A 72,089-nucleotide genomic window follows, 5' to 3' on the forward strand; every position below is an offset into this window, starting at 1 on the left:
TTTGAAAATGAAGATGTGTACCAATTTAAGGGTATTTATGGAGACATGTCCTGTTATAATTATTATGGACATTATTACATTCACAGAGCAAGTATCCCAAAGACTATTTTTAAATATACACAATGGGAACACTGCCCGATTCCACCAGTCGGCAGTTCTAAAACATATACTGAGAAATTCGCATATTTTTCTGGGCACAATTTCAAGAATGCCGAGTCATATTATTTTAAATTGGCAGAAATGGCAAGTCAAAATGTTTTGTTGACAGATGGGAAATTGATTTACTCTGATTCATTTGTTTCCCCAATGGCTATAGAAGGCTATGAGTACGGGTTGAAGTCAATTGACTTAAAAAATGTGTGGGGAACAAACAATCGGCAAATAAGAGGAAGAGAGGCTTTATTTAGAGCATGTATGATTCCTGTTCAGATTATATTTTCAAACGAAACAGTAAAATAGACAAGCTGTTTAGGCTTAGCGAACATTAAAGAACTGAATGCACCCAGTTTTCCCACCCCTGCTAAATTACAAATGGCAGAAATATGTAAATGCATCTGAAGATCACCACAATGACTGGGTCCAGAATGGTACATTTAACACACCACTTTCACATCCTGGTGGGTGGTTATTGTGGTCTGTAGACACAAATGGGTGCCATATGCATTTTGTTAACTCCAGAAGGGGTTTTAGAATGAATAGGCCAGACCCTCGCCATGTGTCCTCAGAACACTTGGGTATGGTGATAAAATATAGTATTGGGAAACTATGCCAGGAATGGATGAAGGTCTCCTCACTAGATGCTGTCAAAAAACATTTAAGTCTCCTGTCCAATAACACAGATTTACAGGATTTCCTGTTAGGCCCCAGAAGACAACACCGAAAGCGCTTCTTATATGCTACATATAATGAAATAGCGAAGCTTTACCAACAAGAGATGGCTGCCCGGTTAAGGCAAATAGACCAGGAAAACTTACAGAAAGAATCATCCGTTGTAGATAATGGGATTAATACCTTGTCTGACCGAATATACACCTTAAATAACATTGCATCCTCTGCAATTGATATAGTACAGAGTTATGTATCATTTTTGCAACATGGACAAAGTCAACTAAGATCCATTATGCAGTTAGGTTGGATACTACAAACATTGAAAGCAGGTCGCATTCCCTGGCAACATAGGAGCGCAAGGGAGATTTTTTCGAGATTTAATTTAACGCGAACACAACAAATTATGGCTAAGAAAGAAGCAACATATGTCATGTTGAATATTGAAAAGTTAGAAAAGTTGCCTTTTACTGTGGCTGAAATACCATCTGCTTAATGGCTAATACATGGGGTTATAAATCTGCCCATTTCAACAATTCAATTTACATCCTGTTTGAAGCGCATTCCAGTGGGCAGATATGAAGGGCTGGGAGATATTTACATACACAAAGGGGGTCATTGTGACCCTGACGGAAGGCGGAGAAGCGGCGGTAAGACCAACAGGCTGGCGGTCTTTCTTTTGTAGTATTATGACCATGGCGGTTACCGCCATGGTCATCCGCCGGTTCTCCGTTCCGCCCGCCAGGGCGGAGACGACTGCCGGCCTAGAGACCTGGCACTGATAGGGGTCTCCCCCACCCCACCCTGACTCCCTCCCCTACACCCCCCACCACCCCTGCCACCCCCCAAAAGTGGCAGGGCCCCCTCCCCTCCCCGACCCCCAACATCACATCACCCATACCCACACGACACGCACGCAGGCACCACCTACACACTTACATGCACACACACCGACATACATGCCTACATCCACACATACAGTCAGACACACACACCCACATACAAACATACACGCACACATCCATACAGACATACCCACAGACATACACGCACTCATTCCCAAAACATGCAACACCCCCGAAAGCATACACGCACTCACACACCCCCTCTACATACACAGATGCACACCCCCATGCACCCACACAACACACAACACCCCCCTCCCCTAACGGACGATCGACTTACCTGTTCCGTCGATCCTCCGGGAGGGGCCGGGAGCCATGGGGGCAGCTCCGCCGACACCACACCGCCACGCCGAATCACAGGACGTGATTCGCTGGGCGGTGTTCTGTTGGCGTGGAGGTGGAGCAACCTCCACTTCCCTGCCTCCCGCCAGTATGGCTGTTGGCGGCTCTCCATCCGAAAAAGGACGGAGAGCTGCCAAAGGTCATAATAGGCTGAGCGGCAAACCGCCACTACTGGCGGTCTTCCGCACGGCAGTCCCTTGGTGGTCTTGGAAAAAGACCGCCGAGGTCAAAATGGCCCCCAAAGTGTGGGAGCTTCCTTTGGGTACAAATGTTTCAATGGCATGAAAGAGTTCTTTCTTAGTGGTAGTGAATGTAAAACTTCTGTGAGCCATTCCATGGTTTGTAAACAGCTGTCCTTGCACACGGCATGTAATGCCTCTGTGGCAAATTTAGCTTGTTATCTAAAGCAAGTCCCAATCCCCTTGATTAGCCCTGCATTCCAGGTGCTCTCCAATGGCAGCTATGTGCTCCTTAAGAGTGAGAGCTGTTGTGGGATAGCTTACATTGTTTTGGTCACCCAAATTGTTAAGTGCTGTGGGAATGTTCTTTTTCCACTTATGTAGTTTCAAGGAGTAGCAGACGTTTGGCCTCATATTGCTACTTCTGATGTGAATTTTGACAAGTTGAGTAGACTAAAGGCTTTATTGGTTCAAAAACATGTGTTGCTTACATCTGCACGTGAGACCTATGCGCCTCAGGTTGCGAGGTTATCGGCGGAGATTCAGTACCTTTTAACTTCAAATTTTCCGAGACACTTTGGTGAACGCGTGGGATGAATATTTAATGCGTCCAGTACTAATGGAATCGCCCACTTTTTTAAGGCTGTCGGTTCTGGTTTTGTTTTCAGGGGATTTCCGATCACTTTGGCTATAATGGGTGGCATTTTGCTGTTGCTACTTTTTCTGCACAATGGCTGTCCCATCACAGCAAGGAAACTGAAAACGCTACCACCAGCACAACTGTGTCGTGAACACATGATACAGTATTTTGGAGCCCAACTCCTGGAACAACTGGAGTGTGTCTGGTCTTTGTCATTATGACCAGGTTTGAATTGTGTGCAACATGTGTTTCGATTCCTCTGATGCCTTTTTGAAGGTGCCCTGGAAGTCTGTCTTTCTATGCAGCACTTACTTTCATTGGACGCTGATCTGTTGATGTTCTCGCTGAGGGCTCATTATCAGACGTGCGCATTGAGGGTGCGGTTTCTATGGGAAGCAGTTTATGAGTTGCCTTTTATGGATGCTGCAACTCTTAACTCTATGGAGGGCATGACATGGAATACTGCTGCCTCAGCTGGAGCTCAGGCTTTGGAACACGAGTGCTCTTTGGCTTTCTTTGGATATGATGTAGATATTTTACCACCTGCCGAAGTAGAACAACTCCTGGCTTCAATTGTCCCCAATGTATTTGGCGATTTCCAGAGTGACACTGACTATTGAATTCAGCTTGTTCAAATTGTTTTTTCCTGCCGCTGTGTCTCTTAACTTGTCACTATTGACATATGGGTATATTTTTTTCAGCGTAAGAGTGATTAGATTACTTTTATTTTGAGCCTTAAAAAACACCTTTGAGCTTCAAGGGGAGGGTTTTGTATTGCTATTTTAGCCATGTTTTAGACATGTTGTTTTATATTAACTAGGCCTGCCTCTATGCACTTTAGCCCTGTTATTTTTTATTCTTCATTTCTTTATTTTCCTAGCAATATCAACATTTGCGGTGCTGTTTTATTTTCTTTATCTCATTGTACTTTCGCCTAAGAAAGCATTACATTCTTAGTAGGACATTTCATTCACTTTGTGCTTTCTCCAAGGCTACAGTCAGATAGGGTTGCCGACATATATGGTATGCTGTGTCTCCAACATTCACAGAAACACTCACTCATACTTGGGGACTTTTCTTAGAATGTTAGCTATTTTATTATAAAAACACGCCTTTGCCCCATACATGTTAGAGGGAGATTCCAGGCAGACGACCACAACTGCATACTGATTGCTGACCGCTTCTCTGCAGCTACTTGCCTAGACGTCCAGACCCCTGATCCACTTGGGGACGGTGTCCCTCTAGACCACAGGCTTCTTCCTCCAGGTATGAGGGATAATGTACCCCCAGGGTGGAAACCCGAAGTGCTGATTAGGCTTATAATCCTGTGCTCAAATATAGTTTAGTTAGGAAAAACACATACATCACTCCTGGTGACAGTGTGTTAGGACTATTCTTCTATTTTACTCTGTTAGCCACCTATTTGTTTTTATTGTGTTTTATCATCCCAGTTATTGCAATACATGCCTTTTTATCTAAGATGCAGTTACTTCAATAAATCCTTATTGAACTATATTCTGCCTCTGTTGTCTTTTCTTGTATAAGACTCTTGGGTAACTGATAGAAAGGGATAGGATCTAATCGACCATAATTCCCCTGAGGAGTTTTCCTGTCATGCGCCCGGTTGTCACACTCATCTCGGTCAGAGATGAGGCGCAGCTAGTTAGCCGGAGAACTCATATTAGGCCGACAGGCGTCATGTGGTGTGAAATCATACTTAGTATGCACCATCAATGTGATCCTGTCTCCCAGATCCAGTAGCCTCATTAGCATAATGAGAACCTACGCAACACCATTCTGTGACTCTTCCTGCTTGTGGATTCCCCGTCTGGGTCAGACTGACAGTTGGGCTGTTTGTGAATCTCCTCTAGACAGTGACACAGAGGGAGCTGGCGTGTAGCCTGCATATCCTGATGAGCCTTCTGGGCTAGACTGAAGAGGGGGTGGTCACTTACACCTGAATGGAGTGTTCCTGCCCTCACACAATGCAGTCTCCTACCCCCTGATTTGTGGCTGGGGCCTGGCCTGGGTAAGGCAAGATCCTGTAAACAACAGAGACTTTTCTTTGAAGTTGGGCAACTTCAAAGGCAGAAATGGGTATAAGTATTTGAACCAAAACCCCCAAACTTTAGATCACTTCAAGGATTCAAGAGGAACCTCTGCCAGGAGAAGAGCTGACAGAGAAGTGCTGCCCCTGCCTATGACTGTGCTTTGTTGGGCTATCCTGAAGTTGCTGCTTCTGCCTGAGAAAGGGATCAAAGAATGGACTTTGTGGTATAATCTAGCTTGAGAGGTATCTCCAAGGGATTGGACTGAGCTTGGCCCCATTCTGAAGACTCAGCATCATCAAAGACTTCCTCTACCAACACCTGGACTCTCTGCTGAGACTTCTGCCCTGCCAAGTGGGACCTAATCCAGTCCCTCGGCCCTTGAAAGGAGAAGCTGGTGGAAAAGCAAGAGGAACAAAGTCCACAAACATCAGACGACCCCGGACTGACTCCGCTGCTGGATTCTGCAATGCCACCTGCAACTGAAGCCATGGTCCTCACTGGAGTGTGGTGACCCAGCAGGCTCGATGCCATAGCAGCCTCGCAGTAGTTCACGACTCCGTGAGTCCCGAAGTGCTGTGTCACCAACGTCCGTGACACCCGTGACTGTCGGATATTGACTCCACTGGAAGTGCACAGATCCAACCCTTCACACCGACACCACCTCACCTCCACCACTCCACAAAAAGGACCCGACGCCTCTTTATGACGCCTCCGTTCCTTTGCACCGCAGAACTGGAACCGATGCTGCACCGGATCCAGTGAAGTCATGATTCTCAACTCCGTGCACCTGCTCCTTTCCACATTTTCAAAAGGTACTGTACCTAGGGGTCCATGTGAATCTGTGACTGGCGCCATTGGTGTCGGATTGTTGGGAACAACCCCGTCACAATGCTGTGATATCACCAATTCAAAGCATTCGTGTTTCTAAGCACTATATTTTGATCTTGTTTTGTTCAGATAAATATTGGCTATTTCTCTAATCTGGTGTTGAGTAATTTTGTAGTGTTTTCACTGTATTACTGTGTGTGTTGGTACAAATACTTCACACATTGTCTCTGGGTTAAGCCTTTCTGCTCATGCCAAGCTACCAAGGGGGTGAGTGAGGATTAACCGGGTGTGGTTCTCCTTTTCCCTGACTAAAGTGAGGGTCCTTGCTTGGACAGTGGGTAACCTGACTGCCAACCAAAGGCCAGATTTCTAACACCCCTCAACTCCCAAAGGGCATCTCAGTTCACTGCCTTCTGATATATTATGCAGTTTGGAAATACTATTTGCGGGATCTTCATCAGAACAAATATAATTCAATGTCTGTAGTGTCAAAGGCGTCCTTAGAAATGCAGGGAATGTGGTCTTAAATGATTGTCTAAGTCTATTGTATAAGAACACACTTGGTTGTGACCTCTAAGTCAGCTCAGCAAACCTGTCCATTGAGATAAACTGATGTTCTCAGTAAATATCCCAAATCACCTGTTTGCCAATTTTCCCTAGCTGTTGGCAGGCCTTGGGTTCAGTAGTAGGCAAGATAGTAGGACTGTTAATTAGTGGCATATGTGCTATATAATCTTTCCCACCTTACACGCGTACCCAAAATATCCCAGGCCTCGGCAGTTATCGCCAGAGTTTCTATTATGCGGGTTGCTTAGTATCTCCTACATGTGCAATGTCGCTGCTTTATCTTTTTCGACCATCACAAGAGGTGCAGTAACCTCTGGATGATACAAATAGTGTGCAAAATGTGTCTGTGTACATAAAACAATTAAAAATCTGGGAGTTCCAGTTCACCTTCTGTTCAGGGTTTAATCAGCGTTGCCCATTTAATCATGCGCTGTTTCTCCTTCCACATCAGCTTGCCCAGCAGAGATTGTAGTGCTGACAAAATCAGTGTGTTGGGTAGATTAGGAACTATGGAAAAGGTAAAGGAATTTCAGGGGCACTGTCATTTTTATCAAGGAGATTCAGTCTATCAGTGTTAGGAGGCCAATCCAGTGGTTCACCTGTACCCAAAGGTTTATTGTGGCCTCTATACAGTTATATCTAAGTAGCATACCAGTGCCTTGATGAAATGTAATTATCAAATATTTTATGGCGTCTAGTTTCAAGAGTAATGGGTATTACAGCTGACAGTGGCCCATGCATAAGAGGAAAAAAACTAGGGGTCGGCGAACTCTCAAAGTTTCACTCTGCAGAATTCTGCTGAGTTATAGAAAAACTCAACGAGATTCCACAGAGCTCTGTGAGCGGACATAAATCAGTATGTTACGCTGAATTTTAGTGCAAGGAGCTTGTTCAGCTCTGAGAAATCAGCACAAACGTCACTACGTCATGCTAAAAGGTGCTGATGTTTGAGTTGGCTTTACTGCTGCTTGATTAGATTTTCTAATTCCTTGGCAGCTTTCCCATTCTGAAAGGTTGCAACTCCCCATGACTGCCCATGGTAGGAAAGTCTCACTGGGTGCCCTTCTAGCACCCAAAAATCTCACTAAAGGATGCCAATTCTTGCTCACACTTGCCGACCTACCGCCGAGAAAGAGGTGGGTCTCAGGACAATTTGGCTGTACAAAGGTATGCCCCAGTAAGCCCCTATCAAGGAACATATCTGGGGCACAGAGACAGAAGTTTTCATCTGCCCATCAATCAATCAGGCAGTACTTACATAGCACGGTTTGTCACCAATGAGGGTATCCAAGTATTGAGATGTTGGGTCCGCGAGGGAGGCGGAGCATGAGTTTCTTGATGTTTTGTGGAAGTTCAGGCGGTGGTTCATAAATGCTGCTCCTTGGTTGTGGAGGACTATGTAGGCGTGTGTCAGTAGTGTGAATTGGCATCTTTTCTGGTTGGGGAGCCAGTGGAGGTCTCTCAGGTGCTAGGTGATGTGTGTCCTTTTGGGCAGGTTAAGGATCAGTCTGGCCGCTGTGTTCTATTTCATCTAATGCCTTCTCAAGAGTTCGCTGGTGGTACCTGCGTACAGTGGGTTGCTGTAGTCCAGATGATGGGTGATTAAGGGTTGTGTGAGACAGTGTTCATCTCTTGTTTCATGGTGAGGTTGCTGTACAGGATGATGTTGAGGTTGCAGGCATGGTCTTTAGGTGTAGGGGTGGGTCCAAGGTCCACGGACCACCAGGCGTCGTTCCAGAGGGAGGCATGGTTGCCAAAGATGAGCACTTTGGTCTTGTCTGTGTTGAGCTACAGGCAGTTCTCTTTTATCCAGGCTGTAACGTTCTTCATGCAGTTGTGGAAGTTGGTCTTGTTGTGGTGGGGTTTACTGGGACCAAGAGGGAGAACTGTGTGTTGTCGGCATACAATATGATGTTGATGTTGTGGGATCTGACGATGTCGGCTGGCAGCATCATGTAGATGTTGAACGAATGAGGCTGAGGGATGAACCTTCAGGGACAACGCAGATGGCTCTCTTGGATTGTGAGGTGAAGGGGGGAGAAGGATTCTCTGTGTGTGACCCATGATGAATGATGTCATCCATCTGGGTGCTTTATCTTTGATTCTGATCTGGTCCAGTCTTTTGATGAATGTGTGGTGGGAGATGGTGTTGAATGCTGCGGAGAGGTCGAGAAGGATCAGGACGGCAGAATCTCCTGTGTCGAGTAGGGTGCGGATGCCGTCTGTGGTGGTGATTGGGGCAGTCTCAGTGCTGTGGTTGGCTCTCAAATCAGATTGGAAGGGGTCTAGAAGGCTGTTTCTCTCCAGAGGTTTGGGGAGCTGAAGGTCGGTGGCCTTCTCCAGGACTTTGGTGGGAAACAGAAGCATCAGGATATGGTGGTAGTTCTGGAGGTCATTGGGGTCTTCGGAGCATTTCTTAAGGAGTGGCCTGACCTTGGAGTGTATCCAACCATCAGGAAAGGTGGATGGGTTGATGAATTCGGTGAGGATGGTGGTGAGTTTGTGGCTGATCTTGTCGCTTCTGAGGATGAAGAGGTGGTAGGGCAGGGGTCGGTGGTCCTGAGTTGATGGAGTTCATTAAGGCTGTTCGATGTGTTGAGCTGCTTCCTTGTGGTTCCTTGTGGTGACATGGTGATCAATCGTGGTTTTTTGAAGGAGTGGGGAGGCTGAGGAGGTCAGTGGACTGCGGATCGAAGTTCCTGTAGATGGTGCAAATCTTGCTGTGGAAGTGATTTGCTAGAGTGTCGCAGAATTCCTGTGAGGGAGGGATCGAGTTTTCAGTGGCTATTGGGTAGGTAAACTCTCTGACAAAGGTGAAGAGTTCCTTGGTGTGGTTGGTGCTAGCCTCGATGTGGAGTACTAGGGCCTACTTTTTTGCACCCTTGAGTTGATGATGGTTGTTATTGAGGACTGACTTGAAGGTGGCTTGGTCATTGCCATCTCTGCACCATCTTCTTTCTAGTGGTTTGCTGCTGCATTTTTTATTGTGCTGAGCTCTGGAGAGTAGCAGCTAGCTTGCTTGATGGCTCTGTGAGTTTTGGCTAGTTTGATGGGAACGACTCAGTCGGTGGCATTGGTTATCCAGGTGTTGACATTCTTGACTGTCTGTTTCAAATTGATGGCGGCATTGGGGTGGGTGGTATTAGGGGGTCCATCCACTGGTTCTGTGTTACTGTGCTCCACCTGCAGAAGTAGGTGCTAGGAGGGTTGGGCTTGGTGCTAGGAGGTTCTGAGATGGTGAACTAGATGATAGAGTGATTCACACAGGTGAGTAATGTGCTATGGCTGTATTTCACTCTGTTGCTGGACATGAAGATATGATCTAGTTTGTGTCCTGCTTCCTGTGTATGCCCCTGCTTTACAGAGACAGATGAAAAGAGGCAGGGTACTATGAAGGGCTCCTTCTAATGAACCTGACTCCATCATATGAGGTTTACTTTGTCCAGAAGAAATAGACTGCCAGTGCACAGAGCATCAAGTCCGAGGCACTCTACCCCACCAGCACATCACCTTTATGGACCAGACATTGGTGGCACACTTCCTGGGGGGACCTCACTTCAGAAGTAAATAATGGATGCAGCAGGGGTGCAACAGTATATGAACCATAACAGGGTGAAAACTTTGATATCCAGCAAAGGATAATATATATCCCTGCCCACAGAGACAGTAACACAATACTCCACCCAACACCCAACAACATCAGAGGCAGCTTCCTTTATCAACATTAACAATGGGCAGCCATCCCGATGCTGTGGCCTTTCCAACCTGTCTCTCTGAGCTTCAGGATTTGTGGAAAGCACCGAAACCCCACCCCCCCCTTGAGAGATATTTGAGTGTACCGTCACTGAAGGGAGAAAAAGTGTAGGAGACATCATCATGCATGCTGTTCCATAAATCATTGCCCACTAGTTACTATTTTCTGAGGTGGTATAGCACTCTGAATCACTCCTGAAGGCCCCTCCCCCGGCATTCATCAGCCAGGACATGGATACCCTCCTCAAAGATACCCCAACCATTAAGATTACACATTCTACAATGGGCGCTAAAATGTCTGACCTAACAATGAAGGCAAAGTCCTTGAAGTGAAAAATAACCACCTTTCACACAAGACTAGACAAAGCAGGCCAGTGATTGGGAGTGGTGGAATCCCATTATGAACTCCTTCTGGATTAGGGTTGCAACATTGAGTTCCTCACAAACAACGTAACTGATCTTGAAGGTAGGTCAAAAAGGAATGTTTTTTGATTTTTTGGGGTGGCCAAGGGAGCTCAAAAAGATGTGCAACACTTCCTAACGTCACTGGTCACACAACTCCTGAACACATCTTTTTTCCAAACCTCTGGAACTGCAGAGAGTCCACAGGGTGTGATCCTGCTGGGCTCCTCATTCAAACACATCTGGTCGGGTTATAGTATGTGCACTGTGTCATCAACATGCCAGACTGTTTCTCCAAACAGTGAATAGAATAGGTCAACCACTTCTGTTTGATAAGCATCGATCTTCTTCTCTGGGGACTTCTCCGTTACCATCAATGTGAAACGCGAATGCTTCATAACCCTCCTACCTTTAAGAATACAGATGTTAAAAAACAGCCTTCTGGAACCAACCTACATGCTTGTGACTGTCAACAGCAAAACAAAGCACTTTACCGAGCCAGGAGACATTGAATTGTTCCTGGACACTTTGAACTACACCATTTCGGTGTCTACACATCCAGGTGCTGCGACAACCCCACAAGAAGAACTTGGGTATTGAAAGAGAACTTTTATGAGTATCCACATGGAACTCATATATGCTGTCACGTGTAGTGTCTTTGTTATTATAGAGAGAAATACTGTATATGACTGTTTGATCAAACCAGTGTACCTGTACCTCATGTCACGTGTAGTGTCTTTGTTATTTCAGAAAGAAATACTGTACATGGCTGTTTGATCAAGCCAGCGTACCTGTACCTCATGCACTGTTGTTCACAACTTTTTTGGTTATGGTTTGTTACTTGGCATTATATGCACTTCACAATAAGACTCTCATCATGACATTGGCGGTAAATCCCGCTTGCCGGCACGGTGATGGCCACCAACATACCGCCGCAGTGGCGAATATTTGTTGGCTGTATTATTACATACACACTCCAATCCAACAGAATACTGCCACATACACAAATCTACCAGCCCAAAGGTCAGTGTTAAACTGTCGGTACCAATATCCATACCGCTACGCAAAAAAACAATGCCCACTACATCATGACCCACGAATCACCAGGGCAGACATTCAATGGCAGTAAACCATTGCCTGTACACACCGGCATGCTCAGAATGACGCAAATACTAAACCACACAACATTGGCCAATACCAAAAAGACACACCTGACACTCATACACACAACACAACTATACACCCACCCACACCACTATAAAACACACACCGACATTACCCACAAACCTTTACGAATAACATTTTTTGCCACCAGTCTGACATCAAGACCACTGCAACAACTAGACACAACCCCCATACATTCCTCTTGCACCCCACAACGCACACCCAAACACAGTACCCAACACCCACACACTTACACACACTACACAACACCCATGTCCCCACAAAGGCACCCCGTTTCACAGATGAGGAGTTGCAGGTCATGGTGGAGGAAATAGTCAGGGTAGGGCCACAGCTGTTTGGAGCACAGGTACAGCAAATATCCATTTCCAGGAAGATGGAGCTTTGGCGGAGAATTGTGGACATGGTGAACGCTGTGGGACAGCATCCAAGAAAAAAGGAACGACATCAGGAAGAGGTGGACAACCTACCGGGAAAGGTACATTCCATAGCAGAAAGGCACCAGCTCACCATACAGGGGACTGGTGGTGGACCTCCGCCTCCTCCTGCTCATCTCACAGCATGGGAGGAGCAAGTCTCGCCAATACTGCATCCTGAGGGACTCACTGGAGTTGCCGGAGGACTGGACACTGGTGAGTCAACATTTACTACTTATCAACCCCCATACCTGCATGCCATCTCACACCCTCACCCTCACTACCATCATTCCACTCCATTCCACACACTGCACCTACACATATGACCAACCCCAATGCCAAACCTTGCATGCTATACCAATGCATAGACAGCCCTCCCAGCCCTGCATGGACACCCATCACCAAAGAATGCACAGCATATGGGAACTAACACCATACACAATCAAAGGTGGCAGGGCAACAGCAACGATAGAGGGGAAGGTAGGGATGTACAATATGTCACAGGCATGAAGCATAATACATCACTTACATCCCTGCAGATGCCACAGCCAATGTCATTCGAGAGGAGGTGCCAGGACTATCCAGTCCCACAACAGAAGATGCCCCCAGGGATGACAGTAACTCTGGACTTCAGGATCTGGCTCAACAACCTGGCCCATCAGGGACCACTGGATAGTCGGTCACCCCAGCCCACTCCCAGTCCACCACAGAGCCTCCCCCATCAGTATCCTACACCACAGCACCCACCCAGCGTGGACCAGCCAATCAGCAGTGTGCCCACCTGTACAGGGACCCCAGTCCACACCTCACACCCAAGACAATCAGGGACCTAGGATCAGTGGCAGTGGGCACACCTTTCAGGGGACAGGGGAACAGGGGAACAGGGACACTGGGAGGACCACTGTGCGCCAGGTGAAGGACAGGCTCATGGAACCGACTCTCCAGGAGGCACTCACCAGGATCCTGGTGGCCTACCAACAATCCCAGGTCATGATGGGCCAGATACTTGACAACATGCAGGAGAACAAGTGGCTGCAGGAGGAACACCATCAGGAGATCAGGGAGGACTTGCAGGCCCTCACAACCACCATGATCTCCATAGCAGGGGTGCTGACAGACATGGCCAACATCATGAGGGAATCAACAGCACAGTAGTGGGCCCCTGCCACTAACCAGTCTATTGACCAGCCCTCCACTTCCACTGGAGCTAGTGGACAGGAGGCCCCGCCACAGGAGCCACAGGCCACCAGCACCCCTCCTCCTGCAGAAGGTGAACCACCCCGTAAATGTTTCCTGCGACCCAGACAGAAGCCAGAGACACTTGCCAAGACCAAGACCACCACCAGCAAATGAGACTCTCCTGATTGTCCCCCTTGTGTCCCACCCTGTCACCATGGCTACTTTGAACTGCCTTTGCTCCACTTCCTATGGCCCCCTTGGACACTGGACCTGTGCTCCAAATAGACAGGAACAATACCCTGGACATTCCTCTGCCATCACCCCCTTCCATTGCACTTTCCCCTCAATTTTATAGCACTACAATAAACACCCTTGAAGACAACTTGACTGATAGTATGTTATGTGTTGAGAATGTGCATTTAGGGGAACAGTCACATCTAGTGCAAATGATCTGAACACTGTGATAGCATACAATTAATGACCTGTAACTGTCTGTAGTAATCACATCAGGACACTGTTGTCATATCACCCACATTTGTAAAATGACAAGCCATAAGTGACAGTAAGTTGAGATCTAAAGGAAGTGAATGCCATCATGCTGCAGTCACACAGATGAAATCAATAGTCTGAGCAATGATCAGTTCCACTGTCTCACCTGTGTGTCATTGGAAGTATTGACGTATAACTGATGTCCTGTTGTCCACATCCTCATCCTCTGCCTCCTCATCCTCACTGTACTCAGGGTCCTCTGCTTCCACAGGGGCATTTCCAGTCTCCTCCTGCAGAAAAGGCACATGTCGTCTGAGGGCCGGGAGTGCAACATGCAGCCTGCCAGTACTATCTGGCAGACCTTCCCGGGAGAGTAGCACAGGGATCCACCTGTCAGATGATGGCAGCAGAACCTGGCCTTCAGGAGGCCAAAGGTCCTTTTGATTATTCTTCTGATTTGCCCATGTGCCTCATTATAACCTCTGTCAGCCCCTGTCCTGGCATTCCACACAGGGGTCAGGAGCCACAATAGGCTTCGGTAGCCAGAGTTACCTGTAAGTATTGAGGAACAAACATTAGCCTAACACAATGCTATGGGAATAACACCTGTAGGCATACACTGATAAGCAATCAGCCTGTGCCTCTGTAGTTGGGCCATCACATTTGAGCTGATGCTATTCCTCAGGACAAAGGCGTTATGCACTGACCCAGGATACCTGGCAGTGACGTGGGAGATGTACTGGTCCGCCAGGCACACAATTCGTACATTCATTGAGTGGAAACTCTTCTCATTCCTGAGCACCTATTAATTCTGGTGGTGGGGACACAAATGTAATATGTGTACAGTCAATTGCCCAAATAATATTGGGGATATGCCCCATTGCGTTGAATCCTGCCTTCACAGTGGCCGAATCTTCCACCTGGGGGAAAACAATGTAGCTGCACATGTGTTTCACCAAGGCAGACAATACCCTTGCCAGCACGATTGAGAACATTGGCTGTGACTTACCTGCTGCCAAGCCCACTGTCACTTGGAAAGAACCAGTTGCCAGGAAATGGAGCACTGATAGCACTTGCACAAGAGGGGGGATCCCAGTGGGATGACGGATAGCTGATATCAGGTCAGGCTCCAATTGGGCGCACAGCTCTGTGATTGTGGCCCAGCTCAGTCTATAGGCGAGTATAATGTGCCTGTCCTCCAGTGTAGCCAAGTTCACAAGGGGTCTGTACACAGGGGTTGTCTCCTCCTCCTATTCATCCACCGCGGTAGGTATCTAAGGGGCACAAAAGTGAGTAGGCTGTCACAATGTGAACAATGGAACCACCACCTCAGTGTACATACAGCATCAAAGTGATGGGACAGTGGGAATGGCAATGTATGTGCAATTCTTGGCAATGACGCAGTTATGGATAATTTGATCGTTGTCCATCACCATGAAATGGCGACCGCCTGTCTTGTATCTAGGGACAGGTGGAAGTGAGGTAACTCCGCCGACGTTAGGCGTCGTGGCAGAAGGCGATCTTGCACTGCCGTGCAATTCCTCATTGGCTAATATGGCGCTCTATGGAGTACAGTGGCCAATGTGCATCGGCTCCGGTGGTGACTGCACACACCGCTGCGGACGTGACCGCCATTTTCTATCTATTTCCTCACTTGTTTCCTGACTTTCCACAGGACAACACCTACACTGCGTGTGCTGCTGTGACCTGTGTCTGGAACCTACCATGGCCCGTGTGACCGGGGAAAGGGCCCCGGGGAAAGGAGTTAGAGCGACTGGTGGATGGGGTTCTACCCCAGTATGGACTGCTGTATGGGCCTTCAGACCAACAGGTGAGTACACCTTGGGCATGGTGCATGTGGGAAGGATGCATGGAGATGTGTGTGCAAGCATCATGTCATCAAGGGGGAAATGTCTGGTAGTAGAGTACAAGGTGGGCACCAGGCAATGTGTGTGCCAATGGAGATGGAAACAGGATTGGTGGGCCATATGTGTGACAGGCTGGATTGTGTGTGTAATGGTGACCTCCTGTCTGTATCACCTCTATAGATCAGCTCCCATCAATAGAATGGATTGTGGCATGCCATCGCCAAGGATGTGCAGACCCTGAGGGTCTACAGCAGGTGGAGCACCCACCTATCGGAAAAGGTGGGAGAACCTGAGATGCTGGGCGCAGAAGACTGCAAAGGCCCAGCTGGGGATGGCCTCCCAACGAGGAAGGGGTGCCTGTCACAACCTTGACCCCCCCGATGGCCTGCATACTGGCGGTGGCCTACCAGATCTGGATGGGCGCTTGAGGGCATCACATCAGCTACACGAGGGTGAGTACAGTGGGCATTACAACAATAATTGGTAGGTGGCATGGGACCTGGGTGCAGCGTGTGAATTAGTGGGTGCCCCTTAATGCCATGTCAGATATTGCTGCGTGATTCAGCTCAATGATAATAGGTGCTTAGCAAATCCAGGTAACCTAGCTGGTTGCGTTCCATGTCAGGGCGTAGTGGGTCCCAGGAGGTGTGCAGTTGGCAGTGGTTCGCCATCATCTTGCTGTGGCATCTAGCCAATTGAATGCCAGTGAATTGCATAGTGCTCAATCCTGATCCCTGTGTGTGATGGTACTGTGTATGTCAACTGTGATGTTGGTGCTGTAATTGACCCAGTGCCCCCTTTAACTCCCTCCCCCCTTCTGTCATCCTGTTCATGTGTGCATTAGCATCACCTGGCGGAAGAGCAGGGGCACCGGTGACCGAGGGAGCTACATCCCACGGGACCCAGGAGGCAGAGTCCACCAACACCGAGGGAACTGGTGGGACGGAGGGCGAGGGGAGCACCTCGGTGGAGACAAGAGGTGATAACACTGACTCAGATACCTCCTCCGATGGAAGCTCCCTGGTGGTGGCGGACACCTCTGTGACCACCCCAGCTGCAGGTACAACCGCCACCCCTGTATCAGCACCGCCCTCCCAGTAGCCCCTCTGCGAGTTGCCTGTGCCCGCTCACCAAGGAAGGTGGGCATCTCCTTCGCCCCAGGCACCTCAGGCCCTGCCACAGTGTACCCTGCTGCCCTGAGTGAGGAACCTATTGACCTCCTGAGATCCATCTCTGTAGGGCAGTCAACCATTGTGAATGCCATCCAGGGGCTGGAATCCCAGATGCATCAATGCAATGCATTCCTGAAGGGCATCCACTGTGGATTATCAGCCCAACAGAGATCACTTCAGGCTCTGGCTTCCTCTCTGATCGCAGCCAATTGTCCCTGTTCCTACCGTCCCTTCTCCAACTATCACTTCTCAGTCCCAGTCTCCTGAATCCCAACCCATCCCATGCACACATGCAGACGAGCATGCATACAAGACATCAGACAAGAGTGGCACAGTCAAACACAGGCACCACACATCAGTCCACAAGCACCCACACAAACACCAGACAGTTGCACACACAACCACATCCACTGCCTCCACTGTCTCGTCTTCCTCCTCCTCCACCTCCCTCACAGTCACATCCACACTCACACCTGCATGCACTGCTTCAACATCCACCACCAGCATCACCACACCAAGCAGCACACACACCTCACTAGCAGACACCTCCACAACATCCATCTACGCATCCCCTGTGTCCTCTCCCATCCTGACTGTCCCCTCTCCTAAAGGACACTAACGCAGGCATTCAGACACCCAACAGCCATCCACCTCACATCAGCACACTGCCTATGCACCTGCACCCTAGTCCAGCAGACATACTCCTCCAACAACCACTGCCTCAACCTCCAGTCCCATCCCTCCTCCCTCATCCCGCCCCACCGTCTCTAAGAAGCTTTTCCTCACCCAACTTGACCTCTTCCCTCCCCCCATCCTGCCCGTAAGAGCAGGGTCCCAATGACCCAGCCCAGCGCTTCAGCCAAACAGTCCACAGGGACAGTGGAGGCTCCTCCTAGTTGTGGAGCAAGACAGTGAACAATCCTACTCCACCAGCCAGGAAGGGGAAGGATCCCTCTCCACCAGTCAGGAAGGGGAAGGATGCCACTCCAACAGCCAGGATGGGGAAGGAGCTCACTCCACCAGCCAGGAAGGGGAAGGATCCCACTCCACCAGCCAGGAAGGGGAAGGATCCCACTCCACCAGCCAGGAAGGGGAAGGATCCTACTCCTCCAGCCTGGCAGGAAGGAGAAGAAGCCCTCACCTCCAGCTGAGACACAGCAGCCCTCGCCTCCAACAGAGGCTGCCCAGGAGGCCCCTTCTACTGCTGAGACACAGCAGCCCTCACCTCCTGCAGAGGCTGGCAGGGTACCAACAGCACCACCACCAGTGGGCACAGGGGCCTCATCCCCTGCTGAGACACAGCAGCCCTTGCCTCCAACAGAGGCTGCCCAGGTGGCACCTTCCAGAGCTGAGGCACAGCAGCCCTCACCTCCTGCAGAGGCTGACCAGGAGGTACCTTCCCCAGCTGATACACAGCAGCCCTCACCTCCAGCAGTGGCTGGCAGGGTACCAACACCACCACTACCACCAGTGGTCACGGAGCCCTCACCTCCAGCAGAGGGCATGTATGCCTCCTCCAGAGCCAGTGGGCAAGTACCCCACCTGAGAGACTGTGACCTTGCACTCCCCAGCAAAGGATAATAGGCATGGACCCCCTCCAGAACCAGTGGGCAAGTTCCCGACTTCAGCTGAGGTGCACCCCACCCCCCTTCTCCCTGAGGTGCCTACCCACTTCAAAATGATGCCCCTGCACAGTTCTGTGCAGATGTTGTCAGGAAGCAAGTTGGCCTTTGGACTGTGCCCTGTGGCCATGTGGGCCCTTTGTACTTTGGACAGGGCACTGGCCCTTTCTGGACAATTGTACATATCTCTTTGTTATCCAATTGGTTCATTTGGTGGCTGTTTCCATTCAATACATTTTCAGTACTTCCTTACTGTAGTCCTTGCATTATTCTGATGTGTGTCCTGCATCATTGTTTTTCGTCTGCAGCTGGTTGTGTGTATGGTGTGTGTGTCTGGTGTGTGTTGTGCGTGTGTGTGTCACTCTCCTTTTTCTCCCTCTTTCCATTGTGTCCTAGGCGGCTGTACTTACCATCGTCGTCTTTGTCGGTGTTGGTGTTCCAAGTGGAGCATGCCGTAGAAAAGCATTGGGAAGACTTGTAGTTCTGGTTCCATGGCGGCGTTGGTCTTCTCTGTGTCTCTGATGGTGAGTCTTTCGACTTCTGTGCAGTGTTTCTGCCAGGCTTTTGATGGCGTTGGTACCGCCCAGGAAATCGTGGCGGATTGCAGTGTCATGATATGGTGGGCAGTACCTTGTCTTCCGCCTGGCTGTTTGTGGCTACCACGTGGTACATGGTGTTAACGCCCTGGCGGATGGTGTGGTACATTGGCTTTCTATGGGAGTTCTCACCGCCATGGTTCTAATTTAACAGTAATTACCGCCAGGCTGTTGGTGGTATTACCACCACTTTAACTGTCACCGCCAATGTCATAATGACCACCTAATTTCTTTATTCTGAGAATACAGTTGCATTCTCCATGCACAATAAATTGGACCTAAATGTTTAGAAATAACCACAGCATACTGCTTCTCTCTTGATCTAGTTTTGCAAGTGTCAGCTTAGTAGATAGTCTGGGGAAGAAGTTGGGTGAGTCAACATTAGGTCCACATATATTTATTAATAATGTGATTGTCTTTTCCTGTAACCTCCCCTGGATCATTAGGTAGCACCGTTCTGGGTCAGATCTGCCCATATCCGGTGCAAACTGCCCCCCTTTTCTGACTAGTATGGCTACCCATCTAGCATATAATGAATGAGAAGCAAAGTAGCGTTGCCCTGCCCATAGGCCCGTAAACCTTACTTCCATGTATCTAGTTAGGTAGGTGCCTCTAGAATTGTAGGCATGTGTCTCTGGTGCCGGTCAAGTAATGCAAAGACATGTCACATTTTGCAATGGTTAATTAGGCCTATAACATTCCAAATTCAACTGTTTATCAGCATCTTAGATAGCTGTCTAGTCCCTGAGGCCTATTGGTAACCATGTGTCTATTGTGCATCACTCTATTATGGCATCTCCAAACATTACTGTATTTTGCTCTTCTGCTGTGTTATTTACATGAACGCAAAATGGATAGACGAAGCCACTGCTGTGTCCTCTCCTTTGTCTCTCCCACGCAGGCTCCCTCCCAATTAGCCTGTGAAGTTATTCACCCTTCAATCAAGTCCCAACAAAACGGCAACATGCTAGCTTCAATAAGTGTGTTTTTTAACCTTTGGGATGCTAGTAGATCGCTCTCTATCCCACTGCAGATTTCAGTGTCCATAGGAAACAGCATATGTTAATAACGCTCCATTGCAGCCCATCTTATCATGCTACAGTGTCTAGCACTTTAGTACACGTCCTTTGATATATAATTATCATTAAGCTTTGTCCAGTCTCTGCATGTCAATTTGTATTACAGTCTTATTCATAGAAGTATGTGGTTTCTTTGGGTTGTTGGTCTGCTTGCGAGCCCGATATGGGAGACGATGACCCAGGTGATGTATCTTCTCTTCTAGTTGGTCTCAGTTTCAGATTGTCAACAAAGGCTGCAGTTTTTGCTGCTCCTTGTCTTGCCAGTTAATCCTGAGGGGTTCTGGGTATAACATTGCCTACTGTACTTTCAATTGCTGAAGTTTTTTCCTAACTATCAGGAAGGCACAGCATGCCTCTCCTATTGTTTGTGCAAGAATAGTATAGTGCAATTTTGAAGCCCTGGTGGAACAACGTTTGTCTTTATCGTGCCATCCAGATTGCTGCATCCCTGTCCTGAAAGTTCAGTAGATGGGAAATAATTGTTGTTGTTTCAGCTTTATTTCGGCAAAACAATACCATAAAAGCATACTGACAAAATTCTTACATTTCTAAAAAAGAACGAAAGCACTTTTGAAAAAGACGATAAGATCAGATCAAGACCAGAACTCCCTCAGGGCCATACAATACAAATAGGCAAGTTGTGGATATGAGTGTTATAAAAGTAAACAATTAATCGATAAAAACACTATAAAAATATACAATACACATCATCATACAAATCACCATATAAATATTATAAAATACCTATAAATATAAATCTTTATGCAAAAACAGTTAAGATTGCTATCTCACTAATAGTAGCAATAACTATGTACTAGCACAAATAGTGACCATTATAAAAATAGGGTACATGCTTTTTGGAAGAATAATTGCCTCTAGCATATCAAAATGCCTCTAAAAATCTTGGCAATGGGCATACCGTCATCACATGAGGTGTTGTTTAGCTCATTTTTGAGGGGTGATTGACAGTCCCTAGGACCCAACGTATTCTTTCTTCCATGCGTGCCTATATTCATTTAGAAGCCATAAAAGGGTACAAACAGGTGATACAAAAGGCACATTATTCCAACAGCAACTAATATTCACTTAACTACTAGAAAACAAGTTATCTGATGTTGGTCTTAAAGACAATGAATAAGAATCAAGTATAGTATTTCATTTATAAAACCCATAAAATTTACCTCCAGTGCCATCAGGCACTTATTTGCTTAGGTAAGGGGGGAATTTTTAAAATAAGAGTAGATAAGTGACTGGAACCAAGAACTAGTTTCATAGGTGTCAATGACCATTCTAGATAACTTAAGAAACCTCCCAATGACTACGGTCCTTATGCCAGGGGGCAAAAAAAAATATATATATATATATATATTAAGATTCGAGTACTTCCCGGGCATTGTCGATATCCCCTGGGCTAAATATATCCTTGGCTGAATGTATATCCCAAGGCCATTGGATTACAAAAGGTGGCTCCCAATTATCAATTTGGGGACCGTGGATTGACTATGGAAGTTATGCCTGAGTTAAAGCGCCTATAACCTCAGGCCCGCCTTGTCTCTAATGAATGAGATTGCAAGTAGAAACCGGCTTAGACCAAGAACAACATATGGTATCGTGCTGGATCTCAAGAATCTTGCTGCTTCATTGCAGTTCCTGATTCCAACGTTCCTGCAGATAGGTCGGATCCATTTCCTCCTTGGTTTTTCGTAAGCAATGCAGTTTAAAAGAACATGATCCATCGTTTCTGGAGTCTCCATATTACACAGCTCACAGGTTGCCTCATGACTACTCCCATTCAGGAGGCCCCATTTAAAGGTAAAGGCCTTAACCTGGAGAATCCCATATCGAAGCTTCATATATAAAACTTTTGCTCGTCTAGGTTGGATAGTATCTATCCATTCCTCAGCACTCGGTAATGGTTTGAAATCCAGGAAACTTAAGGTTAGTCTGCCAAGATCCTTGCTATAGAAAGGGCTATTAAGGGTGAAGTCCCAAAATACTTGCTTTAGTCGGATCTTGGATTGAGTTGTGAGTGTATGCGGTTCATCCCAATAGAATTTCAGCCCTAGATTGTAAAAGCATTGCCTGATATAGTGAAGCCACGGGAGGGAGATGGCCTTGTCCAAACCCATGATCTCAGTTAGTGCTTGCCTGTATTGGATCAATTCAGGGGTTGTCCAAAGTCTACACCAGTAAAGCAAGGGCCTCAGGGCTGCCAATTTGCCTATTTGTTTCATGTTAATGTCATAGGCTAAAGGGATCAACGGAGTAGATGGAGGGAGACCCAGTACCCCCCTCATAAAATTATTTTCCTGAGTAACCAATGGGGTTAATTTTGTGAACCCCCAGAGTTCAGCGCCATAAAGAGCAGCGGCCTGTGCTTTGCACCTATAGATCTCAAATACTGGTGACACAATGCTCGACCTTGAGCATTTGTAATTTTTACTAATTGCCATGGAGCTATGAGTTAAGGAGATAGCAGCTTTATTGATGTGCGGTGCCCATGACAATTTGGCATCAAGCAATATCCCTAGGTAGTTGAAATTTTTTACTCGTTCCAGTGCCTGCCCTCTAATCCGAATGTTCCTCTTAAGTGCTTTATGGGGGTTAACAGTCAGGTATTTGGTCTTATTTGTATTTATTTCTAATCCCTTCAAGCTGCAATACTCACTGAATTTATCTAATAGAGATTGCAAGCCCATGGGAGTTTGAGATAATAGAATGGTATCATCTGCAAAAAGGAGGGCGGGGACTGGATCATCGTTCAATCTTGGTGAATCATGGTTGCTTTGTTTCAAATAATGAACCAGATCATTGATGTATAATGAGAAAAGTGTTGGGGCCAGCACACAGCCCTGTCTCACCCCCCTCTTGATAGGTATTGGGTCTGTCAACTCTCCCTTTGGCCCCCACCGAACTTTTGCAAATGTATTTTCATGTAACCTCTCCAGCTGGCCCAGGAGGCTCCCTGGCATGCCCTGTTTTCCTAGTGCTGCCCATAATGAGTCCCTTGGCACCAGATCTAAGGCTGCACGCAGATCCACAAACGCGATATAGAGATGACCTTTCCTTAGTCTAGTATATTTCCACATTATTGTCAATAGCCTAAAGGCCTGGTCGACTGTACTCGTCTGCTGTCTAAAGCCTGCTTGGTATATAGTCATTATGCTGTTCTCTTCTATCCAGGTACTAATTCTATTCAGGATCTGTCTAGCGTAAATTTTTTGCATGACATCTATGAGGCTGATTGGTCTATAGTTCCCAGGGTCTTCCCTGGATCCTTTTTTGTAGATTGGAATTATTTCTGCCCCTTTCCATGTCTCGGGTATTGGGCCTCCCCTTGCTAAAGCGTTACTTAAAAGGTTTAGATAAGGTGCCCAAATTTCTGTTATGTTTGAACATATCCCCCGGGATCTTATCCAAACCGGGGGCTTTTCCTGGCTTGATTGCTTCAATGGCAATCACCGTCTCCTCCAGACCAAATTGTAACTCGGGTAAAATGCCCCAAGTAGCTAAGGTTTTATGTCTTGAGGGATAGAAATCGAGGGTGGGGGGGTCAGAGTAAAGATGTGTAAAGTAGTTAACCCATGTTTTGGGATCTATATGATGATCTGTGGTAAATATCCCCTCTTTACTGCCATGGGTAACTATTTTCCAGAAGATCCTTGTATCATTGCTTTTTGCTGCTTCCAGCAGGTCTTGCCATTTTTGGTCCTCCCAGTTGCTTTGGGCAGTAGCCAGCGTTTTCTTGTAGCTGGCCCTTGCCTGTTGTACGGCTAATTGTTTTTTTTGCTTTAGTGCCTCTATCAGTACTCTTTTCCTCTCCCTACATTTGGTAGTATACCATGGACTGCTTGGGGTGATTTGGACCTTCTCCTTTTTATGCTTGTTCTGTGGCTGTTTGGTCAGGACGGATCTTAGTGTAATACTCAATGAATGGTGGATAGCCGTAATAGGGATGTCACTAGGTTTATTTTCTGCATAAGGCTCCAGGAGATCAGAAAATATGTTGTAAATATTTGTCATTGTATCCTGATTGCCTAGTATTGCTGGCCATTTTACAACCCTTCTATTGTTACTGAGGGTGGGTTGTAACTCCACCTTGTCGTGTTCAGTATATTTCTAGTCCAAATCTAGGAGGTGGGCCCTGAGTTCAATTATTAGCGGGAAGTGATCGCTATCCCTTCTTTTATCAATTTTAAAATTCTCTAATCTTCCCCATGTACTTATACTGTGCAGAATGTAGTCTATTTTTGAAGTTGAGTTGCCTCTCTGGAAAGTATCCAGATTAAGGCCTCCTTCACCCACTCTGCCATTGCACGCCCTCAGTCCGTGGTTTAATGTAAGGCCCATGGGTTGCAGTGCGGCTACTGTGCCTGGGACAGTTTTTTCTATTGTTAGGTAAGGAATTGCTCTCATTCGATCTTCCTCTTCTGCTAAATGTTCGAATCCAGTTATAGGTTCATAATTACAGTTAAGGTCACCCCCTATCATAATTGTCTCTCCTACTGGGATTTTTTTGAGCAGGTCATCTAGTAGAGTTATTTCAGGAGACTCCAAGTTTGTCCTTCTAGGTCTTATATATACATTGAACAAGTGGGTTATTATCTTATTTTTTTCCCCCACTACCAACCATAAGATGTCCTCTGACTCAGTGGCCTGCATACATATCTCAACATTTAATGAGATTTTCGCCCATACAACCAACCCCCCAGACGGTCTCCCTCTGGCAGCTGAAGTTGCACTAATAAAGTAGGTTTTATATCCTAATTTATACGGTGGATCTTTAAGCCACGTCTCTTGAAAGAGACAGACATGATATCGATCAATATAGTCCTTCCATTCTGGGTCTATAAGCTTATTTTTTAAGCCAGCTACATTCCATGAGATCATAGTGATAAGACCCCTTCCGTTTAGGGTCGTAACATTGGAAGTAGGATTCAGATAGGTTGTTGAGTCTTTCCTACTATGCAAAGGCTCCACTACACTCCCTGCCCCTGTAGCATGAAAATCATTCCCATCGTGGGGCTCATCTACTGTTGGGTCCCCATTGGGTCCCACTTGTGCCTGATCTATCTGGATTAGTCAATCTACTCTTTCAAGATTGGAATCACCATTTCTCTTTTGCAATCCCTCATTGTGATTGTACTTATGCCTCTGGACTCGGAGTTTGGTAATTAATGGATCCGAACTAAACCTCATGGCATTAAAATTGGGGGCGGGGATTCTCTGTTCCATGTCAATCAAGCCTCTGGTTAATCTTCCATCATTAAATGTTAGTGCAATAACGTCAAGTTGCCCCTTCTCTCCAGGGATTCTTTCTGCCCCCCCTGATATCTGAACAAATTATGGATAGACAGTGTCTTTTAGCCCTAATCCAGTGTGTAAGCTTATTTTTTAAGGAGTCCTCGTCTTCTCTGCTATTTAAGGGCAATTTTGGAACATTTAACAGATAAACAACATTGGTCCTAGTAGGAAACCTATCCTCCTCAGAATATGGATTCCATATAGTGTATTGATTATAATCATTAGATACTTGCGAATAGGGGTTCAGAGTAGGTTCCAAATGTCCTTTTTGGGATCCTTTTGCCAAACGGGGATCTCTTCGTTGATTCCCTGTTTCTTGGCATAAATCACTAGCATTTCTTCTAGGGAAGTTGTGTGAGCCAATATTCTCCCCATTAACCCCTATCATGCATCCCTGTGGTTGATGTACAATCTTAGCTATAGCTGGAGTAGGGTTGGGGTTAGTGATCAAATTTTGAGAACATGTGGGTTTACCTTGTGGATGGAACGATATTGGGGGGGACTCCTTTTCGCACTGAGCTCTATGTGTACCTCTACCCCCCTCCTTTTCCACGATATCTGTTAAGGTTCTTACTTCAAGTTTCAAGTCCCTAACTTCCTGGATTAATCCGGTGATTAGATCATAAAGGTCTGCTATAGATCTTGTTTTGTGTTTTAGAGGGTTCACTGGTTCTAAGTTGAGAGGAGAGGTCCTCTCACTATCTAACTGTACAGTTGGGATAAATGGGTGTATCTCATCCACAGATTCCCCCTCTTGTGCATTCTGTACATTACTACTATCGAGTTCTGCCAGGACTGCATATATATTGGAGCACATAGCTTCACACTCCTGCGTATGGCTCTTCTTCCTAGTATTATCGAAGGTGCATGGGTGTATGGATCTAGTTGTAGCAACTTTAGGACTACCAGTCCTAATATCGGATGATGCCTCCCCCTCTTGCTGGCAAACAATCTCTATCACTTTATCTTCCACTGGTTCGATTTTCTTCGTGTAATAGGAGGTAATCTTTTTATCGGGACCCTCCCGAATAGTGGCCCTACTACATAGTAGTGACTCTACCTCCTCGATAAGATGATCTATTTCAGCTATTGTGCAGTTCTCACCCGCATTCCTAAGTTTTTTTACAAATTTCTCCTTCCCCCTTGGGGGTTCTGATGCCTTGCGTTTTCCCATAGCTTGAACTGCCTATGTAGTGTTTCGGCTCTGTAAACCAGTCCACAATATATAATTTATAAAAGAGAATAGAAGAAGGGCTGGTGGGGATAGACCTAGTTTGTACAATTATCTTCTCGTGAGACAACGATAACTATAAATTTTCCACTATAGATATAAACAGACCTCTTGCAAAGTGTGAAAAAGTGTGAGAGGGCAGAGGCCCAACCTAGCCCCTCTCCAATATCTATTAGGTAATGATAAAAGCGTTGCAACAATAGGTGGAGAATACCGTCCTAAGGCCCTCTGTAGGAAGACCTATTTAGGAGTAAATGTCAACACAGTACCTTCAGGCAGCCATATATGTAGGTTGCCTAATCCATACAACTTTAGATGAATGTCAGGGGGGTGGCCCAGCCCTGCCTCTTCCTGGCAATGACGGGCAAGGACGGGCCCGCCCTTGGCCCGGGCTTCGCCCGGGCGCGTCCCGCGCGGCGGGAGCGCTGTTTTAGTTTTAAAGGGCTCCTGCCCTGACACACCTCCTTGGACCTCTGACGCGCTTCCCGCGGCGGCGGGAGCGCTGTTTTAGTTTTAAAGGGCTCCTGCCCCTGACACACCTCCTTGGACCTCTGGCGCGCTTCCCGCTGCGGCGGGAGCGCTGTTTTTGTTTTAAAGGGCTCCTGCCCCTGACACACCTCCTTGGACCTCTGACGCGCTTCCCGCGGCGGCGGGAGCGCTGTTTTAGTTTTAAAGGGCTCCTGCCCCTGACACACCTCCTTGGACCTCTGACGCGCTTCCCGCGGCGGCGGGAGCGCTGTTTTAGTTTTAAAGGGCTCCTGCCCCTGACACACCTCCTTGGACCTCTGACGCGCTTCCCGCGGCGGCGGGAGCGCTGTTTTAGTTTTAAAGGGCTCCTGCCCCTGACACACCTCCTTGGACCTCTGACGCGCTTCTGTCTAGTCCCTGAGGCCTATTGGTAACCATGTGTCTATTGTGCATCACTCTATTATGGCATCTCCAAACATTACTGTATTTTGCTCTTCTGCTGTGTTATTTACATGAACGCAAAATGGATAGACGAAGCCACTGCTGTGTCCTCTCCTTTGTCTCTCCCACGCAGGCTCCCTCCCAATTAGCCTGTGAAGTTATTCACCCTTCAATCAAGTCCCAACAAAATGGCAACATGCTAGCTTCAATAAGTGTGTTTTTTAACCTTTGGGATGCTAGTAGATCGCTCTCTATCCCACTGCAGATTTCAGTGTCCATAGGAAACAGCATATGTTAATAACGCTCCATTGCAGCCCATCTTATCATGCTACAGTGTCTAGCACTTTAGTACACGTCCTTTGATATATAATTATCATTAAGCTTTGTCCAGTCTCTGCATGTCAATTTGTATTACAGTCTTATTCATAGAAGTATGTGGTTTCTTTGGGTTATTGGTCTGCTTGCGAGCCCGATATGGGAGACGATGACTCAGGTGATGTATCTTCTCTTCTAGTTGGTCTCAGTTTCAGATTGTCAACAAAGGCTGCAGTTTTTGCTGCTCCTCGTCTTGCCAGTTAATCCTGAGGGGTTCTGGGTATAACATTGCCTACTGTACTCTCAATTGCTGAAGTTTTTTCTTAACTATCAGTAAGGCACAGCATGCCTCTCCTATTGTTTGTGCAAGAATAGTATAGTGCAATTTTGAAGCCCTGGTGGAACAACGTTTGTCTTTATCGTGCCATCCAGATTGCTGCATCCCTGTCCTGAAAGTTCAGTAGATGGGAAATAATTAGGAGTGGGTGTAACTTGTGTAATTTGCTGTAGTATAATTATGAGGAAATACCATACAATTATGCCAGATTTCACTTAATTATGCAAGAAGAGTAATTCTGCATTTAACAATCTTTTGTTAGTGCTAAAATGCCCCCATGTGTCTAAAATGGACCTGTGGATACATTTTGCACTAAGAAATGATGCTAAATACAACAGGCATTTAGTTAAATTTTCTTAGCGCAAAATGCACCCTTGCGTCCAAAATGGACGCAAGGATGCACTTTGCACATAGAAAGTGGCTCTAAATGCAAAACAATATGAACAGCAGCAACATTAATTTAGCAGGTGCGAGCAGCTGTTCTCGTCTGCTAAATCTTTTATTGCTGAGTTTATTTCTCCACTAATCATTCTAAACTACGCAAGCAGGCGTAATGGCACAATTATTGGTAATTCCACTTCAAAGATTAACATGGAATTGCTGAAATTACTCAGATTACTCCAGCATCATTAAAATTATTCCCAGGCCTGGAAATAATTGGGTATGGTAGAGCTTCTGTCAGGGATCTCTCAGTCAGTGAATGATGAACCATTTCTACAATAAACACAGTTAAAAAAACATCCTTACCAAACAGATCTGTCAGTAGCAACTTCACAAATTGCTCCATTGGTCCTGTGGTAGTATACTCTGAAACTCCTACAGTTCTAAAATAAATCATTCTTGCAGGATCCTACCTCCAAGTCCTCATTTTTAGCACATATAATGGGCAAGTCTTTTTCCAGGGCTGGAATCTTAGTGACATGTGTGGCAAGCTAATCCTTCTTGTCTAATATCTGATGTTCTCACTTGCCAGTTCTCAAGCCTTGTTGATCCATTCTGTATTTTATTTGATTGGCTCTCAAGGTCAGCAAGCATATTTTTAAGTCAAGGTCAGCAAGCGTATTTTTAAGTCTATCGATATTAAACTGTTATATGAGTAGTCCCGCTTTCGCATCATTGTCAAAGGCTGTTGCAGGAGTATTTCCATCTTCTGTCTTTGCCCCAGCTTGTCCTTCATCTCTTTTTTGACTGGGTACTAGTTTGGCTTGCTTGTTGTCATGTTTCCTCATAACTCCAACCACTTTGAGGGCTGCTGCACCCCTCAGCACACATGCATGCAGCAAAGTCAGTAGTACACTCTCCAGTCCTGTTCTTTGTTACATTTAAGTTCCCAGCTCAGGTCATTGCAGCACTCAACATGTGGCTTTAATGTTGTAGATACGTCTTATGTATTAGCATTAGTTTGGCTTGTAATGTTTGTGACATTACACTATGCTTTATGGTTTCATTGGTCCCACTGCATGATTCCGATTAGCTCAGCCTATCCCCATCAGCTAGGGCCCTGGCTTCATCTGCAATGATTACAATAATCTCCATATCATATCCCAGTCAATGGTCATTCATCTTGGAATTGGAGCATCTACGAATGCAATCAGTGGTAAAGTCCTCAGTTGTTAGCACTCCTTATGGCTGTAAATGTTTATTTATCCCTTGTTTCTTTCACTACCCAAGGTGCTTTTCAGCATTTTCAGTGCCAAGTGCTCTTCATAAACACCATTACGTGGCCACCAGTGTCTCACTCCTCAACTTATATTGCCAATCATCTGCATGCCAAAAGTACCAGCTCCAGCATCTCAGCAGAGCCCAACCAGGCCACGAAGAGCCCAAGTAGGCTGCAGTTGCAGCCACAGCAGCTAGGAATTCACCAATGCCACCTAGGTTTCTCGAGGCCGATGCTGAGCCACACTGAACACTTGGGCCTCCCTCGAAGCCGAAGGTGAGCACCATTTCCAGGTCTTCTGGAGTCCTAGGTGCCATACAGCTGATTTCCTTGTTTTCTCTCTCTGTTGCCACCTGGCTCAAATTCTCAATCGTTCTTGAGGGGCTGAATTTACATGGTTTGGTGTCAAGGTGCTGTGCTGCACTGGAGATGGATTATGTTTTAAATGTGCATCTCATATTGGAGCCTCACGTTCATGCTGCCATCATGGTTCATAACTCTTTAGCACTCTAAACATGGCTACAGTTGTGCAGTACTCCCTTTTGTATTTAACATACACCTGATACATAATGGACAATCAGGACAGCATGCTGGAAAAATAGTAACAACATATTTGCAATATATACACTACTTCAGATAACTAAGTTTGGTAGTGCAGTAATAAATTACACAATCAGTATCATTCACTCCATATTTAAGACTAGCCTTATTAAACCTCTATTTTTCAGGAATCAGAATTTGGATTCAGTTTTACCCAATTTATAGTCATTAGGGGGAAATACCACCCTCACCATAAATCTGAGGAAGTTTTCTGAAATTGACTGGTGCAAGTGGAAAACAAACTATTGGACAAGCAAAGCTATGGAATGGTGTGGGGACTAATTCTCCATTACTACTCCATGAGACCACAAGAGTACTAGCATCGTAGTGCTTCCTGTGGCAACCAAGCAAAGATCCTAGCTTTACTTCAGACCAAAGGCGATCAAGAAAGTGAAGCTGCCTCCCACCACACTTTAGACTGCCCTCCACCCCAGGATTGGTGGCCATACTTTGGTGACAAGGCAAGTGAAAAACTTGCCCCGAGCTGACTTGCAAATATTTGTGACCTTTTTCTCTTTTTTTTATGTTAATTGGTTTTAACATAGCAACATAGAAACATATTACACAGAACACATTATAGATTTGTCTGCATTACAGTTTGCCATCAATGAAATGTGCAGCAGCTAGATCGCAAATAGTACAATAACATAAGAAAAAGTATACTAGGTATATTCTAGCAATATGCAACTCAAAGGCAATGTCAGCAAAAAGGAGTACGTCCTGAGGGGAGTCGGGGAGGAAAGAGGAGAGGGAGGGAGCACTCATTTGTTCAGGCTAATAAAACCAATGTAATGGTTACCCACAATATCTCACACATGCAGCCATAGCTGCTGCACTTATGCCATTAAAAGAGATCATTGTGTATGCGCCCGCTCAGGTGCAGACCCCTCTGCCGTCTGCATCTGTATCCAAGTCGACAGGGGTGCACAGGTGTCTGGGAGTCACGACCTAGCAGGCATCATATCCCAATATAGGTTGGTTGTTCCTGGCAATACGCAGCATCCCTCAGCCAGTCGGCCTCAGGGGGAGAGCACCTTCAGCCCCATCTAATTGTTATCCTGCTTTTCACCAATAGGAGCAGCATACACACCAGTTTCCCCACCCCGCTCAAGATATTCTTTATAGAACCCAAGAGTGCTATCATTGGGGTACTCGGGATTGTGTTCCCCACCACAGCATCTACTATATCAAACACCTCTTGCCAGTAGCATTGCACCTCAGTGCACCCCCAAGCACAATGTGGAAAATCTGCCTCTTTAGCGCGGCATCACTGACAGCGCAAATCCAGTCGAAGCCCCATGTGGTATAACCACCCCGGAGTATAGTTATGCAATAATTTGAAATTAATCAGGCCAAGACAATAATTCGGAGAGAGAGCACCAATATGCACACAACAGTATTGCCAGCTAATATCTGTCATTGGCATGCCTAAATCATGGTCCCATAATGCACGGGTGCTACGGGAGGAATATGGGCTGTCTCCTTCTTAGCAGTGTATAGTGTTGTGATCAGTCGGGAAGGCGTCTGGGAGGTGAGGAGAATCTCAAGGGCCTGAAGGGCTGTCGGCGTAGCCAGGAAATGCCCATTCTCAGCACGAAGTGCAGCATGTTATAGCAGGTAGGTGAGTCTTATAATGAAGTGTTGAGGGGCTCCTCAGCGCCACGTCAGGGGTGATATATTGTCTTTCAGGATACAGGGATCCCATTATAGTCAACTTCATCCTCTGAAGCCACATGCATGTTCCTGTATCACACGTCATGGGCACCATCGGTTGATCTAGAAGCAGCTTTGAAGGTGCATACAGCATGCTTGCATTCACCCTATGATGGAGTTCGTGCTATGCCCCTACCATGCACGCCACGATGTCTACACCATTAAAAGGACATCCTATGGGAGTATATATAGCCCTCGACACCTGGCAAGGTCATACCATCTTATGTTCCGGAGCTGTATGAGGTAAGTATTGTATTGGGTGTATCCAGAAAAGCGCAAATTGTGCCTGGGCTCAAATTGTGCCTGGGCACAGCTGTAGTATAGATCCATATCAGGTGCTGCAAGTCTGCCCTGTTTAAAGGGCAGCATGAGCAGTTCCCACACCACAGGTGAGTACCCCCACGCAGGCCAAGGAAATCTGAAGCGATTGCAGACGCTTCCCAAGCAGCAGGTGAGCGGCAGTGGAAGGTTAATAAACAGATAGAGGAACTTGGAGAGTACCACCATCTTGGCTATAGCGATCTGGTCTGTGAGCAAAAGTGGCAAGGACCGCCAACAGCCTACCCTCCCCTCTAGCCAGGAGACCGCTCTTCTGTAATTCTCTGCCCACAGTTTATCCATCTTTCTACTCAGCCAAATCCCAGGTAGCAGACAGGCTCCTCTGCCAAGCACAGAGGAAACTCAGAGATTTGCGGCGTGGTTGCATCAATCAATGGGAACACCATGGATTCAGCCTAATTGATTTTTGTACCAGATAGGTCTCCAAATCATACAAATTCGCATATGAGGGGGTCTAGGTTAGTCTGCGGGTCTCGAAGATACAGCATGACGTCATCCACATACATTGATACAAAAATTGGTCACGCTCGGAAGACAAGCCTTGTGGTGATGATGATGTTGCGTAAGGCATGCAGCGAATGGCTTCATTGCCACCACAAACAGAAATGGTGATAGAGGGCAACCCTGCCTGATGCCTCTAGTAACAGGGAAAGCATCAGTGATGGAGCCATCAATGCATAATGTGGCCAAGGGCTCGTTGTACAACAGTTTAATCAGTCAAATGAATTTGGGGCTGAGACCTAAATGGGCTTGGAGCGCAAAGAAGAAAGACCATTGTTAGGAATCAAACACTTTAGTTGCGTCTAAGAATACCGCTGCTGCACAGCTTTCATGATCCACTGATTGCGCCACTGCCAAGAATGTCCGCAGATTATATGAAGTTAATCAACCTGGGACAAACCCCGACTAGTCCAGTAGGACTATAGTCGGCAGCATAGATTGCATTCACAAGGCAATCAGTTCTGCCAGAATTTTGTTGCCTATATTTATTAGTGAAAAAGCTCGATAGGGGTTGCATTTTTCTATCTTTTTACCAGACTTACTATCAGCACTTCACATAGTGAAGGTAGCAGAATGCCATTCTCAATTGATTTGGCATACAACTCAAGGACATGTCGTGCCAGTAGGTCCTTATAAAACGCTGCTGTAAATTCATCCAGGCTGGGCGCTTTATCACCTGGTTGTCCCCAAATGGTCTGGACAACATCTTCGTCCAAACAGGGAGAGTCTAAGAATTGTCTGTGGCCGTCTTCTAGCCATAGAAGACTAAGCATATCAAAATATTCTGTATATGCATCCTTGCAGAGCGAGTGAGCGGAAGAGTACAGGGTGGTATAAACTTCATTGTTTGTTGCACTGCTCCTATGCCCACTTGTAGACCAGCTTGTTTGTCCTTTAACCCCACTATGTATTCACTTGCCCATGGTCTGCACAAGAGGATGGCAAGCGTTTCACCATCCCTGTCTTCCTCTCCATTTCGCTGCCTCATCAATCTGATCAAGTTTAGTCCAGGCCTCCACCAGTAATGAAGTGTCGCCTGTGGCACAGTAGTTTTTTCAATATCCCCCCATTGGTGCTCCAGCCATGTTAAGTCTTGGCGCAATGTGGGCAGGATTCCATGCTGTTTGGCCAGGCATACCCCCCTAATAACCACCTTAAAGGCTTCCCAAAGAATACCCGGGGATGGCATCAACCCTTTATTATGAGTGAAGTAATCAACTATAGCCTCCTGTACCTTGGCTCTAAAAGCATGATCCCACTTGTCTCCCACCAGCAGATGCCATGTGAATGCTTGCTGCACTCCGCCAGGGACCCCCGTCTCCAAGAGAACAGGGAAATGATCAGATACAGCGCCTGGGCAGTGTGTCACTGCATGCGTCCAAGTGTCTGCACCTTTAGTAACAACCCACATGTCTATGCAAGACTAGGGGGGTCATTCTGACCCTGGCGGCCGGTGACCGCCAGGGTCACCGACCACGGGAGCACCGCCAACAGGCTGGCGGTGCTCCCAAGGGCATTCTGACCGCGGCGGTTCAGCCGCGGTCAGCAAGGGTAAACCGGCGGTCTCCCGCCGGTTTACCGCTGCCCCATTGAATCCTCCATGGCGGCGGAGCGCCATCCTGTTCATGGCGGGAAACCCGCCATGAACAGGATGGCGGTAGGGGGTGCCGTGGGCCCCTGGGGGCCCCTGCAGTGCCCATGCCAATGGCATGGGCACTGCAGGGGCCCCCGTAAGAGGGCCCCACAAAGTATTTCAGTGTCTGCTTTGCAGACACTGAAATACGCGACGGGTGTAACTGCACCCGTCGCACCCCTGCAACTACGCCGGCTCAATTCTGAGCCGGCGACCTCGTTGCAGGGGCATTTCCGCTGGGCCGGCGGGCGCTCTTTTGGAGAGCGCCCGCCGGCCCAGCGGAAATGTTTGAATGGCCGCCGCGGTCTTTTGACCGCGGTGCGGTCATTTGTCGGCGGTACCTTGGCGGACGGCCTCCGCCGTCCGCCAAGGTCTGAATGACCCCCATGATGTTGTATGTGGTATTAATGCAGGTACCTTTCCTGACCTCCTTATGCCTTATAAGTCTACTAGCTTGTTCCCTGTAATGATTGAGCACAGCGCTCATGCAGCTGCTTGATTTAGGGGGCGTGCAACTTTGCCGCGGTCGAATACAGGATCCAGCCTGCCATTGAAGTCTCCCCCCACATGAGGGTGCCAGGCCCCAACGTTCCAGCCAGATGCCAGAACTCCATGAAGAACTCAGGCATGGCCACATTTCGGCCATAAATTGACAAAAGCCGGAAGGGGCGGTTTAAAAGCACACCAAAATCATAACATATCGACCCGCTGGGTCGCATAATATTTCCCTAGTATGCCATGAGAGTCCCCTGTGGATTAATATGGCAACACCACACGCATAACAGGAGTAATGTTTTGCATGTGAGTCCCAAATCCACCCTGTGCGCAGACACGACCCAGTGTAAGCTGTGAGGTGCATTTCTTGCAACATGCATATGTCAACTGTGTGTCATTCCAAATAGGCAGACTCCTGGCGTACCTTACATGCATTATTTAACCTATCAACATTCCATGACAGGCATTTCAAAGCATTGGTTGTGGTATGAGGTATCGCAGTGTCACCCATAAGGGATATCTGAATGTAGCTGTAGCATCGTGTGCGAGCATAACACTTGAGTGCCAAGTAACATCAAGTGGGGAACACTGGCCGAAGCCACAATGACAGCAAACATCAAACCAACATACAACATGCCACCCTCCTCCCATGCCAACCCCCCTATTGGGTCAGACTGGCAAAACACACCCACAAAACAACCCAACACGTCTCCCACAGAAGGGAAGAATACAAACAGCCTTGGATTCACCTGAGGGGCGGAGGAGAGGCCGTTATTCCTTGACCTCAGTGAAGGGACGAGTGGTCAGGGAACTACGTTATGTGTCCAGCAGGCTGGCTGGATGGGACGGCCCAGCAGAGAGCATTCCAGGATCACCTGCCGGGAATCTCGATAGAGGCATTGCCTCCTCAACAGTTCAGTCATTGTCACTAAGGCAGTCGTCGCCACAAGCATCCCGGGCCAGCTGGGATTTCTCAGCCTTTTTTGGGAGAGTTTTAATGAATTTTGCAGCCGCCTTGGGGTCGGTAAAGAAGTGTAGCCTTCCGCCATGTTTGATTCTCAATTTTGCTGGGTATATCAGAGAATCTGTGGCTTTCGTTTGGAGTAAGGACCTTTTCACCTGCAGGAAGACCTTGCACGCTGACTAAACTGCAGGGGTGTAATCCAGAAAAATGGTAAGTGCATTATTTTGATAAGTGATGGGGCACTGTTCTCAGGTCAAATGGAGGACGGTGTCACGGTCTCTATAACTGAGTAGCTTGACAATGATAGGTTGAGCTGGCACCCCTGGGGTGGCCTCGGCTACAGTGAACAGTACGCCCGCTCCACCCCCAGAACTTAAGACAGAGCCCCAGGGAACAGTGAACGTAGCATCTCTTCAATACGACCCATGGCAGTGGACTCGGGTACTCCCAGAATGCGAAGGTTATTCCTCTGAAAGTGGGCCTATAGGTTATCATTTTTATTTCGGATTACTTCAAGTACTTTTTCCATTTGCAGGAGCCGCTCATCGGATGTATTCTATCCATCATCAAGGTCTGAGGTACGACGCTCCAAGTGTTCCTGTCTGGTGTCATGGTCATTCACCCTGCCTTTGAGACATTTCATCTGGTCCTTGAGTTGGTCAAGTTTAGAGTCATTGCCAGCAAGACTATGCTGTAAGTCAAGGAACATTGCTTTAATCTACCCAGTTGGAGCTGCATCTTCAGGTGGCAGCTCCTCAGGGACATCACACCATACATGTTACTTGAGGTCCCAGATTTTTTTTCGATTGTCAAACAATAGATTAGTCTGTTTTCGCTCGGTCCTTCCCTATGTTGAATGCACAGATGAAGGGGTATCTCCGTATCCTGGCTTCCAGGTACCCAGGAGACAGATCAGGAGGCACAACAGGGGGCATGCAACCTGTTGCTGAGTTATTCTCTTGTAAACACTCCCTGGCCACTTTCACTCTATTGTGTTGGTACTGCACAGAAGTGCTCAGATGATAATGCAGTGTCGCCCAGGTCCCCTGCGCATTGCCTAGAGTGGGGGGCACCACAAGGGACTCCCCACGCAGTCCACCAGGACCAACCGCACCACAGGAAACTCTCCAGGGACACCAGCAGTTCTTCCTCCGGAGCCCGGCTGGCCCAGGAGTATTCTCCCCATGACACAGCTGGCGCTGAAATGCCTCTCTCCCCCTACAATCCGACTAGCCAGGCTGCCTGTGCAGTGTCATTTATGGGGGAGGCAGCAGCCAAGGCAGTCAAGGCCTCTACCACAGCCACGCTCACGGCCTAACCAGCTCAGGAGGTGCAGGCTCTGCAATTCACCTTGGAAGAGAGGTTCTCAGCTTCTGTGTCTTCGATACCGGGGCCTCCGCCCAGCAGACTTACACTGGTACGGGGAGGAAGACTAATCTCCATCTGCTTCACTCTCCTGCAGGCCACGCCGAGGTCTCCATGCGGCCCGCTCAGCAGATTGCGGTGTTTGGGGTCCGCTGTGACCCTAGGGGCAGCAGGCTCCCCCTCTTGACCTAAGCCGCACAGCAGGTGTTAGGGCAGTCACCAAAGGCTCCAGGAAGATCAGGAAACTAAAGGATTAATGTCCCCAACTGGCAGAATCTCACGCCAGTGCAGCCAATTTGCAGACGGGCCAAGCCATACCCCATATTTGTGAGCTTACCCAAAAAAATTCAAGTAACCCATGGATATTTATGAACCAATCAGGGCCCTGCCCTTCCATCACAGACTCATAGTGGTGGCTCGGTGTATCCCATCCAGCTTATTAATTTATATTTTTTGTTTATTAAATTGTTTTTGTTTAGCATGGACCACACCCATTTACAGCACTGCACATAAAGTAGCATATACAGCTCAAAACATTTCATGGAGGGATGCACAGTGAAAAATACTGTATAGCTACATTTACTGAAAATGTGGTGCTTTCACTTGCTGGACAGGTATGGAAATATCAAAAGTAAATTGTCCTGGATTTACAAAAAAATGTTTGAAGGTATTTCAAATAGATATCAGGGCATGAAGTTAGAAATAGCTTAGGGTTCGAGGTTTTCAAGGAAAAAGAGAGCAGGTCAAACAAGTGAGAAAAAGGTATGAGGTTCGGCACAAGGTCATAATCAGGAGATGTTCACAGAGGTGACACAAAAGTACTTTCATTTTAACTAGTTCTGTATTGCTATCTCCTGAGTCTTGTCCCTCAAACCCTACAACCTCATTCCTGTCCTGGGCCACCCAAACGTTCCAGAAATAAGGGCCAACGATATCTGAATAAGCTGAAAATGTGGTCAATTCTGAGTTTGTTCACTTGTGTATGGCAGTGTCCTGCTACGGAACTCCCACTTAAGGTTTGCTTGCGAGCATAGGTGATATTTATCTCACATGGTAAATAACAATACCACAGGGCACATTATTTATTGAGTGTGATAAATATCACCTAGTATGGGTTGTTGGGGAATACCATGCCGATTTTAGTGTTTACGCTCCAAAAAAATGCATGATGCTGTAAATACCATATGGTTTTCCCCTGTTAATTTTGCCAGGTTTGACCTGCCGAAGTTTAACTAAGGTTGAGTTATTCAATGCATCTGATAATTATCAGATGCATTAAATATGTAACAACTCGTATTTAGAACCCATGCCTAAACAGGGTTTTACATACAGGATGGAATTTAATGAGCAAGTTGTACACAAGCCCACATTGACTAACATAGTTGCCAGATGAGTCACGTTTCTTAGACACTGCACCAACTTCAGCTGGATCTGGAAAGCGGTAGAGCAGTGAAGAGACCAAGGTCCAGATTAACTACTATTTGGCTCAGTGCAATGGAGTAAGATAACTTGTCAACTGCGCTGTGTCAAATGGAGAGAGCAGGGATGTGCCATGTTAACTGAGATGCGGCACAGCCCTGCTCTGCCTCTGTGCTTGCGTGCTGAGTGTTGCCTAGCAGCATCACAGGCACTGTTGTGCCATAGTGCAAGAGTGTCTGTGTTACAGGCAGGATTGTTTTTGTGCAGGAATAGACACATTCCTGCACAAAAACAATCCTCAGTGGTATTTTCCTCTTTCTGTTGCAGAATGCAGCACATGTAGAAAGAGGAAATAACAAGGAAAATAAACATATTTCTGCCCTTTACGCCTCTGTTGGGATTGTCTACCATTTTGACACATTCCAAGATTTACTATTCTTAGGAAATCTGGCAATGTGCCAAAATCCATGGGTGGATGCTTGGGAAAGCCTGAACTTCAAATATGGAATGTCTTCCCAGTGCACAGTGATGCAGCCTTGCGTTACTCTTGATTGACTAAGTCACTCAGGACCACGCAAGGTAACTTTGTAAATCTGACTTAAGGGCTTTTGTTGTCTTGCATCACCTTGCATAACCCAAGGGCAACTCAAGCCCTTAGTCCATCTGGGCCTAAAGGTCCCCAATAAATTGTGCACACATTGGCTCAAGGCACTTTCATTAAGGCTTATCCAGCTCTGGGGCCCTCTTAGGTTCCGCCTCCTGAAAGAACGTACTCTTCACTTTGTTTGGGACCTTCAGGAGGACAGCGCTCCATGCCATGTCTTACAGTAGCTGCAGAGGTACCACCCCAACACTGTAGAGCACAAAAGTCGTGCAGCTGATCACAAATTATAACTATAATATCACCATCTCAAGCACTTGCTGTCACTCACTATCAGATTCTCAACCAAGTAGCCTGCGGCTCAAGTATCAGAAAAATGACACACCCTGCCCGTACTCACACAATGAACACACTTCCTGTTCCTCACGAGACATCATTGTAGCACCCACTGTAGACTTCTCTCTCTCTCTCTCTTTCTCTCAATTCATATTTAAAAGCTATAAGAAAAGGTTTCCTACATATGTAAGTGCATACATTTGCATAATCTCCGGTAGAAACCAATAGTATAATGTGTTTCTCTATTGTAAGCTGAGCCCACAACACATCCTGGTTTTATTAATCTACTTTCACATGGAACCACATACATGATATTTAAATTGTGTAATGTTGGGACCTCCTTTCACTATTAGGGACTTGAAAGTGGGCTATTAACATTCATATAGCACGACCCCTATTAAAATTCTCACTTACAGCTTTTTTTCTTTTACTTTCAAGTCATGAGGTAAATAACTCAATCAAACTAAAATGTTGAAACCAAAAAGCACAGGAATGTGACAAGTGTTAATAGTAGGTGAGTTTCAGGCTAACAGGCAGGGTAAAACATAAATTAGAACACTCGAATGTTGAAGACAGTGGAGTGGCTCAGGGCCAAAAACAGTTGATAGAAGCCTTCTCTTCCAATATTTCAGGGTTTGTCTTTGCGTTCCTACCTTTTTAATGCAGAACACTCAACCCTCAGCGGATAGAATGTTCTAATAGCCTTACATCCCTTCTGCTTTGGGCTATGCTGGTTGTTAAAGATATTCTCCCTTGGGGCCTATAACTCTGGTTAAGAACCTCTCAAAACATGTATAGCCCTCGCACTTTGAATTAAAAGAACCAACAAAAAGCCAAGAAGGATCCAGTTAACTAAGAACGAAAAAATACGGTTAAAGGTAAAAGTTTAAGTTAACGGAAGAGAGGGATTACAATGGATAAGCCTTAGTAATGTAATGAATAACAGTTATAATAAAGGATAAAATATTGAAATTCGGAGATTTGAAGTGGAAAGAACAATGATCTTGGATTATTTTTTTTAAAAAGATAATAAAAAATGAGCTCTTTGAAATTAACCACTGATATGAATCACTTGATGCTTGACTCCTGCTATCACTATTGTGCATTGACAGTGGGAGGTGTATGGGGAAGATGGGAGCCTCTCCTTCTGCCCTTTTGGGTTAGAGAAGCAAATATATTTGGCAGAGCTGAGGGAAAGGGAAGAGCTGCCAGTCCTCACTCCTCCTGCAGTTCTTGCAGAGGATTTTCCCTCTGAAATATGTAAATAAACTCGTACATATTTGAATTAGTTTTCTGAAACACAATTGACTACAGTACTTTTTTTTCATGGTTTTGTGTAAAGGTAAGTTATTTGATTGGCTGCCTTAATAGGGATTGGTCTTGGCAACTTATTTAGTCACAAATTCAGATGTTTACATATGATACACTTCTACTAGCATTTCAGTGTTTAAAAGATTTTATCAAGCTATATAGAAAAACTGAAAATCGTAACATATTTATCTTAGAATTAAACAGTATAAATGAAAGTATTGAAAAATACAATTAAAGTCTTTAGAAATTGTTCTGGGGAAAATCAGGGAAGGCGAGGTAAGGGAAGCTAGGGAAGCATTAATCATATAAATACAGATGAGAGCAAAGAGATATACTCATATTTAAAACACATTAAAAAAGATTTCAAAATTGGACATTATAGTAAAAGATAACATAAACAATTAAGTGAGTATGACTAACACTTAAATGATGGAGAGAAAAGCTCACAGTGGATGGAAATTCTCTGACAATATGCAGTTGGTCTCAGCTGCAGAAATATCTATCTCATGTAAAAAAGACTAGTTAATGGTAGCCATAACATATGAGCATCCTGATCTTTAGAACATTAATGTATAAATAAAGTATCTAGTTTATGATGATACAAAACACTATCCCACCACGACATGTATGATAATGTAGAATAACATTTTCAATGATACAGAATTTGTTGAACTGCAATAGTCAGAAAAATATAAAATAATGTATTCTCTGATACATTATAAAATAATTCATTAGACAGAGTAAAATGTTAAAGGAGTGAATATATGAGTCAGCCTTGACCATATTTTGTGCCACAAAGCTAGCATGTTAGGACACCAAAATAACAAATGTATTAGATGTGCTTTGGGAAAAGCACAGGACCAGCACTTAGATAAATTGGAGGGTGAAAATGTTAGAACATTGAAGGGGTGTAAAGTAAAGTCTGTGATAAATAAAAAAGAAGGTTTGCGTGGGATTAGCCATTCTAGACATTTTGTAAATATGTGTCCAAATCTTATTCCAAAAGATAACATCCCAATCAACTCCCAGATCCCTTACATATAAAAGTTCAGATCTAGACTTGGCTCGATTTGTATTAGGAAATAATACAACCTTATAAATACTTGAATTTTTAGGGGTTGAGACAAGCAAAATAGTTAATGTAGAAGGATTGGGAATGATAGTAGGATCAGTTTGTATGGAAAACAAAGTGTCCAAAAGTGCATTAATTAGATGGGTGAAACGATTTTGGAATGAGGACGGGCATTTACATTTCTGTTGAAATTGAGGAAAAGAGAGAGGAATATTCCCATGAAATAAGTTGCGTAATCCATATAATACCTTTACACCTCCAAGCATGCCAAAAAACAGGTCTATTGTTGATTTTCACTAAATTATTATACCATAGAAATTTAGAGAGGAAAATAAAAGGAGTTAATAATTGTTTTGTAAATGTAGAGAACAATAAAGAATGCCTATATTTAAGAGCTGGAGTAGAAACAAGAGAACAGTTCAATGTAAAAGATAGAGGGGGTTATTACGACCCTGGCGGTCGGTGGTAAAGCGGCGGAAAGACCGCAAACAGGCCGGCGGAAAAAAAATGGAATTATGACCGCGGCGGTAACCGCCGCGGTCATCCGCCACTTCACCATTCCGACCGCCATGGCGGTGAAGACCGCTGGGCTGGAGATTTCGGTCTCCAGCCCGGCGGTCATCACTAGACTGCCGACGGTATCAGGACCCTGCATACCGCCATGGATCTCGGGTGGTTGGGCACCACCATGAGATCCCTGGCGGTAGGCACTATCAGTGCCAGGGAATTCCTTCCCTGGCACTGATAGGGGTCTCCCCCACCCCCGCTACCCCCCATGAATCCTCCCCCCACACCCCCACCCCCCTGCCACCCCAAAAAGGTGCCACAACCCCCAACCCCACCCGACCCCGAACATGCACATATAGACACCCCTACAGGCAGACACCCCGAACATGCACATATACACACCCCTACACGCACACACCCCGAACATGCACATATACACACATCTACACGCACACATACACCCCGACAACACATACCCACAAGCATACAAACAGACATGCACACCGTCCGACCCGCACACATTTCCCATAAACACAACACCCCCACATGCATACACTCACTCACTCACCCCCTCTACACTCTCACACGCACACCCCCATGAACGCACACAACACACAACACCTCCCCGCCCCTTTCCCTAACGAACGATCAACTTACCTTGTCCGTTGATCCTCCGGGAGGGGACGGGATCCATGGGGGCAGCTCTGCCACCAGAACACCGTCACCAGAACACCGCCACACCGAATCATGGGATGTGATTCAGTGGGCGGTGTTCTGTTGACGTGGTGGTGGTGGTTGAGCAACCTCAACTTTCCCGCCGTCCACCAGTATGCCTGCTGCCAGCGGTCATAATACGCGGCGCGGAAGACCGCCACCACTGGCGGTCTTCAGCACGGCGGTACCACGGCAGTCTTGCGAAAAGACCGCTGAGGTCGTAATGACCCCCAGAGTCTCTTTCATCGTAAAGGGGTTTAACAAGGTTGCTTCAATTTGGACCTATATTGGAGAAAAGGGACAAACAGATTCAGAAAGCCAAAAAGAAGCTTGACATATACCAAAAGCAGTATGATATTTGGCATAATTTGGAAAATTCACCCCCCCTCAGTTTTCAATTTTTGTAAACAAGCAAAATATATTCTTGCTTTTTTATTTTTCATAAGAATTTGGAAAATATAGAATTTATTTGTTTAAAAATAATATTTGTAATAGATACCGGTAACATAGAACTAGTATACAGTAATAAAGGAGAAATCATAATTTTCATGGAATCCAAGCGTCCCCACCAAGATAAATATAAAGGATTCCAGGAGGAAATTAGGTGCTCAATTTTGTGCCAAAGTTCTTTAAAATTAATGACAATTGTTTCTTTAACAGAAGAAGTAAACGGAATGCCTTAATATTTGATCTTAGATAAGGAGGCCCATTGAAAATCAGAATTGATAAAAGGATGCTTAAAGGTAAACTTACTTAGTGAAAGGACTTCCATTTTATCTTTATTCATTTAATAACCACAGATCTGAGAAAAGAGATCTATTTCATTTAATAAAGCAGGAAGAGATTTTTCAGAGGAAGATATACAATGAAGAATGTCATCTGTGTATGCCGCTAGTTCTAACTGTTTATCTCCATATGGAAAACCAGAAATATCTGAATTTAGACAAATACGAGCGAGGAGGGGGTTTAGGAGCTAAAACAAATAACAAGGGCAAAAGAGGACAACCTTGCCAAACACCACGTTTAAGAGAGAAATAGGAAGAAACTTTACCACTGACAAGAACTGAAACGTGGGGAATTCTATAATAAAGATATAAGAGAAATAATTTTAGGACCAAAACCATGCCAGGATAAAGTTTTAATCATAAAAGGCCAATTAATTCTATCAAATGCTTTTCCTACATCAATAGGTATGGCAGATAGTGATTTATTAAGAAAAAGAGCTTTACTGAGAACATTAAGGAATAATCTGGTATTATCAGATGCTAACCTACCTTTTATAAAACACGACTGTTCCTTCCCAACAAGTCATGGAAGAAAAGTTTCTAATCTTAATGCTAGTACCTTTGCAAAATGTTTATAATCAACATTAATCAAGGAAATAAGGGGCATATTTATACTCCGTTTGCGCCGAATGTGCGTCAAAAATTTTGACGCACAATCATCGCAAACGTTGCCCCATATTTAAACCCTGACGCCCGAGGCCGCGTACGAGAAAAAACCGCAGTGTGCGCCATTTTCTGGAAGCGGCAACCCGCCCTGCGTTAATGACATGCAGGGTAGGCGTTCCCGTCCAAAAAACGACGCACACAGCCGTGCGCCGTATTTATGCTTCCGGGCAAAAAGGACTCTCGGCCGGTAGGCGGAGCAAAAAAATTACGCAAAGCCCGATGTGCGCCAAAATTTAACGCCTGGGTCAGGGCAGGCGTTAAAATGGGGCAAACACACCTGTATTTAATCAGAACAAACAACAGAGCAGCAGAGCAGCAGAGCAGCAACTGTGAGACATGGAGGTGATTGTTATTCAGCGTGCACGTAGACGCAGAGCCCTGCAGCAACAACAGCAGCTACAACAACAACAGCAGGGACCCCAAAGGCAGCGCAGAAGGCAGGAGGGGATATTCCGCCCAAGAACAACCCTGCATGGCCTCAGGGAACACGACATCATACAGAGGTACCGGTTGAACTGGCAGGCCATTCAGCAGCTGCTGAGAAATATTGAACAGCAGTTGGCCCCCACTTTGGTGACACCCCACACCATACCAACAGAAACAAAGCTGCTTGCCGTACTTCACCTGCTGGCAAGTGGCTCATTTCAGACAACTGGTGCCCTGGTTGGTGGAATATCACAACCATCATTCTCCGCATTCCTGCCAAAAGTCCTGGATGCCATCATTCGCCTGACACCCGGCCACATCTGCTTCCCTAACACACTGCAGAAGCAGCAGGAAACTAAACAGGGGTTCTACGCCATCAGTGGCTTCCCACACGTCCTTGGTGCAATCGACTGCACACACGTACGCCTTGTGCCACCTGCTGCAACAGAACACCTCTACCGCAACAGGAAGCACACACATTCAATCAACGTGCAGGCCATAGTCGATCACCAAGGATTGTTCAGCAACATCGTGGCAAAATATCCTGGGAGTGTACATGACGCATTCATCTTCCGTCACAGCACCATCAACCAACACTTCCAGGATGGACGGTATGGCAATGGACTACTTGTTGGTAAGTACAAAAATCAAACTTATATACACACTGCACAGCAACCCTCTAGGACAAACAACACCTACACCACAATAGCAACACCTAGCCAGGAACACACTGAGGTCCTCACATCACTAGCCATGTTTCTGAAGTCACCATTGAACCTGTCACACATTGGAATTTACTCCACAGCTTAATGTGAAGACATTAATGAGTGTGGTTGCCTAAATGTCACCTTGCAAATTGGAAGTGTCACAATAACCTGTACATTAACACATTGCATAAGTCTTAAGGTATGGGATGTCCAGGGTACTTTCATATGAACGTGTTAACTATACTTTCATGTTTTAACTCTGCATGGAACTATCATCTCACCCCCAGTGAAGACACACGGACACATGTATCACAAGTCACAATGCAAGGGAGGGCACACTGTTCTGAAAATCCAAATACATACTGCTGACAAACGGTTAGCTAACAAACACTTGCTCAGCCAAGGAAAAAACTCAATGCAAAACTTTTCTCCTACAAGCATAGGTGCCTCCTACATCTAATTGATCCCATTCTGTGTTTCTCTTTCAGCTGATCAGGGGTATGGCATCCAGCCTTGGCTAATGACACCATTTGGGAACCCGACTACTGCTGCAGAGCGGGCATACAATGACGCCCATAAGAGGACACGCAGCATTGTTGAGCGGACCTTTGGGATCCTAAAGTCAAGGTTCCGCTGCCTTGAAATCACTGGGGGTAGCCTACTATATTCCTCAGAGATGGTCTGTAGGATAATACTCACTTGTGCCATATTGCACAATATTTGTGTAAAAAGGAACATTCCCCTCCTTGTACCAGACCCAGACATGCCGGAAGACGACGAAGAGGAGGATGCTGGCCTGCAACAGGAGGGGGAACAACCAAACATGGCTGCTGGAGTGCGTAGGCGCCAACAGCTTGTAAATAATTTCTTTTCATAATTTCTTATATCAACACTTATTGCACAATTGTAAATAAACACAGATAACAAACACCACATCATGCTTTGGCCTATTCATTTCTGCCCACCTTTAGTTTGAATTTGCTGAAGAAGAATGTCGTCTCATTGTGCAATAATGACATAACACTCATCACACAAAAAATATACACCACAAATGCCTGCACAGAGGCTATGATGTTTCATGATACAATACCATCCACAGAGGCCAACAGGAGTACAAATGTGGCAATGACACATGCCGGATCCAGACACCTGAGACAGTCTCTCGCTCAGCACAAAAATGTAGCTCATTTGAAAGTCTCATTACACGTGTTCAGTGACAGGGTGGGACCATCCATGTGTACGTGACCATGTACTCAATGGCATGTATCATTTTTTGATATAAACAATACCCAATTGCAACAAGATTAGCTGCCACTAACTCATGAGGAGACCTTGAAGTTACAGTGACAACATACACCCAGACAGTTGATAGTGGATCCACATTCGCCCACACATATAAACATATGTCATCCAATCAACCAAATATTTGCAAGCAGCCGATCACAGTAATGTCCCAGTTCGAACCTAGCAGGAAGAATGTAACATGCCACTAAACCAGGTAATGCATAAAGGGCCACATACATCAACAACCTATTTGTCATCAGCACATGAGGAACGCCAAGATTTAGCAAACATAGTCAGTGCAAAATGGTATGTCAGATTGCTCCAAATAATCAATAGGGCAAACGTCAAATGGGCTAATGGGATGATTGAATGGCTAACAGTGATTCATACCCTATGGCCTTCCATTAGCCTGCTGCTGCAGGTTTAGCATAACAGCATAAATGAAAGACCTGGATAAATTAGCAAATCTGGAAGGGCAAAACCTAGGGTGCTGGGGGCCTAAGTCCACCTCTACCGCCCCCCAAATATACAAGAATTAGGTAGATGTGAAGTAAACACATGCATAAGGTGCATGTGTGGCCTTCAATGTCAAAAGTCAAACACAAATCAGATACACAAAATCATTATTAGGACATGGTTAGCCCCATAAAAAGTGTAAGTGACTATTGCACTCCCTGTTTGGACTATAGATAAATGCATTACCGTGATAAATGTGGACACATTTTTGAGAAGGAATACATCCTGGTATCCCATTCATCATTTTCAAATAGCCATCAGCAATTACCCAAAATATGTGTACAAATATGGTTGATAAACATTTTGAGCAATCATAAATCTTACAGTGTGAATGCCTTCTATACATCCAATAAGGGACATGTGTCATAGCTAACCACAAATGTGTATCACATAGCACCGTTTGGCCATGACAAAGTTCCTTTCACAACTTGAAAAAATGTAGACATTTTTGTCTAAATGCGTCATTTTTTCACGCATACAGCATGGGCGTCATCATTTTTTGACGTACAGGAGTGCACAGAATGCAGAGTCAAAAAATATTATATGAAAAATAATAAGGTACATGACATGTACACCATATTGTCTATGAAGTGTCATATTTCCACGCATACAGCATGGGCGTCATAATTTTTTGACGTACAGGAGTGCACAGAATGCAGTCAAAAAATATTATATGAAAAATAATAAAATAATAAGGTACATAACATGTACAACATAATGTCTATGAAGCGTCATATTTCCACGCATACAGCATGGGCGTCATAATTTTTTGATGTACAGTAGTGCACAGAATGCAGAGTCAAAAAATATTATATGAAAAATAATAAAATAATAAGGTACATGACATGTACACCATATTGTCTATGAAGCATCATATTTCCACGCATAGAGCATGGGCGTCATAATTTTTTGACGTACAGGAGTGCACAGAATGCAGAGTCAAAAAATATTATATGAAAAATAATAAAATAATAAGGTACATGACATGTACACCATATTGTCTATGAAGCGTCATATTTCCACGCATACAGCATGGGCGTCATAATTTTTTGACGTACAGGAGTGCACAGAATGCAGAGTCCAAAAAATATTATATGAAAAATAATAAAATAATAAGGTACATGACATGTACACCATATTGTCTATGAAGCGTCATATTTCCACGCATACAGCATGGGCGTCATGATTTTTTGACGTACAGGAGTGCACAGAATGCAGAGTCAAATATAATTTTCATATTTGGTTCTCATATTTGCCAGCAAATTACAATTCTACTGTAGAACTGTAAACTCAGCCTCACACAAATGTAAGGGAACAATGAAGAAATTAGTTTTGACTCTGCATTATGTGCAATGTTATGCGTCAAAAAATATGACGCACAATCTGTATGCGTGAAAATATGACGCATAACGGAAAAATAAAAACGGCGGCCATTTTCTGCAGGAAGTGATGTAATAGGATATCCTGTTTACATAATCTGTACTGTGAGTTTACGTTCACTTTCACTTTGCAGTCTCAGATTCTTCTAGACTGTGTGGCTGTGTGAAAAGTGTTGTCCTGTGTTTTACTGCTTTTGTGTCCTGTGTACCTTGTATATTGTGCTTTTGTGATCATAGTCTTGTTGTCTAATATTGTCTTAGTCTGTTTTGTATACTTTTGTCAAATCCTGTGTTTGTTTGTTTTGTCTGTGGGAGTCTGTTCTGGGTAGTTTAAATTTGGGGTTAGTTGGGCTATTTTTCTTAAGTTTTCTTTTTCCTTCACTACTCTACCTTTCCCCATTTCCCACTTTTACTTTTTTGTTTAATTTTTCACCTTTCAATTTGTAAATATGTCAGGTAGGCCTCGGCTTGCCAGGATGGGTGAGGAGGAATTGGGGGGATTCATTTGGCTTGTTTGCCATTTCCTCCCACTCATGCTGGAGGCTGGGGGCCGTGTGATACAGGGGTATCACACGGAGGCAGGTAAAGTCCGGTGGGGGAAGGTGCGGCATCACCTGGGCCGGGTCTACGGTAGCATTAGGAATGAACATCAACTCAAGCACCGCTGGGCTGATCTGATATCCAGTGAGCAGGATCTGCTGGACCACCTGGGAATCAGGATTGGTGGCCATGTTGGTGAGAACAAATCAATTACATGTGAATAATTGAAAGCTCTGTGGGGACATGTGATGATTGTTACCCAATCTGCTAGATAAGTAGCTGACTGTGTGTAATGCTAGGGAAACCTATTGTGTATTTGTTGCACAATGTGTAGGAAGACCAATGCTAGCAGTCAGATGGCTCATGTTTTCAACAAATACCGGATGCCTGTAGCTGTATGTAATGTGTTGTTGCCTTTGTGTCAGAAAAGCGACACGTTAATGCCTCTATTTGAACTCTACAGGTCATAATTGCCAGTGAAAAAGTGATGTTGAAACATCATACCTACATATGTAGACGCCATAGCTAGACAGGAAATTGTAAACCCATGATGATGCTATAAATGTGTGGTGCCTTCACGTCACATGAAGTTAGCTATGTTGTCCACACATATGTCACATGTGTGTCTGGTTGGTGTGTGTTGAAAATGTCCACATAGCCTGTTTGAGTTTGAGGGGTCATGCAATCCTCAAGTAACCAGCTTTTGGATGTCTCTCTGGGATGCACATGATGAGATGAATGCAACCCTATATTGTTGGGGCATAGTAATGGAGGTGTATCTTTGACACCACATGACTGTCCTGGCCACTGCATGTGTGTAGTAGGGTGTGTAACTGTAGCAGGAGACTCATCCAATGTAAATGTTGCTTAAAAATACATCCATGCAGTATGAGCATGTGTGAAAGTGTATCATTACGCATGTCATATTCACACAGTGTCATAGTAACTGCAATTATTTGTCAGTGCACGGAGTCTGAGTATATTCTTCCTTTCATGCTTTACAGGTGGACCTGCACCGTACACCGTGGGAGAGGTGGAACATTTTGAGGACCCCGATACCTACAGTGAGTGTGGCCTGAGTGCTATTTTTATTGTTTGCTAGTGATGCACGATGGACTACTGTGTGTTCAACAGAATTCAAGATTTGATGCGCTGCCCGTTCATTGGCATTGTTGCTTTAGTGGGATTTCAAATATCACTTCTGTTTCTGTAGACCAATACTTAGCCATCTCTCAGATTTAGGGGCTGTAGGTCATTCCAGTCGGCCCGCTATGGGGAGTGGGATGAGTCATGTGGAATACACTGGTTAATGTAAGAGTTGCTCTGGGACTTGGCTTGGACTGAGTCTGCATATCAGACTGACATTCTCCCAGATAGCTTTGGCAAAAGGCTTGTATAAAATATGCAGCTTCCTAGTTGAGGATGGACTGTGTACACTGTAGGTTGGATCTTCCAGGGGCATGTACTTCCACAAGTTGAACTAGAAGTGTGTGTGACTAGAGTGCAATGGCCTAGGTGTTCAGTCGACTCATGATCATGGGTGTTCTTGCTCCTCTGTGTGTGTGGTAAAACATGCCTCACTGGTAGTATGTGATGTTGGCCTGAGTCAGTGCATTTTGACATGTGTGGACCTTGGATAGGACAATGTTTGGCTGACTCCAAAGTGTTGCTAGCCCTTCATTGGTGTTGTGTGTGGAGCCAAATACTTGTTGACCTTTCTATACACTCCTGGGTGTGCATTGAATCTGGGATTGTTGGTTGTTCTTCCCACCCCACCCTCAAAGAGTGCCATGTGATTGGGAATAAGGTACCTAGGACTGTAGCAACCGGTATGTTACACATACTTGTGACCTTTTGCAACTTTGTTTAGAACCTAGTGTACACATTCGGTTATGGCCCATGGGTTCAATATTTGCAAACAACAATTTACCAATGGCATTGAGTGAGGGTTGTGATAGTTATCACATAGAGTGACATATGTAGTGAAGTCAGTATGCGGAAGAGGTTCAGCCATAATGTCAGCTGCATTAGGCATTATTTGGATGAGAAGTTTAGGCTGATGTCACCCATCATGTAGAGACATGGATATGCTAGGTGTGAGATGGCCTTATGTATGCAGGCTTCACATGTACTTCCTCTGAGACTTTCAATGAACTATGTTGTGACAATTGCCGGAACAAATACAGTACAAGTAATGTGCAAATGACCAATGTGCTATTCCACCCAATGCATTTCCAATGGTAAATATTTGCCATATCTCTTCACAGCTGCAAACATGAGTGCCGCAGATAGACACCAGTTTGAGAGGCGTGCCATGCGATACCGGCACATCCTGCAGGTGCAGTCGGGGTACAGGAGGATGGCCCACAAATACCAAGCAGATCGGGCCTCCGGGGCATGGTGGGCCTCACCACAGGGTGGCCCTACATTGCCCACAACAGCCACCACCACCACACCCACCAGGTCTCCCCAAGTGGCCCCAGCAACGGCGGGGACAGTTGACCCTGCCTCGTCATCAAGACCTGGACCCAGCCATGTTCAACACCCAGGACAGTCCAGTGGGCATTCAACTACTGCCACAAGGTCCACCTCGGCCAGCACACAGACTGCAGCAGCCCCTCCTGTGGACCCAGCCGCATTCCTGGCATTAAGCCGTAAATTGGACAAAGTTTTTACAAAGGTGGACAAGCTAAGCCAGGATGTGGCATATATCAAGAAAAGGGTTCGGTCCATCAAGCGGACCCTACGGAGGGCCAACCTCTAGGACTTTTGCCATGTTTTACTTTTACCCCTCCCCTCTCTCCTCTTTCCTATTTTGTACTGATAGTTGGGTTTTGGGGATTAGTATTAGGTTAGTATAGGTTGTTAGCTTAGTTAGTGTTAGGGAAGAGGGTGGGGGCCCTTATTCTTTCTATTTTTCTTTTTTGGGTGGGTGGGGGTCAATGTTGGATTCCTGTTTGTTTAAAAAAAAGAAAAATAAATAAATTTAAAAATACAAAAAAATATATGATTGTTTAGGATAGTATAGTATGTGTGTAGGTTAGTATGTGTTGTCCTGCATGTGTCCTGTCTCATAATGGTGGGTGGGGGGTTGATGTTTAGATCGTTTCGTTATATGTGTAGAGTAAGTTTAGCTTAGGTTAGTTAGGGACAGTTGTGGGTTAGTAGTAGTCAGGTTAGATTAGTGTAGGTATTACTTTTCCCTTAGTTGCCTCTTGTGTGAATAAATAGTAATAAATATATAGTTAACCCTTTGCATGATGCGTTAGGTGCTACTTTATCATGGCCTTGACATCAGTGTAGGTGAATGTTTTTCTATGACATTAGTGTCCTATGCTACCCACCACAGAAAATTGAGGTTTAACATGCCAGCTACCCGTGTGCTAACTTGGTAAGTATCCACCATTTGGGAGACCCACCATTGGTAGTTTGCATCGATCACCAAGGTTTTGTGTTGATGAGTAGGTATTCTACTTCACAAAGTGTGCTTCCAGACTTGTTATTGTGGGTAATTTAATAGGTCGGACTACAGTGTGATGTTCAGGGAGATCTTTCTAGATGAGGTGTTGTTAACACTCTTGGCTTGTTGCCTTCATTGCTGACCTAGATCATGTGTGTAATAATTCAGCATGACTTTCCTTCATGGAAGTATACTCAGAAAGGGTGATTGATGGACTGTTTTCTTTTTTTGTTTGCTTAGATTTTGCTGCATAATTTCATGTTTTAGTATTGCATGGTGCCTACATTTCTCAGCCACCATTAGTTGACTAGAATTGCTATAGATGGAGCAATATTCTGTCCAACACAGCATGATTGTGTGTGGTTTGTCCCTTCATCAGTTATTCTCCTCAGGATGGTAAGGCTATGATGCAATCCTGGCCACTGCACAGATGTATCAGACTACATCATGTCAGGACAGTTGTATTGACAAGCTACATGGTTGCCACACAGGCACTTTAGAGTTATCTACTGCACAGTTGATGTGTCAAATCACACAGAGACATATTAGGTGTGCAAGTGCTATTTATTGATAGGTGCTGTAGTGCAAAATGTCCATTGTCCATGTTTGCTGAGTCCGTTCTGGTGCATTCTTACATGGTGATCCTACAGAAGGGGTGTGGATGATGCTCCTGACATGCTGGGGTGATGTCACAGACAGTGCAGAGGGACAGGAATTGGCAAATAGTAGGAGAGAGACATTCACTGGCAATGGTGACAAGTCATACAGTGGATTGCAGAACAGTCATTGAGTGTAGTTGTAGTGAGACTGGCATTTGACAAAACGTAGGACCTTGGTCAAAGTAGGCCATGGTGCAGGGACTAGTGCTTCCGGGTACTCTTCCGTGAGAATGTGATCTGTTCCATGTCTTCTTCTTCTGATGTGTGTGTTGCCTGGTTTGTCCTTGTTGTTGTTGCTTGTTAAGGGGCAACACACACCTCAGTGTTAGAAGACGTGGAGGCAGACATCCCGGGGGCTGCTCCCTGTGAAGTTCTTAAGGGTAGTACTGCTGCAAGGAGGGCCTGCTGGTTTTTGAGAATAGCAGCCACATCACAATGGTAGGCAGCCAGGTCGGCCCTGAGGGGTTCAATGTTGCATTCGTGCACACGTTGACTGGATTGCAGTTGTAGGTGTTGTGTCAACTGGATGACAGCTGTGCTGATTTCCTTCTGTGTTTTAGCAAGTTCCTGCAAGAGAGATGTTAGGGCTTGCATTGCAGCTGCCTGATCTGCAAATGACGTAATGCTCAAACGCACCCCCTCAAGGCTGGCTGCCATGTTTTGCATCCCCACCCGCACCTCCTTGGCCAGCTCCCGCTGGACACCAACTAAAGTTCTTTCAAAGCTGGTGCCAGTGTCGTCAGAGTCCTCAGCTGTGTAGGAGCTGGCAGGTCTTATAATTGGGGTGGTGGGTGGGTCTTCTGTGATGGCTGCTTGTTCTCTGCTCCTCCTTGTGACTGAAGGTGGGGTCTGGAGGGTTTCAAGGACCTTTTGGATGGTCTCCTGGGAAATGTTTATGGGCTTGTCATCCATGTCATCAGGGAAATCAGGGACAGGCATATCGGCTAGGAGATCCATGTTCCTCTGCAATGAAACAGGGTACAATTAGTGTGTCTGTGTTGTGACAATTTTGCCATAACATGCAAGCCTTTTGCTGAGTTTACTTTGTGCTCTGGTTTGGTATTGGTATCTGCTGTCCTTCATATGAGCATTGTTATAGGCCTATGGCCCACCTGTGTGTCACATGTATGATATATAGTTATCAGACTTGTCTGCCTAATCGCCTCTAGGTGTTGCTTTGTACCAATTAGGGAATTGCCATCTTTTTGTCCTACTCGTCCCTCCATGTATATCTATTCTTATGGAGAGACATTTTGTTGCGTGGGCTCTCATTATCCTAAATGAGACTACTGGATTTCTAGGCAGCAGGATCGATAACGGCGTGGGGGCCTGAGTCTGACCCACTTGTAAAGAACTCTGGGGGTCATTCCGACCCCGGCGGTCAAGGACCGCCGGGGTCGGCGGGAGCACCGCCAACAGGCTGGCGGTGCCCCGCAGGGCATTCTGACCGCGGCGGTTTGGCCGCGGTCAGAACAGGAAAACTGGCGGTCTCCCGCCGGTTTTCCGCTGCCCTCAGGAATCCTCCATGGCGGCGCAGCTTGCTGCGCCGCCATGGGGATTCCAACACCCCATACCGCCATCCTGTTCCTGGCGGTTCGCCCGCCAGGAACAGGATGGCGGTATGGGGTGTCGTGGGGCCCCTGGGGGCCCCTGCAGTGCCCATGCCAATGGCATGGGCACTGCAGGGGCCCCCGTAAGAGGGCCCCACAAAGAATTTCAGTGTCTGCTTAGCAGACACTGAAATTCACGACGGGTGCAACTGCACCTGTCGCACCTTCCCACTCCGCCGGCTCCATTCGGAGCCGGCTTCCTCGTGGGAAGGGGGGTTCCCGCTGGGCTGGAGGGCGGCCTTCTGGCGGTCGCCCGCCAGCCCAGCGGGAAAGCCAGAATGGCCTCCGCGGTCTTTCGACCGCGGAGCGGCCATATGGCGGTTCCCGCCAGGCGGGCGGCTACCGCCACCCGCCAGCCTCAGAATGAGGCCCTCTGTCACCCTAAATCTTTTTTATGGCTCTGGCTAACTAGCAGTGCCTCATGTCTCCCACGGGGAATAAATGATTAGGCAGCCGAGCGCATTACATTTTTGCAACTTCTCAGGGAAGTGGTGGTCACTCAGATCCAAACCAACTCTCTCATTTCCAGTATGATCTCATATACAAATGACAAAGACAGTATGAGTTTTATATGATGATTTCATTAAACAACTGTATTTTAGATAATAAGGCGTGAGCCGCAATAACCAGAACAATACAACATAGTAGAATTGAAATAGTCACCAGGAGAGTAAAACTTAAGAACAAAGCTATCATAGTGCCTAACAGTTTCTACTCTCCCTCTGCTTGTTCTATTTAGAGCACAGCATGTTCAGCTTCTAGCTTGCCTTTCCGAATCACTGGGGAGACATCAGCCCTCATACCTGAGCAAAGGCCTGTGATCTGGTTCAGCATCTGCAACAAGGCAGGCAGCGTCTAGTTGTGGTTCTCTGTTCGGAAACTCCCTCTTGTGTGTATTGAGACAAGGAAGTGTTTTTATAACTAACATGTCATCGTGATCACAAAATGTCCCTACGCAGGAATGCGACATCTAAACTCCTACCACGTCTATCGGCAATGTACCAGACTGTATCCTTGACTGAAACACAGAGTGACTATGTTATGGAGAACTCCAGTGCTGAAGTAGGCAAAACAGTGTGAAATGAATACAAAACAAGACCGTAGAACTGGCTATTTGAAAATAACAGTACGATGCCTAATAAAAAGCATTTAGTGCAAAGTGCACAGAGGCTCTAAGCTGTCAGCAAATGAATAAAATACATTCAGGGCAAAGTGCACAAAGGCCTAAAGCCTGAAGCTAATGCGCAAAGGATAGGTAAAACTTACCACACTACACTTTCACTGGCTGTGGGTGTTGTGATTGCCCTGCCAGCACACTTGCCTCTCAGGACCTGCCCCAAAATCTTTTTATTCACATTGACCTAAATGTAATTGGTATGTGACATATCCTATGCATGGCAATGTTAGGATGTGATATGGATTTAAACATTGTTGATGTTTCCAGCTGATGTTGGGTAATGTGTGTTTAATTGGATTGCCCTGTTTATTGTATCAATGTCCTATTTGGTTCTCAGACTGTGCAGGTGTGTTTCAGTGACCAGTTGCATGTGTCCCCTCCTCAATGTTGTTGTCTGAGCAGTATGACATTAGTGATGTTGCCTTGTTAGCCAGGCACGTGAGGGACCCTGACGTATGCAGCATGTGTGTGTCCTTAGTGCTGTGTGGCTCCTATTGCTGTTTACTTTGGCTGATGTATGTGTCAACTATGGGCATTGGCATTTGAGTGTACTGGTGCCTTTGTCTTATTTCTAGAAATAGTTGCAGAAGTCATCCTCACCCCCTAATTTAGGTAGGTATGTTCCATGGGGAGGTTCCTGCCATTTGCTACTATAGCTGCACAGAGATCAGAGGTGTTAGTGTCAACTGTTGTTGCAGTTACATTGCAGTTGTTGTTTTGGCTACTGGATTACTGATAGGGACCTAGTTGGTGTAGGATACATTTTGACTGTTGAGTGCCTGGATGTAAGTTTGACGTAGTGGCCTTCCCACCTGTCGCTGCTTTCCCTTAGCTCCATTGTTGTCATGACAGGATGGCCCCATGGGACTGGTGTTGGTGCTGTGGTTTGTCGTGCCCCAGCTTCTGTCTGTGCTGGGCATGCCCCCCTGCCGTGCCCCTTTACCCATGCCACTTCATATATATGCTGACTTACATGCATTGTGTAGTTGGTATTCCCCACCCCGGTTGCAGTTATCATTATTGCATTATAATTCCCCATGTGACTTACCCTGCATGTGCGTTGTGTCCTGGTAGTCTGCGCTGTCCTGTCCTTGAATCCCTGTGACGATCTCCTCAGGGATGACGGCTGCGACCATCTCCTCCACGTGGTCCAGGGCCTCCTGTTGTGCTGGACTCCCCCCTCCAGTCTGCAGTGCTGCCTTCCTGTTCCTGGCCATTTTTTTCTTTGTCCTACGTTTGCAGTCATGCCAGCGTTTCTTACACTCGGTGACTGTTCTGCTTTCTTCAGCCACACTGTTGATCTTGTCCACAATTTGTTTCCATATGGCCTCTCTCCTGCTGATTGGCAACTTAGAGGTGATGAACAGTTGGTGCTGGTGTTCCGTCACCTCTTTAACCAGGATTTCCTGCTCCTCTGCACTGAAGCAACACTTTCTTTTTTTTCTAAAAATGTCCTGGTTCCTGTATGGATTATCCTGGCTGGTTCCTGGTCTGCTGTCATCTTCCTGGGGTATGTTGGGGCATCTGGGATCCATTTTGGCTCTCCTCTGCTGAAAGGGCAGTGTTCGCGGGTAAATTTGACGCTATTGCATCAAAATTGACGGCGCTTTCCGGGTTGCGCTGTCGTAAATCGACCCACAGTCATTTGCGTCGCGTTAACGTTGGTTTCCTTTACGACTTGACGCCGTTGTGTGCGTCACAAAATAATGACTCCCACCTGTTGGTTGCGCCGCCGTGCGTCAAAGTATAAATTTGACGCCCGCACGGCGCATCGAAATGGCGTTAGCCGGCGCAAATTTTTTTGACGCAAAACTGCGACAGCGCAGCTTTGCGTCAAAAAGTATAAATATGGCCCTAAGTCTATAGTTCTTACATAGTGTAGAGTCCTTCCCATCTTTAGGTACTGAAGATATTGTAGCTTCTTGAAAAGTACCTGAAGTGTTTCCAGAGGTGATAAAGTAACTAAATAAAGAGAACAAATGAGGAATAAGGATATATAAAAAAAAGTAAATAAAGGTCTACAGTAAAACCATCAGGGCCAGGTGTTTTACTTTTTTAATGTATTTAGGGTTTGGAAAATTTCTGTATCTGAAATATCTATTTCAAAGGAGGCAAAATCTAGATTACAAGACTTAGAAGTAGGAGTGTGCAAGTTAAGAATGATGTATCTGTATTTCTGGGGTATATAGGCCCTCATTCCGACCCTGGCGGTTTGAAACCGCCAGGGTGGAGGGCAGAGGAAGCACCGCCAACAGGCTGGCGGTGCTTCCAGGGCCATTCTGACCGCGGCCTTAAAGCCGCGGTCAGAAAAGGGGAACCAACGGTTTCCCGCCGGTTTACCCCTGGCCCAGGGAATCCTCCCCATGGGGATTCCGACCCCCTTCCCGCCAGCCTGTTTCTGGCGGTTTACACCGCCAGAACCAGGCTGGCGGGAACGGGTGTCGTGGGGCCCCCTAACAGGGCCCCACAAAGATTTTCAGTGTCTGCTTTGCAGACACTGAAAATCGCGACGGGTGCCACTGCACCCGTCGCACCCCTGCAAATCCGCTGGCTCCATTCGGAGCCGGCTTCCTCTTTGCAGGGGCTTTCCCGCTGGGCCGGCGGGCGATCTTTTGGAGATCGCCCGCCGGCCCAGCGGGAAAGTTAGAATGACCGCTGCGGTCTTTTGGCGGTTTCCGACCGGCGGGCGATGCCCGCCGCCTGCCGGGGTCGGAATGACCCCCATAGTGTCTTACAAAAGTTAACACATTTTGTCAAAATATCAACATGTTTCTTCAGTAGAGTACCATTTGACTTAGTTATCAAATCAATTTAGATAGGTAACTAATAATTTATCAACTTTATTTCTTCCTCCATAATGGTGTACATTGCTTTTTAACAAAATGGAAGAGGCTTCTTAGGTAGCAAGAGTATTAAACTGTAACTTAGCTTTAAGCAAGTTATTTAAATCAGCGTGTGACTTAGATGTGAAGCATTTAGGGGCATATTTATACTCTGTTTGCACCGAATTTGCTTCATTTTGTTAACTCTAATTTGGTGCAAAACTAACTCAATATATATATTTTGGTGCTAGAACCATCTAGAGCCAAACTTATGGCGTTAAAGTCATCTTTTGAAATTGGAAACCTACCTTGTCTTAATGAGGTGCAAAAAATGACTCTATGGCCTTAATGCCATACTTATACTCCCGTGCAAAAATGGTGCACGGGAGGGAGGAATGATCAAAAAATTGTGCAAAGCTTGCTGTGCCCCATTTTTTTAATGCCTGGGTTGGGGCAGGCGTTAGGGGACCTGTGGGCTTATTCCATGGCGGAACACCATGGAATAAGCCCACAGTGCCCTCCCCAAGCCCCAGGAACACCCCCTCACACACACCAGAGGGACTGAGGAGGATGGGGGACCCCATTCCAGGTAAGTACAGGTAAGTATTGCATTTTATTTTTTAAAGTGCCATAGGGGGGCCCTCAAATGGGCCCCCCTACATGGCACTGGGTGCAGTGGCCATGTCCAGGTGACCCTGGTCCCCTGTGCTGGCCAGTGGGGTGGTGGGCATGACTCCTGTCTTTTCTAAGACAGGAGTCATGTGGTTTTGCGTCAGAAAATGACTCTTGGCAGGTTAGAGTCATTTTTTTTACTCTAACCTGCCTAACGTCATTTTTTGGTGCAAAACTCCCTTCTTCCATAGTGCCAGCCCCACCTGACTAACATAATTATTTTTTACACAAGCCCACCCTTTGCACCGGCTTGCACCATTCCATTAATATGGTGCCTGGCTGGTGCACAGAAATGGTTCAAGCCTGTGCTAAACGTTTTGGTGCAAAACTGCATTAGTGCAGTTTTGCACCAAAAAGTATAAATCAGGGCCTTAGTTTCCAAATTCTTAATGTGTGATAATAGGGACTTATGTTCTTTAGCGTGAAGCTTCTTTTTTTGGAACAGTAATCTATAATAAAGCACCGAGCAGTTGCCTTGAACGAGTCCCAAAAGGAGAGGGTGACAGATTGGGGACATCATTAATCTTAAAGAATTCAGAGATAAATGAAAGAAATGATTTAGAGAATTGTGAATTATATTGTAAAGAATTATTGAAGCACCATTTATGGGATTGAATATTTGGGGGAGCCAAGTCCAAATCCATAACCACCATGGCATGATCTGAAAGCACGATAAGGCCTAAAAAGGGTTAAATTATATGTTGTGTCATAGGTTTAGATTAGGAATATATGATCTAATCTAGTGAGTGAACCATGAGTAAGGGAGTAAAAAGTGTAGTCACAGAAGGTGGTATTAGCGAGTCTCTACTAATCTATAAATTAGGAGTTCCCTATAGAAGAATGAAATTGTTGATGCATTTTATGGGAAGAAAATTTCTGTGAAGATTGCCGATCTAAAAAGAGAGCCATAATTAGATTACAATCACCACCCAAAATCATTTAGGTATCAAGATGTTGAAGAAATTTATGAGAATTCGTAGGCCAAAAATTGAAATCATTTTGAGTCAGGCGTAAATATTAAAAATAACTACAGGTACGTTGTTAATCATAACTCATAAAATAATCCATCTACCTTTCTTATCTATTTCTTGTGAAAGGACATTAAAATATAATTGTTTATTACATAAATGGAACCTTTTTTCATATTGTCAGCAAGGGATACAAATACATGACCAACCCAACTGCGTTTAAGTTTCAAGGCTTCTGTTTCATCAAGATGTATTTCTTGTAATAACCCAATATCAGGACCAAGATTGGCTTGGTGAGATAAAACTCTCTGGCCCTCATTTTCACTTTGGAGTTCTTAAGGACGGAAAGCCGCCACTCCGGTTTTCCACCGACTGCCCCTATTATGAGTTTCTAGCTGGGCCAGCGGGTGACAACAGTGTTTCCACCCGCTGGCCTAGCGCGTAACAGGTTACAACATTGACGCTGGCTTGTAATCTAGCCGGCGGAAATGTTGCGGTGCGTCAGGTGTAACAGCACCCGTCATGCTTTTCACTGCCTGTAATTCAGGCAGTAAAAAAAGGGACGGGTCTGTCCTTGGGGACCCCTGCACTGTCCATGCTAGCTGCATGGGCAGCGTAGAGGCCCCTATAGGGCCCCTGGCACCTCATCTCTTCCTGCCTTTGCATGGCGGTAGAACTACCATGTAAAAGTCGGCAGAGAGGGGACTCGTGATCCCCAGGGCAGTGCTGGTTGCGGCACTGCCCTGGTGGATTAAGACCACAGGCACCACCAGGCTGTCAACAGCGGCAACCTTGCAGAGCCGGCGGTCGTACTGTGGCAACTCCTCCACGGTCATAATGTGGAGACAAGACTGCTGCTTTGGCAGCGGTCCAACGGCCACCGTGAGCCTGGCAGTTCCAGTAGACTCGTAATAATGGCCTCTGTCTCTTAACAGGATTATTAAAACCTTTCACAGTCCATGAAATAACTGTATGATATAAGTATAAAACCATTAATGAATAATAAGGATTAACAACTAAGAAACAAACCATGTATAAGAAATAGAAAAATGGTGGGATATAATAGTATAGATAGAGGGGGGTTGGAAAAGGAGGAAAAGAGGAAAATTGAAAAGGGAACAGAAAAGAACAGGAAAAGGAATAGAAAAGAGAGACAGTACATGTCCATGAAGATGAAGATGAATGAAATATGTACCTGAAGAAAGAAAATGCACACTATGTTGGGGTGGGGACACACAAATAAAGATGGCTTATCAATAGAGGGGATCCCCACCACAAAGGAACCAAACAAAGGTAGAAGGGGAGAACAAACAAGGTGACACATGAAATAAATCTGCAAGAAAGAGTAATATTAGCTTAATACTAGGAAGAATAAACATATCACAGAAGAATTCAGTAGAATTCAGTAATAAACAATGCATATGATAAACAGAAAAAATGCAATAGGATTTAACTAGAAGATGAACCAGCAGTATCCATGTTTGATGATGAATGCAAGTCAATACATTTCTTAAGTTCAGCTGGGTGACTATATGTATTAGTCTTTTTCTGATAGGTGACCTTGAAAATACAAGGATGGAACAATCTATAACAATCACCCAGAGATCGCAACATAGTACGAAGAGCAAGAAGTTCCTTCCTTCTGTCAGCTTTGACATTAGAGACATGCAACAATAGAGACATCTTGGGAAATAAAAAATGTATTTCCAGACCAGGTAACTTGTTTTTTGTGTTTCATTGCTTTAAGAACTGTTAGTACGTCTGTATATTCCAGAAAAAATAAAATTACTTCTGTAGGTTTGGAAGGAGATGACAGATTGGTCAAACGAGGACTCAGCCTGTGCGCTCGCTGTCTATTAAAATTGGAAGTGGGAGGTAAGTCCAGCATTTGTGGTAGGAAAGACTTAAAAAAGGCAACAGGGTTTGGAGCTTCAACTCCTTCCGGTAATCCATAGATCTGTAAATTGTGACATCTATTTCTATTTTCCAAATCCTCAGTCTTCTGCTTTTTTCAAGACCATAATTTTATTAATACTACCTTGTACATCTGACACATGTTGTTCCACTACTGAAGATCTTGAGTCCATTTGAGACCATTTGACATCCCCATGATGAATTTGATTATTAGTTTCCTCAACAAATGGGGAGAGAGCTCTAATTTCTTCCAAAAGCAGTTCGATAGAACTACGATTTACCACCTTGTCTGGTGACGGAGGATTCTGTTTAAGTCTTTTTTTTATGGAAGTTGGTGATTGAGATTTGATAGAAGAACCGCAGAGGAAACACTATGAGAATGAGTTGTAGCTTCAGAGGAAATTGGATTATCCATCTCTGTGGCTTCCGAAAAAGAATATGAAGGACAATTCTTCTGCGTAGATTAAGAGCATGAGAAAAAGTCTTCAATTTTCCCCAGAAGAGGATATTCAACCACAGGATTGACTTCCAGATGCAAAGGGTACAAAGTGACTGATCAGAAACTATAGGAACAGCAGTTTGTTAAATGTCACTCAACAAAAATATCTCCTCACAGAAAATGTATTTCTGTCAGTAAAGACACATGGGCACATAACCAGACATCACCATCAAATATTTTTTTGCCAACAGATAGTCCTAGACAACAAAAAATAAGCCTCCACACAAATGTGAGGCAGAAATACTTCAAAACTTCCCACCTGGATCAAATGTAAGGAAGGCATTGGAGAAATGTGCCTCAAATAATTGGCAAAACGTTTATTTAGATAATGGAAACCATCAGAAGTGTTCTCCCAGGATAACAGCAGACATTTGCAGCTTTAAAATGGTGGTCACAATGTGTAATCACCCGCAGCAGCTGAATAAATGAAACAAAACATGAAGAAGGCGGGCGTTTCCTTCACCACTGAGCAACAAGAGAAATCCCTGGTTAAAAGGAAATGAGGGAAGAAGTATTTACCTCGTTTCCTAATTTTTGGGTGATGCAGCACTTTGAAATGCCCATCTCGTGGCAGGAACGTCTGTGTCAGACGGCCATCTTGTGTGTTGTCAAAGCCACACCCCCTTCTACTACCATTTAAGAAAACATTTGGACACCCTGTGTCGCATTATTCTGCTGAGGAAACACTGTGTGATATTCAGCATAGTAATATGGATGTATAGCTATATGTAGATAATTTTCATCTATTGACAGCTGACTATGAGTTGAAAGATCTCATATGCAATTTTTCAACGTGGTTTGAAAAGAGAAATTAAAGATGAGTTGGTCTTTCACTCTATCCTACTTTTCTATTTATTTTATTAGAGCCGATAACACGACATTTAAAAAACAAGGCACATTATTAAAAATAAGTAGAACTGGTATGAGGTCTGAAAAGGACTGGAAATACATTGATGACCAGCTTTCATTATCCTGACAAATCTTACACCTAAAACTTAGTAAAATAAGTTTATAATGAGTGCAAATCACTGAAAGCTTATTAGCAATAGAATACAAATAATAAAAGGCATTAAACATGAGTTGGTCTTTCACTATATCCTACTTTTTTATTTATTTTATTAGCGCCGATAACACAACATTCAAAAACAAGGCGCAATATTAAAAATAGGTAGAACTGGTATGAGGTCTGAAAAGGACTAGAAATACTTTGACGACCAGCTTTCATTATCCTGACAAATCTTACACATATAACATCATGGAAAGCTCATTAGCAATAGAATACAAATAATAAAGTGCATATGATACCTGCTTTAACCTCTAGTAACGTTCTAGCGGCACACATCCAAATAAGTAAAGTACAAAAGCACGAAATTGCGAAGTCAAACTAAAATTGCCCCACTGCTTCTAAATACATAAAGTGCATTAGTGCCAGATAGATCTAATAATCAAGCTCCCCAAGGATATAATACCAATCCCAGGTTAATTTCTAGACACATACAAGTGCAAAAAGTGCTAAAGTGCTAGGCCCACCTAACCTCTAACACCAACTGTTAAACAAATAAAATGCATACGTGCTAGATAGAACTAGATATTAACAATTTGTGAACTATAAGTTATTGCTTAAAATCTGGAAAACATCTCTCTGCAGTTAACAGAGCTTGGGACATGAAGGAAAGATATATAGCCAATCTCCTTTATCATCTTGTACCCTTCTAAAGCACTGATTAAAAGGAATTGGGTTATTTTCCGGCGTAACGCAGTCGAAAAAGGTGCAAGAGCGCTAGAGTACAAACTAACCTTGCTCTACCATGACTAAATAGTAAAGTGCATAAGTGCTGGATAGATCTAGTAATCAGGTTCCCCAAGGATAAAACAACAATCCCAGGTAATTTCTTGCAGCATACAATCAGATAAAGTGCGACAAGAGCTAAAGTGCAAGGCCTATCTCACCTCTAACACCAGCTGATAGAGGTGTAAAGTGCATTCATGCTTAATAAATCTGAAAAGGCCATACATTATTTGATGTTTATCAGCCAGGCAGAACTTAGCATTCCCATCAGGGGTGGGGGATTACACTCATTGTATGACTTGCACTCACCCTTGGGTAGCTTGGCACTGGGAAGTCAGACTTATCACAGAAATAATGTGTAAAGCATTGGCAAAGCACTCTAATGCAATAAATACATTGAGCATCACAAAAGATACTTCACACGTGTGGTAGGTAAACAGCAAAAGGCACACAACGAACTTTAGAGCAGCGAAATGCCCATTTTTCAGAAGTGGCATTTCTCAGCGATTAATGACAAAACCACCCTTGCCATAGAGAGGAGTTTATCACTGTGAATCCAATGATAGGAAACATCATGAGGCTGCTCCACTGCAATCCACTATTGCAGTTGGGAGTGATGTCAATCACATCCCCATATTAGCCAAAGGAGAGAGCAACCCTCAGAGGTAGTGAAAACACACATTGGTGTTCTTCACTGTGTTTAGAAACATCCTTGGGGCAAGTGCGCACACACTGGCCTGGCAGGCTCAGCACTTGGTTGAAACCACCACTGTGCAAGCATGCAATTACTGTCCTGAAAGGCAGGCTCAGCAAACATGGTTAGTACCACTTCCTAACATATGTAGGAAGTGCTTGTGCACTTCCACACTACTCTTCCAGTGGTAAAGTGCCCAGTGCCTTAAGGCCACTAAAAGAAAGTCAGCAATACCTATGTAAATAGCTGATCTCATAGGCAGGGAAAACCCACATAGGGGTTCTTACCTACCGGGCATGGAACACCCAGTTTTACCTGCCCTGCCTTCCACTCCACCCTTCAGTGGGTGCTCTATGGGGTAGTGTAAGGCCCACTTAGGGTAGGCCAAGGAGTAAGAAATGCCACCCTAAGCACCAGCACAACTGCGTCTCTGCAGACCTGCAATGGCAGGCCTTCTACATGGATGACAGGCTATTCTGGTGGGTGGCACATTCCGTACAGCATCCCACTAGAAGCTGGGCCGTACCCATCCTGGGTATGTGGTGCAAATTTTTACAGGGCCCTCCAGGGTACAGCACCTCAACCTATCACATAACCATCCATACCTGGTATGTGTAAGAAGACCATGCGCACTTTCCCACTGCAGGACAGTGGTAAGTTCCCAGAACCCTAAGGCCACGCAAAGAGAGTCCGCAAAAAAAACTGGGAAGTAAAAGCAAAGCGCTTCAGGGAAATGCCCAAAGAAGGCCAAGTCCAGCAATGTTAGCATAAAAATAATTTTGTAATGCCTCAATCTTTGGCCGCCCAACAGTTTGATGAGAGAGATCATTTAAATTGTATTATTTCCCATGATGGCTAGCGGTGCCCAAATAGCTGTATATCTTTTGATATTACCAATCTGCCTAGCATAGGCTTCCTCAAAGGATCTGGTCCATTTTAATTTGTCAACCCATAACTTCATCATCAGAACATTAGTTGACCCACAATATTGCAATCCCAAAAATTGGGCAACTGCAAGAGCAGCAAAAATAAAATATTGCACACTTTCATTTAATTTACGAGTAGTACTGGATGCCCCAAATAAAACTAGCATTGCTTCAGTAATAATTGTGATTTGCATACAATCACTCAAAATCTGAAAAACATCTCTCCAAAATTGGAAGAGCTCAGGAAATTAAAAGAAAATGTGCAGCCAGTGTCCTTTATCATCTTGTGTGCATCTGAAACACAGATTAAAAACAGTGGGTACATTCTATGAAGTGTCTGTGGAGTGTAATATGCCATAAATCTTGAGAGACAGGACATTCTTTTGAGGTTGGACACTTTAAGGGACTGATACACTAACCTGGAGATAGACTCTCATTCACCAATCATCATCCTACACCCAATAGTCCCTTCTAACTCCTCTAAATAAAACACTCATACCAATTGCCTATCCCTGTCACCTAGTTTTTGTTAGTACCTTCAAAAGAGCCTGGGTCGAATTGCTCATTTCTTGACAGTTATTTGCCAATGATCATGATATCTGCAAAAAATAGAGCCACTAACGATCACATCACATCCTGCCCCAATGTGCTGCTTCATTTCCTCCCAAGTTGACAACCTATTACCTATGAAAAAGTCACCCAATACTTGAAACCCTTGGGAGTTCCAGTAACAGTATACTAGTTCTGGAACAGATATGCCTAAAGCTTGGCAATCCTGTAGCCATATAAATCTATGGCAGGTCAACACTTGTCTCACTTTGAAAACGTTTTAGGCTATGCTCTGTTCCCCCAGGACCTTATACTACGTCCTATTTGGCAGTCTAGGAATATTTCAAAATACAGGTAGATCACATCCTGCTTCTTGATCAATTTTCTCTAAAAAGTAATCATACAGACCACCAAACTTCTGTGGACTGTAACATCTAGCCATGTGGCCTGGTAATAGGTGAAGAAGTCAGGTAAGGTCAAAGCAACTTGATCCTTATCTAACTAAAGAATTGAATATCTTACCTTCGAGCTTTTTACATTCCAAATAACCTTGATTACAAGATTATCTAATTCCTTTCAAAAACCCTTAATTATTTTAATAGGAAGGTTAGTAATCAAAAATAAAAATAAGGGCATAATAGAAACTTCAAATAGAGAAAATCTACAAATCAACGACAGAGGAAGAAGCGCTCCCCTAGTCAGGATTGTTCTAACCTAATCAAGCATCTTTTTATAATTCAACTGGAAGCGTTCAGAATATCTGCTTGTGACATATACCACCAGATAGCCAATTGGGTGTTGCCTAATATACTGGCATTGGAGACCTATGGGCAATACCGTAGACTGATCATTAAATAGAAGTGACTCCGTTTTACTTTGATTGATCTTAGAACCCCCTACTTTTATGTAGTCCTGTATAACATTTATAGCACCTTCAATATTTGCCCTATCAGCTTTCAAATAGCTGATCATATGGTCCGTCAATAATTTGACCTTAGGCATTCCTTCTATAGGTGGAACTATAGATGCTGCACTATGATTTCTAGCTACCAAGGGCTCGATAAAAAGGGCCAAAAGGATACAAGACATCGGGCACCCCTGATGGGTGCCTCGATTGATTTTAACAGTCCCAGCATCTTTGATATTTATAATGATTTGTGCCTCAGCGCCCTTATATAAATTCTGAAGCATTTTAAGAACTAGATCTGGGAGCTCCAACCTGCCCAATGCATAGAAAATGGCTTCCCAATTAACCAAATCAAATGCCTTTTTGTCGACGAGCAATATAATTGCAACTTCTTCTTGACGGGTTTGAAAAAAATTGATTGCCTGTTTCAGATAATGAACATTCGCTGCCATCAACCTGCTAGGCAAAAACCCATTCAGGTCACTGCGAACTAGAGCTTGTCCATAGTTGTGAAATGTGATGCCCATAACTTTGCAGCTTGTAGTGTGAAATAAGCAGACTTATTGTACAATAGGAATTAATGTCCAGAGGTGATTTATCCTCCTCCTTCCTGGACAGCATTAAATAAACCCATTAAAAATAGGAGTAGTCGCTCAGGAACACCTTATACACCTCACTCGGTATTCCATCGCAGCCACAGGCTTTGGCACTGGGCATTTTTTGAAAGGCAGGTACCACCTCTTGCTCTGAAATTTCCTCCACTAATTTTTCTTTCTATTCAGTCGTCAAACAAGGGATCCTAGTGGAAATAAAAAAATTCTCAAGGCTCGACAAGCAGGGTGTAGACACCCTTTCGTATATATTCCTATAATGTTGGAGAAAGACTTCCTCTGTACCTTTGTCTTTCTGAACTACATTAGAGAACAGATTCTCAATTTTTGAAATGTGTGGTGCATCTTGCTTAATTTGTTTCGACCAGGTGAGGAGCCTGCCTATTAACTGGCTTTCCTATTATTGCTTTTGTTGAAAAGTTCTCTAATTATTAATTTCTTTGAGAATTAAAAAATCTCTTATATTGTGCTTTGCAAGTGCACACTGTTCCTTTAACCAAGTTCTTTCACCCCCCTCCTTGTGCATTTTGAGCAGCATCTTCTCCTGCATGCAGCTCATCAATTAGAGCGCTGCAAACTTTATTCTGTTTGGACTCAAATGTACTCACCTGGCCATGAAACTTTGCCTTAAAGGCCTCTCATACAACAAAAGCTGGGGCAAATTTTTTATGAATTTTGAAAAACTCTTTAATACACATATGCATTTCGGAATCCCAAGCGTGGTCTATGAGAAGGGTTCTATCAAAGTGCCACCTTGACGTCACGATGCCTAATTCTTCAAATTCCAAATTAATAAATACCACTGAATAATGTGAAAAGGAATTAGACCAAATATCCATACTCCTCCAGCCAAGCATCTGTTACCAAAAAATAATCAATCCATGATGCAGTATTTCATTGGCAAGAGAAACATGTAAATAGTGCCCTCTCTGGATGCTCCATACGCCATGGATCTACCAGCTTAAAATCCTGTTTAATGGAAGTAAGCTCCAAGGCAGTTTTAGTTTTTGACTGATTGCATTTTCATGTGATTTGAAGTGTTTAGCTTAAGATCTTGAATAACATTAAAATAACCTCCCCAAATCATAGGACCTTCAGCCCTCATGGCTATGTTATGTAGGTCCCAAAGAGGAGTCACATCATCCTGTACAGTATAGGCCCATAGTAGTTCACCAAGTCAAAAGAAAAAGTTTGCACTTGAACTTTCAACCATATCCATCATCCTTGTTATCTCTTATCACATCCTTCCCCTCACAATTTACTGTTCTAGCCAAATAAACTGGGACTCCTCACACAGCTAGCCCGGCTGATGCAAAAAAAGCATAGACATATTTCTTTGGGATAACTAATTTGGGTCTATGGTCCTTAAGATGTGTCTCTTCTAGAAAAATCACCCCCCACACCCCAAAAGGGTGGAATGCCCACCATACCCAGACATCCCCCACTTATTTGGTGCTGTGTTGTTGCACCAGGCAATGCTCCAAGAGGAGAACCCATCCCTCACTCCTGCTATTTACCTCTAGGAATGTGGCGCCTAAGGCAAAAACAACAGAGAAAGGTACATAAAGACTTAAACATACCATTTAACTCTTGCATTTTGGCAAAACGCCCTATGCCTCATCTAAAGATGCACATAGATAAAATTGACTTTTGAACAGAACTTTAAGCTTTGACTGCTGCACAATCAAAGTCTGCGCCCCGGAAGCTCTGAATTGTCCCAAAAGTCTCATAAAGTCTTTGCATCTATGTGGAGCTGCAGCAGAAATATCCTAGAACAATTGAATCTTGATCTTGTCATTATTCGTGAATGTCTTCTTTTGTATTGCCTTTGCAAAGATACATTCATTTATGTGACAGTCTGCAAAATGTATGATAACTATGCAGAAAAACTTAGAGTTTGTAGACCATTGCAAGGGAATCTGATGCGCCCTCATGATGGAACGATCTCCTGGGGCATCTTCCAAGATATCAGATTTGATCAATGATTCCATAAATTGAAGCATATCCTGTCTGCTGATATTCTCTGCCCCTTCTGGTATTCCTGTAAAGCGTAGGATTGATCTTCAAGCGTAGCTTTTCATTTCATCCATTTTATTTTGAGTATCCTGCAGCTTTCTTTGGATACTACTGAAATCCTTGTCCCAACAAGTAGAGTGATCCTCTAGGTCTGACACCCTTTGTTCTATCTCTTGCAGTCATGCTGGTGTTTGGAGTACAGTTTCCTCTATTTTGTTAAGTTTTAGATGAAGTGCAGTTGTTTCCTGCATATGATTAGATCTGAGTTTACAGATTTCAAACAGGATATTCTCCAAAAGGGGTTGAGGCAAATCTGTCTTAGTCTATGTACTTATACTTTTGGGCCCCAGAACTGTAGTAATGCTACCATCAGCACTCAGAGATCGTTGATCTGACAGTGTTTCAAATCCTTTCACCCCTTCTGAGGGTGGGATTCCCTTTGCCCCTTGCTCGTTGGGCTACTCTGTTGTGATGACTGTGGAAACTTGCCATGTGCTACTCGGGGTCCATTGTTACAGGCCCACTCGATGGTTGATCCCAACTTTCCTCTCTTAGGCTTGTCGCTACTGAGGATAAAGGCCCATGCAGGGGCCCTGGCATTACCATCTCGCACTTTGAGTGTCTTGCACACAGCGGCCCCTTACTGGATTGTGGTGTGTGCTCAGCACTGGGATTAGACTGTGATGCCACCCTCACCAATGCACCTGTCCCAAGTCTTTCCTGACTGATTGGAGCCACAGTCTGATGGAGTAGCGGGGGAGCTATTACTCATCTGCGGAGATGTTGCTTTACCCTTTTGCCTTGGATTTAAATCAATAAGGGAGGTTGAAAGTGCTTTGATACCCTCCTTTACCTGGTTGAGCGAATCGACGCCCAGAGCAGTTTGTGACATAACAGCACATGATGTACTATCTCTGATGTTGAAAACTTCTCTCACCAAGAGCCAGCAAGGTGTGACTGGCCAATACGTCTCTTCTTTTTAAGAAGCTGAGACGTTGAGCCTGTAATTCTATTATTGGCCCCCCTGGAATATTTTTGCCGCAAGGTAGCCCAATTCCAAGGTTGTTTTAGGAGCCCAGTCCATGTATCTAT

Source organism: Pleurodeles waltl, chromosome 4_2 (assembly GCF_031143425.1).
Source record: "Pleurodeles waltl isolate 20211129_DDA chromosome 4_2, aPleWal1.hap1.20221129, whole genome shotgun sequence".
In the NCBI taxonomy this organism is placed as follows: domain Eukaryota; kingdom Metazoa; phylum Chordata; class Amphibia; order Caudata; family Salamandridae; genus Pleurodeles; species Pleurodeles waltl.